The sequence below is a fragment of the Carassius carassius genome, chromosome 27 (genome assembly GCF_963082965.1).
Source record: "Carassius carassius chromosome 27, fCarCar2.1, whole genome shotgun sequence".
Lineage (NCBI taxonomy): Eukaryota > Metazoa > Chordata > Actinopteri > Cypriniformes > Cyprinidae > Carassius > Carassius carassius.
Window position 1 is genome coordinate 2,303,548 of NC_081781.1, and position 65,949 is coordinate 2,369,496.

Below are 65,949 nucleotides of genomic sequence, written 5' to 3' on the forward strand. Positions count from 1 at the left end.
AATGCATGGATCTTAAATTTAGGCCTACATATTTTGGGAGTGTGGTCCCCATTTAGTCCATCAGCGTCTCATCGGACAGTGAAATACGACTCCATGTGATGTAAGGCAGGGCAGAGTTTGTGGCCTCTGTGTTTCTGAGGGCATGACCTCTCTGAGGGAGATCACATGGGATCGTGCGATGACTCCAGCCTGGAAAACTGACTGGCCAAGAATCACCTGGACAGAAAGGTCGGTCTGACTAAGATGTAATGTGACCAAACACAGTTGACTTTTTACGTCACACATTTATAATAATAAAATCGAAATGGATTGTTTGGGCACAATGCTTGTCAGCAAACAGTTAGCTTCATAAATATATGACTTGGCAGAATGTATTCTGAATTGTATCCTTTTTTTAAACATTGGTGATGAACTGCGAATTTATCGGCCGTAACTCTGAAAAGGAAGGAGAATAGTCTTGTGTGTTCAAGTAAATCTTTTTTTAAGGTCACAAACATTGCCAAAACCATCGACTAGTTCTTCCTCCGAGCGCTCGTTGCAGCAGTTGGGGATCTTGAAAAGGACACTCGGACACCCGGACATTGCATAAAACCTGCCGATCAGATCGGAGCATGCCTTTGTTTTGTGTACAGTATCCACCAGATGGTCCTCAGCATGATTTACTGCGGATTTCGCTTCGATTTTTGGCCGGAGATAGTGGGGTGACATAAAAATGCGATGTATTTCATGCAGTAGTCCAGAGGTTTGAGCCCAGAGCTTGTGTGTGAAGGTTCAGTGACCATGTGGTTTCGTTGAAGTTTGCTGGCAGAATCGCAGGTTCTCATGAACTTAATGTCTTAATAAAGTCACTATGGATAAAAGCATCGACTAAATGACACGTAATGTAATCAGGCAGCTGTTGAGTCTGCGGGAAACTGATTTCAGCATGCCATCTGTGACAGTTTTAAGAAAACCTGATAATTATTGGAGGCTGAAGTATTTTTTCCAACATCTGAGTTACATTTCCTCTCTGTTTACGTTCTTTTATCGCTAATCTTTGTCAGCCAGCCAGATGCTTCGTCCGTCACCTATAGACTTTCGCTTTTGACCACATCTTTTGACAATGAACAATTATGGCGAACGCTCTCCTCCGCTTTGTTTAAAAGCAAGAATTTGTTTGCTCATGAAGAATAGCGATTCTTTATTTATCGTGATCAGAAACACGTTCAGCTGTTTTACACACATTTCTAAGACCATGTGTTTCAAAACACACATGATGATTGTCACAAGATGAGTCTCACATGCAGAGTTACAGTCCAAAGGGGTGACATTCACGAAATCCAGAATTATGCTTCGTTTTTATTATGCAACATGCAGTGCATTCATTTTTCTTTTAATATTTGGGTAGATTTATGACCTAGGGGTTTTTTTTATTCTTTTTTTTTCTTCATGAGATTTACTCAAACACAGCAGTAGAGAATATAATTCTAAAGAATTATTCATTCAGATGCTCTTAGTGTCTCAATATGCACAAAATTGCAAATCATATCTATAAATCTTTAAATGTGCTTGATATTTCCTTTAGTTAAGATAACACATTCCATACTGGCAGATGTGCTCTGGAAATTTAATAATTACAAAAAAAATAAAATAATATATTCTCATCCATTAGCAGAAGAGAAGCCTTGCTGGGCTTATGTAAATGTGATGTTTTCAAATCCCAGATGAGCCTGGAAATGTATCATCTTTGCTCATTTGATGGAAAATTAATTTAGTGTATTATTTTTATTTTAAGTGAGGATATTAGTGATTTATAGAGTGATATTTTCCTCCATTCCTAAGCCATTAGTTGGAAATATGTGGATTGGAAAGAAGATGCTTTATCAAATAGCGTACAATAACAAGGAAAAAGTATATTTCATTAATAGCACTTATGAAATCTTTTGTTTATAAGTTTGGATCCAATGCGATTGTAAATTTGCCAATATTTAGGCCAGTCCAATTTAGGAAAAATATATTTGCTGTGTAAACTATTATGAATAATTTCTTTTTTTAATTCATTGAACATGATTTGCTCATAAGAAGTCAAGACAACCAGTTTATTTGTTTGTCAAGTTAAGTATGTCTATCACTCTTAGTCATACTAATATACTGTTGATGATGTATTCTCTAGTTTTGCATGTGTGTGATGGCATCATGCAAGATCAAGTATGCATGTACAGAATAAATATTCAAACTTATCCCTCACCGAACATCATGAATACCTCAAATGACGCGGTTTTTGAGGAGGTGCATGTGCTGTTGCTTTAAGAGTTTTGCACATGCAAAGCATCACTCTCAAATTTTAGAAAATGAAAAATCAAGTTGTTTAATGTTAAAGCCCAAAGGATGAACTGCATCCATTACCACAGGAAACCAATTCTCAGTACTGACAGATGATATCCAGGACTGCAATTTAGATTAATACTCCAAAATCACCCTGTCCATTACAAAAAAACTACAGCAAGATGTGTGAACACATGGAATGTAATCTTGAAATAAATAAACAAGCGTCATTATGTTGTGATGAACTATCTAGATCTTATTTAACCACTGAATACAATTCTATAATAAGAAATTATGACATTTAAATATGATATTTTTGTTGCATCTGCAGCCAATGAGCCTTATTACGGCCAAATAGCAGCCTAATCTCACTTAGGCGCTGTTTACACATCAGTCTGGAGTGATCCGATCACATGTCAGCCGAGACAGATGGCTGTTTACACCTGGTACTAACATGTCTCAAATGTTTACGTAGTTCTAGATTGAGAGGTTGCTTTCATTTAAACTGGCAAAGTTTGATTGCATGTGAGGTGAGTCGACGGCCTGCGGTGTTGATGCATCAAGATGCATTAGTGTTTACACTGCACATGTAATCTGACCGCAGCCTCAGGATGTGATCTTATCACAAGATCCATTGGATGCAGATTTAGAGCGGACTTGTGAACAGATAGCACGCACTGAAAACAATTGGTGTTGGATTTACTTTGTAATTATTCGTGACATATACTAGCAGTTTCAGAGTGGAAATTGGCATGCAACAATGAATTAAGCGTCAAATTTATTTAAGAGAGACAGAAGTAGTATTTGAAGTGGTATTTTCTTGTAAAATATACTTATAACCTTTGAAAAAAAAAAACATTTTGACAGAGCAGAACACAACTCATGTCTTTCCTGTTTCTCTTTCAGATCAGCTACTGAACAGCATTTAAAAATATCCACAAAAACCACATTGAGTACTATGGTTATAATCCTTAGAGTTCACTCAAAAATGAACATTTGCTGCAAAGTTATCCTCAGACCATCCAACATGAAAATTATTTTGTTTCTTCATGGGAACAGATTTGGATGAATGTAGCATTTGCCTGAAACACCTTACTGATGGATTTGTTTCTTACAAACACAGCTTTTCACTTCATAAGACGTTAACTGATGGACTGGAGCGGTGTGGATTACTTGTGGATTGTTGTGATGTTTTTATCAGCTGTTTGGACTCTCGTTCTGACGGCACCCATTCACTGCAGAAGATACACACACACACACACACTCCAAATCTGATGACGAAACAAACTCATCTACATCTTGGATGGCCTGAGGGTCATTAAATTTCACTAAATTTTAATTTTTTGTAAACTATTCCTTCATGTATGTGCAACAGGAGTGCACACTTGTGTGCGTGTGTGTGTGTGTGTGTGTGTGTGTGTGTGTGAGAGAGAGAGAGAGAGAGGCCAAGTATTCATATCTAAGTACTTACAGCATGTTTCTTTATTTTACAGTAATATATTTAAATGATGGAATAAATAATAAAGATTTACATTAACATGCTGTATGTTTTTAATCCAGATACAGAAGTCTATGATCAATAAAAAATGAAAAAAAGTAATTTTCCCTATATGTGGAAAACTACAGACGTTCCCAGGGAAGGGTAGATTTTTCCCTTTGAAAGAAAAAAAAGTGAAGCATTGGTCAGCGAGGAAAGAGCATTTATACTTTATTTCCTGTGCACCATAGTCAACGTGGACCAGCGAAACAGTGGTCATAGTGTGTAACATCCAATAAACAAGCCATCAGTTGTTCAGGAGGATCCAGCAGCATTCAGTTCCTATGTGTAGAAATCTGGTCACTGGATATCATCAATGAAAGAAAAAAGGATTCATCTGTACTCTGCGGGAATTTTTATAATTCTGCTGCCCAAAGCACGACAGTCTTTTTTGGCCTACGCTGGTTGCTTGTTTTAACCCCTCGTGTCTCTTAGGATTATCTCACACTACAATCTGCTTGACGTCAGTGTTTATTATTAATGCTTTCTTTCTTATCCATTTTCTTTCATTTGCACTTTCTTTCTCATTTTCTTTCTCACTTTCTATATTTTAAATCTTTCTTTTTCTCTTTCATTCACACACTCTTTCAAACTTTTGCACTTTTGCATTTTCTTTCGCTCTTTCTGTATTTTGTTTCTTTTGCACTTTATTTCTTTCTTTCACACTTTCTTTTGAAATTTTCACACTTGCACTCTCTTTTGCATTTTCTTTTGCACTTTCTAAATTTTGTTTCGTTTCTTTTGCTTAATGCTCGCTCTTTCTCACTCTTGCATTTTCTGTAGTTTCTCTTTTTTGCACTTTTTCACACTTCTGCACTTTTTTGCATTTTCTTTATTTCTTTCTTTCCTTTCTTTTTAAAAATGTATAAATGCTAGACATGTTATTTTAAAAAAATCTCAAACTAATAAAAATTACAAAAACATTCAAACTAAACTTAAAGTGAAAATGAACTTATTCCAAATATGAATAAAAAATTATATTTAAACTTCAAAATTTCTTGTTTAATTCAGTGTAGTACTTGCAATTTCTTTTTAATTATATACAAAACTATTTCTTACTAGCAATTTCTAAGCAAATTTTTTTTTGTGCAAGTAGCAAAAAAACAGCAGGTAACTTGCTACGTAATTTTTACATAAGATGAATAAGACATTTACTGGATTAAAACTTCAAAGTGAACTAGTCCCTTCTGAATAGGCCTGTGGAGTCCCAGCAAATCCTCACCGCATAATGTTTGGCAGACTAATCAAACCTCCTCGGCCGCATGCTGAACTGTCCCATGTGCTGCAGGTGGTATGGAACGAAGATTTCACAATTGATCCAAGACTACATGCCCCTGATGTGCTAAACCAGCACAAAGACATCAACAAGCACAAATGCAGACTTTCAGTTGCATGCATCCTTCTGAACAAATCCACCTAATCCCTCCTTTGCTCAGGTATGCTTGACTGTTCGCTTTAACACAAAGAGGAGTGTCTCATCTTTCACCAGTGTGTTGTCGTCTAATGTGAAGGGGATTTACCCTGTTGAGTGTTGATAGTGATCTGTCAATTATAACATGACGGGGAAGAGTGTTATAGCAAGTACTCTAACAGTATAACCTTTTGGAAATTGCTATTTTAATGTACAACAGAAAAAATGTAGCTTAAAAACACTACGAGTTTTCACAGTATCTCAGGTTATTCAGAAAAATCAATTCACTGATTCATAAATTAAACAAAATAGGTATGTAGTTAATTTGATGCTGTTGTTCTTATTTATTTTCGTTTATATATTTTATAACTCATATCTATATTTTATAATCAATATTTTGTATTAATATTTATAATTAATAATGTAGTATTAAAATTGAACATTAAAAATATTGTAAATATTGATTAATGTTTATTATTTAATGAAAAAACTCTACACATGAAAAACTACATCAAATATTAATGTAGCAATATTTTATTAAATATTAAAAAAGTTGGAAAGTGGCTTTCCCAGCACTGTTAGCATCAGGCAAGTTTCATCTCCAGACTGCCAAAGTCTTAGCAGTTGTCAAAGCTTAATGTGTTTTATTGGCTAAAACTATTGCATGCATTGAGAGGAATTTACAGATGTTTGTAAAATTACTTTACCACAAAACACCTCAAGGGCCATAAATGTCTTTCTTACTCATTCAGCCCACTTTAGCATTTTATATTTACAGTCAACTTTCCTGAACAAAATTCAAAGATGAAAAAAAAAAATCACAAAAATCTCTAATCAAATGTCAGTTTTATGTCTGATATTGCTCCTGAAAAACATACAGAAATAATAAGAACTGTATGTAGTTTTGACATCTGAGCAACATCCGAGATAAAACTCACTGAACCCCATACATATCCAAAGTTGGATTTGGGATTTTCCTGGGCATCTCTACCTTCTGGTCATAAAAAGGCATTCCATTGCACAATGCTTGGAATATGTGGTATATAGAAACAAACTGCTTTGCAGGTGTACGATTAATCAACAAAGAATTCTGTGGATGATAGAAGACTCTGTGCAATGCTGCCATTTGTGCTGAAGGTGTAAAATTATAGATGGAAAAGTGCAAAAGTAATGTAGGAGTTTATGTTTATCGTCAGCTGTGGATGTCGGGGATTTCAGCATGACTTCAAATGTCATTTGCGTTGCTTTTTTTGTCGTAGAAAGTCAGAAATTCCAAATTGAATGGAATGCAGTTTAAGTCTCCTGAGCTTTAAAGGGAAAAGAAGAGCAAACTCAATATTTTCAGTTCACATTAGGGCTGAGTGATATGTTAAAAATATCTTATTGATAATCGCCTTTAAAAATATCACGATATCCGATAATATCGTCTACCGAAGCCCCACCTCCACCCCGGCCCCGCCAAGATAACATTGCCGATATGCACAGAGGCATAGCAATAGGGCAGTCAATCGCCTGTGGCCCTGCATTTTGAGGGAGCCCCCGACTGACCATTTGAACAATCAGAAATGTCATTATTAATATAACAAAGAGCAATAGATATGCATCCCCCCGGGGCCCCCCTCTCGCTTTACGCTGGATGTGCTTGCTTTTTCCTCATGATGCAAGACAAAAATAAATGTTTCCTTTCTCTCTGTTACAAGCTCTTGGTGCATGAAGAAGATCTGTAAAGTTGCAAAGACTAAGTCTCAAACCCAAAGAGATATTCTTTATAAAAGTTAAGACTTGTCCACATCCTCCTAAAATGCCTCGTTTAAACGCCCCCAGATGTCTACGTCACTGTGTGGGAAGATTTGCATAACACCACCCAAATGTTCACCAAAAGAAGGAAGGCATAACTTTTATTCTCGCTGTAGTATTGTTGTTGCCGCCACCAGTATGTTGTGAAAATGCTGTGTGTTTCAGTGTGGAAGCGAAACTACTTCCAAAAGAAGACACCCGCTTCGTCATGTCTAGATCTGATCCGTGCTGGTCGCTGAGGAAACACATCAACTTCCCAGTGTGGATCACCAGATCGGTTTTCACCGTGGACGAATGCCAAATCATGCAGGGATTAAAAAGGAATTCCGAGCAAAACATTAAGGTTTTTATTTTTGTTTGTTTTCTACTTTCTGGTAGCCAACTAGTTCAGAGTTCTCTTTTGGCCCATTTTTAACAAAATAAAAATAACTGCTTTATATATTTAGAATCAGGGTAATTTAAATGTCTTGTCTGTATTGTAAGTTGTATAATTTTTTCATTTTATTCATCAAAATACAATGCCCACATTATAATATTCAGTGTTTGGCTGTCAAAACACCAAATGCGTGCATGTTGGGGGGCGATTTGCAATGCAATTGCAAATGAATTAAGAATTGTGTGCTATATCTCAGCTTAATTAAACATAATTATATTGTATACATGGTTTAAAAAATCTGTAAAAAATATTGCACTGAAATGTGCACTGAAGGAATTTGCATATTTTAATTATACCTGTCAGGTTTGTAGTTTTTCATTATTATATAGCCTGTTTAAATAAATATACAGAAACACATGCAGTGCTTTTTTTTTCTTTTTCCTGTTTAAATTATATTAAACTGCAGATCAAATTAGAGTAGGCCTATATTAATTAATATTTGAAATCTAAATAATCCATATTTTAATTTTAAAATCATAAAAATGAAACAATATAAAATATGAATATATTCTATTTTAAGTCATATTTATATTTAAAATTTTAGTTAAAATATAAACTTGAAAAATTCTATAATGAAACATCACAAAAATAAAAGATTAAATATTACAAGTTTATTTATTATTTATATTTAATATTTGATTTAAAAATTAAAAATAATATAGTAGTAAAAATTTATTTTTATATAACTAAGAAAAGGACAATGTTTAAAATTTTTTACAAAAAATAAAACCAGCATAAAAACATTTTAAAAAAATCTGCATAAAAAAACAGTAGTAATATTTTTATATCGTAGTAATGTTGATATTAATAAATATTTAAAATGAAAAATAGAAACATTAAAATTTATCTAAAATAATTTATTTTAATAATATTCATTGAGATATATATATATATATATATATATATATACATATATATATATATATATAATTAATATTTTACGGTAAGAATTATAAATGTGAAAAATGTTAGAAATGTATTTCCATGTAATTTTATATAAAAAAGGTAACAACAATTTTGCTTAAGTAGCTAGCTTTTTCAAGTGTTTTTATTTAACATTCCTTGTACATTAATTTGTATTTTCCTAGTTCTATCATCATATTTTTGTCTTTTTTGTAATTTGGCCATACAGTTGCTGATAAGTACATCCACATTTTTTACATTTGCGGAGCAATCCGAGAGTAGTTTACAGTAAACATACACATGTAAGATTCTGAATCTAAATCTGAAGCTGGGACAGACTCTCCATGTTGTTTACAAATGTGTCTACACAACCATCCCAGCTTTTACCACGCAGAGGACCGTGGCTTAAGTGTTGAAAGTGACAGCGCAGTACATCAAGCTAATTAATGTCAGAGACACAGAGAGAGAGAGGCTTCATGTGGTCGCCACTGCTCTCCATATTTCACATTTATTCTCTCACATGTCAGTTGCTGTGCTAATTTAGATAAATTGCAGTGAGATTAATCAAAAACATGTTCCTGATTTCTAACTCAGGAACCGCCTCTCATCTCAGAAACACTGATAGAGAAATCAGACAGTCTGAGATCAGAACATGGAGCTCATTTGAAAAAGACAAAGCATACATTTTTGGTGAGTCATTTACAGGGTTGTATTAGAGGTTCACCAAGTATTCAAATTTGGCATGTATCCCCCACCCCACACAATTTACTTGTACTATAAATCATGCTATTTAATTTTCAAAGTAGCTAAACTTGTGTTTTTCACCTGGCGAATGATTAAACAAGTGAGAAATAACAGACTTACTTTTAAGGAGGCTAGCAGGGTTGGAAAAAATTATCAATTATTATCAACCGTTGTTTTTTGCAGCATTTCGACACAGTAACCAATCACACATGTTTCTGTTGAGCTTATGAATGCAATAGCCAATCAGATGCGTCAGCACTGAAAACGCTGGTGGTTTGGTGAGATTGTGTGCATGCTCACAAATTCTCTCATCATAAACAACCAAGTGCAGAAATTTCAAAAGCTTTCAGTGATTATAACGGGAGTTTTTCAGTTGATAAGCCTTCCCAAAGTACAAAATGTTTTTACTATTAATCGATATTAATAATCATTATTTCAATCTCAAGAGCAATAATTGACAAAAACATATTTCAGCCCTACCCTATGGGGGTTTTAATTGAATGAAACAGTTTCTTGTTTAATGGTAAGTTATTCGAATTGATTGAATTGGTTTATTTGTTAAAGTATTTGACATTAAAGACAACACAGATTATCACAATTAATAAGAATTGCCCTTACTAATGTAAAAATGCTCCAAAAATCAATTGCAGGTTGCAAATATTGCCCCTTAATAGAAATGTTTTTTCCGACACTGCCACCAAGCCAAATTTACAAACCAGAATTGACTTGAACCAGTCAGAACACTTTAGTGGTGAAAAGGTGAAGTTTTCTTGCTCTTCATGTTGTTTCCATGTTAGTAAAGAGATGCCTGCACATGAGCGTTTAAAGTGCCATAATTGCTCCTGCTATTGTGACATCATTCAACTAATGGGGAGCTTAAAGAATTAAGATCTATTTCTGGACATTTCCCACTCATGACTTCATAAATGCTGGATTTTTATAACTCCTTCTGCAGCCTCAAGAAACTGTGTTTTATTGTAGCAGTTTACCAACAAGTTTTTATGAGACTTCATGGAAAATGGCTCTTCCAAGAATGCCAAGTGATTCACAGTTGTGTTCACGGCGTTCAGATACTTGACTACATACCAGCTCTGGGTGATTTTTCACTGAGTGTCACTGGAGGTTTCATAATGTCTGTCTGTCTGTCTGTCTTTGCAACATTGACACTGTTTTTGAACAATGTTTTCTGTAGATCTACAGATAAACAGATAAAAGACAGATAAATATATTGATCACAATTACTGATATATCAATTCATGCAATGCACATAGTTTCAAATCAGCTTTACAACAATAATAACAATGTTAATGTTGCAAAATGTATCAATTATGAAACATTTTAAATTTTAGCTGGGAAGTGAATCTATAGAAGACATTGATTCAAAACTGTCAATGTTGCAAAGATAGATAGATAGATAGATAGATAGATAGATAGATAGATAGATAGATTAGATAGATGGATAGACTTCATAAACACAGTAAAGGAAGCATTAATCATTGATTTAATACTTTGTCTGCTTTTCGTTTCAGATGTGTTTTCAAGAGAGGACAGCTAATTTTGAAAAATGGTCAAAATCAAGCCAAACGCATGAATGTGAGCAGACGTCTGAGCTAATGTCTAGGATCAGGAGCCTTTTCGTTGGGGTAAGAAAAGGAAATTGTGCCCCCTACCGATCCAAACTGTGCTTTCTGATTCTGTTCTGAGCCAGAGGCTTCTCTCCATCAACATGAACGTGTGCCAGCACGCCACTCCTCAATCAGATGACCTTGGCAGCGAGACGCAGCCAACGATCTCGGAGCAAAAGAGCTTTCCATCACGCCGCAGACAGACCGCCTGTCACTCTGTTACCATGCCGCTGAAAACTCAGACTGATGTCTCAGGGAGCCATATGGTGAGGAGATCCAGTGTTTACTCCGAGAGGAGCTGTGATTCAAGTGATGCAAGTTAATGTGTCTTGAATGAGACAGACCTCCTGTTCGGCGGTCGTCCTTGTCACTGAATGTTTTTGAGAAGGTTTCAAGGTTCGTCTGAGAGAGCCAAACGTCCTCGGTGATCGTTTGAAGGTGCTCGAGGTGTCTGTCGGCTCTGTGCAAACGAGAGGGAAGTGAACACATTCCAAAGTGGTGAAACAAAGCTGTTTTCCCAACCACTGAAAGTGTTTACAGATGTGCCGTCAAATTTTACATCTCAAAAGTCATCTCGGCACTGAGCACTCTTTAATACATAACATTAAAAACACTGTTGCAAATCTGTCACCGGGCACAAACGGCTTTCCAAGAGAAGAAAACACACATGCACAAACACTAGCTTAACTCGATGAAATGTAAAGCTCTGTAACACAGCGATCTTCATTTGTGCCGTTTTTTTAGGCGCTGAGAGGGGGTGGAAAATAATCGTAGCACATGTCCTCAGACTCGCAGACTTGTGCATGGAGACCAGATGCTGCTCCAGAGGGACTGTGTCTGGGATCGGCCTGCTGGGAATCAGATAGTCGATCCCATACGCAAAGGCCCCGTGCACACCTGGTACTGACACTGGGTGATCCGAACACAACTGGACAGAGCTAAATACAGGTGTGAACTGAGCCAAACATGCTTTTTGATATAAACTCTCAAATAACATGCAGAATTTCAAGTGAGTAAGTGCACTGAGTAATTGAATCAGCAGTTATAAAGCATTATAACACTTATCTATTCATTGTTACATTTTTTTTTTTTATATTTTGGATCTATAGTATAAATGCTAATTCATCCTGGACAACTGCTTAAAAGGAGCGGGTAAAAAAACATTACCGTTGCCCAGCACTAATTATATATATATATATATATATATATATATATATATAAGTATTGTATTTTTGTACATTACAGTCGTGGGCAAAAGTTTTGAGAATTACATAAATATTAGTTTTCAAAAAGTTTGCTGCTAAACTGCTTTTAGATCTTAGTTTCAGTTGTTTCTGTGATGTACTGAAATATAATGACAAGCACTTCATACGTTTCAAAGGCTTTTATCGACAATTACATGACATTTATGCAAAGAGTCAGTATTTGCAGTGTTGGCCCTTCTTTTTCAGGACCTCTGCAATTCGACTGGGCATGCTCTCAATCAACTTCTGGGCCAAATCCTGACTGATAGCAACCCATTCTTTCATAATCACTTCTTGGAGTTTGTCAGAATTAGTGGGTTTTTGTTTGTCCACCCGCCTCTTGAGGATTGACCACAAGCTCTCAATGGGATTAAGATCTGGGGAGTTTCCAGGCCATGGACCCAAAATTTCAACATTCTGGTCCCCGAGCCACTTAGTTCTCACTTTTGCCTTATGGCACGGTGCTCCATCGTGCTGGAAAATGCATTGTTCTTCACCAAACTGTTGTTGGATTGTTGGAAGAAGTTGCTGTTGGAGGGTGTTTTGGTACCATTCTTTATTCATGGCTGTGTTTTTGGGCAGAATTGTGAGTGAGCCCACTCCCTTGGATGAGAAGCAACCCCACACATGAATGGTGTCAGGATGCTTTACTGTTGGCATGACACAGGACTGATGGTAGCACTCATCTTTTCTTCTCCGGACAAGCCTTTTTCCAGATGCCCCAAACAATCGGAAAGGGGCTTCATCTGAGAATATGACTTTGCCCCAGTCCTCAGCAGTCCATTCACTATACTTTCTGCAGAAGATCAATCTGTCCCTGATGTTTTTTTTGGAGAGAAGTGGCTTCTTTGCTGCCCTTCTTGACACCAGGACATCTTTCAGAAGTCTTCGCCTCACTGTGCGTGCAGATGCGCTCACACCTGCCTGCTGCCATTCCTGAGCAAGCTCTGCACTGGTGGCACTCCGATCTCGCAGCTGAATCCTCTTTAGGAGACCATCCTGGCGCTTGCTGGACTTTCTTGGACGCCCTGAAGCCTTCTTTACAGGAATTGAACCTCTTTCCTTGAAGTTCTTGATGATCCTATAAATTGTTGATTTAGGTGCAATCTTAGTAGCCACAATATCCTTGCCTGTGAAGCCATTTTTATGCAACGCAATGATGGCTGCACGCGTTTCTTTGCAGGTCACCATGGTTAACAATGGAAGAACAATGATTTCAAGCATCACCCTCCTTTTAACATGTCAAGTCTGCCATTCTAACCCAATCAGCCTGACATAATGATCTCCAGCCTTGTGCTCGTCAACATTCTCACCTGAGTTAACAAGACGATTACTGAAATGATCTCAGCAGGTCCTTTAATGACAGCAATGAAATGCAGTGGAAAGGTTTTTTTGGGATTAAGTTAATTTTCATGGCAAAAAAGGACTATGCAATTCATCTGATCACTCTTCATAACATTCTGGAGTATATGCAAATTGCTATTATAAAAACTGAAGCAGCAACTTTTCCAATTTCCAATATTTATGTAATTCTCAAAACTTTTGGCCACGACTGTATGTATAATATATAGTTTATTAGTTTAAAAAGAATACTATTTTTATTATTATTTTATTATTAAATTTATACATTTAATAACATACATTTGTGCATTTATTGCATATATTCATAGCATTATATTTTATGCTTTAAATGCATTATAATTAGTACACTGAATAATTCAGGTATAATGCATTATAACAGTTATCTGTTCATTGTTACACCTTTTTTATGCATTTATTATTTTTAATGCACCTTATAATGTATATCTTAAGTACACAGTTTTAATGCATTTTCATATTAATCTGTTCATTATCTGTGCATTTAAAACATTACAAACCACCAATTTCTGATGTAACAAGAAGTCTGCAAATATTATAATGCATTTTAACTTTGGTTAAAAATCTTAATGAAAAGATATAATGCATTATAAGGTACAATGGCATTTAAATGTCACAATGTAATTTGTGTGCAAAACTGCATAATTTTTTCATTTATCATGCATGAGTCTTAAGGACACATTAAACCAAAGAATGCAAACTATAGAAATATAGATGTGCTTGTATAACTACAGTACATTGTCTGAGCCTCAATAACAAGTCAGTTGTTTCAGAACCTACATGCATTATTCTCATTGACTCTGAAGGCTAGGTAAATATTAGGCTAGGCAAAGTAAATATAAAATACCGGAAAGGTTTTGTATTTCATTGTGATTTTGCAATGTCTGGCACAAGTGTGTTGATTTGTGCCAGGTCATCTCAAGGTCCACTGCAACATAGTAGCCGAATATTGATGATGACAAAATCCAAAATGGGAGGTTAATGATTGTTCAAGCAGCTGAAAGACTGAATGCATGAACAGACTTTAAGTGACAGATAGGGAGCAAACAATATGCTCTGTAAAGAACAAGCGGTTGTGAAGTGGATGCTATACATAGAGACTGTGTAGGATTTGATATTTTAATCAAAATTGATATACGGAAAACAGAAAACCGTCCATGTGGATAGGGAGTGGAAATTATGCAGAGTCAGCCTTGATTAGTTTAATTGTAAGTGCAGAAATGTGGATTATAATCAGGACTGTCAATGCTGAAACCCAAATGATTACGTTACCGTGTCAGACAAATGCTTTAAATAGACTAACCTTGGCTTTAGAAGTAAAAATATTCTTTATGTCCTTCATGCATTTCATTTAACATGATAGTCAAACGGTCTTCACACAGAAACGGTTCATGCTACACGTTGCACAGCATCTATTTTTCAGCATCCCGCGACTTCAGTGCTGTACTTGACCCTTGTTCTTTTTCGTGCTGCGCTCCGTCTAGCTGTTTTTATAGTTTGTGTATATTTATGTGGATTATTTTTCATGCAAAATCTCAAGACAAACAGATTTAATGTTTCATGCAGACTCGACAAATGGTGTATGAGCGCCAAAAAAGAAGAGGAAGAGAGTTCACCGAACGACCTTAAATGACTCCACATCAGTCAGGTAAAACAAACAGATGTCCTCTTCATTTTTTGGCACAATAGAAGCAAACATGAAAGCTGTTTCTATGTAGTTTAGATAAAGGCTACTATATTTCAACTTGATGTTTTGGAATTAAAAATAACTTTAGATTCTTGAATGTGTGAAGTTTCCTCATGAGATGTCTAAGGTATTCAGGCATTAATGGTGAAGTGTGTAATTTCAATGTCATGGAAATGCAAAAATACTGACCTAAGATTAATTTCATATTATCAGCTTGATTCGTGAATCCTGACGAGTAAATCCTGTTTTACTGATCTTCAAGTGTCGAGATAACTAGTTGGCACAGGCTGCTTCTTGCTTTTAAGTTCTGGATTTATACCAGGTTATAATGTCCTTCCCTATAAATATTATATATATTACTGCTGCCATTCATTACTAGAACATAATACACTAAGGTCAAAAGTTTGGGGTCGATAGGATTTTTTAGTTGAAAGAAGTCTCTTCTGCTTACCATGTCTGCATTTATTTGATAAAAATAAATACAGTAATATTGTGAAATATTATTACAATTTAAAAAAAAACTTTTCTGAACTTTTGAACCTAATTAAATTAGAAAGTTTTTTATTTAGTCATGTTTTGCAAATTCAGTGCGCATTGGATAGTGAAAAAGATGCACACAGAAGTGGTGCAACCTTTAAATGAATTCACTCCTTAAAACATTTAGTTTTTTTCTTCAAGTCCATTCCACCACGGTCACAGCAACCAGATATTTATTTACTAGCAACTAGAAAAGTCGGACAGGACAGACTTTCCGTTCTACGTGTTAACATACACACCACACAGCTGACTTCTGTTTTCACTGACATCTTCGATTGCTTTCCTCTATTTGTTTGGAGTGTCCTGTGGAAATCCAAGACGTCAAGTGAATAAAACTTCTCAACATTAACATCTATGTCTAGTGATGGAATACAACCTCATTTCAGACTCCATAGATTAATTTCACTTTCCAAAACAAAGCAGCAGATCGGTGATTCCTTTTCCTCTTGAGGATTGTGAGGATGAGGTTGTGCGATTAAAGCACAGTGCTGATTAATGGCTTGATTTTCAGAAGGATTGAGCTTTGATCAATACACTTAAGCCTGGGTTGGCTGAGGAGATGCAAGCATGCTTTTTCAATGAGATGTGTAAATAAAATGAGATTTTTGGAAGTTGATTAATCAATTATCGAAGTAGTTGCACCACTTCTGATTGGTTAGGCAAAGGAACTCTCTGGTGGAGAGCAGAAAGGTAGCAAACAAACACGAACGCAGGTGAATGGCTGCAGAGGAAAGTGTGATCTGTTTTGAATTCAGCAGAAACTCAAAGACAGACTTCCCAGTTTACAAGCTGTTACAAAAGGAAATGCATTCTACTTTTAAATGCATTCACTGAAACTGACTAGAAACAGACGGTTGATGAGGTTAATGCTTCGCAGGCAATGGTTAGGCAACAAACGGGATTTCAGATCTGATATTAGTGATGTGGTTACTTTATATTTCGATTGTGAAATTAAACTGCCATGTTTGCTTGGCAAGAGTGGCCCATCATTATGGTAACATATTGGTCAGTAATGAGACCCTCATTTTTACGAATCATTTATTTAAGACATTTCAGGCAAAACCATTGTTTTTTCAGGCACTGGTCAATTTTGAGATTTGTGAGCCATTTCGCTTTCGTAACTTGACTTCTTTCAAACCAGTGGAAAGAAAACATCCAAAATACACAGTTAAATGAACATTTTATTACAGTTTGCATCTGTAGATTTAAATTACAAGACATATTTTTAAAGGCAGTTTTCTCAAAATGATTTTATAGAACCTTTTTTTTTTTTTTTTTTTTTAAAGTGGTCAAAGTGTATTTTTTCCTGGCTGTTGACAGTATTTTTTTGATTTATGGAGTCATAAAAACAGAGATCCAAAATTCCTATAATAATCTGTCAACAAGATGAAGAAAGAATTTTGAATCTGGCTTCATCCAATGTTCCGATTGTTCCGCAAATTAGTGCATATTCAGTTAGGTAATGCCCTGTTTGCATAAAAAACTTTTCTGAAACCTTGTAATAAAAATCAGTTGTCTTAATGTGCTGTTTTTAATCACGTATGATATTTTTCAGTTAAACTAATCAAAATTGTAAATAAAAATTCAGTGCAAAAAGAATGACTTGTAGTGTTTGTAATGAACATGCTTTCGGTTTCTGATTCTAATTCACTTTGCATTCCATTTGATCTTTTTACGGGCTTAAAGTCACTTGGTGTAACTGTAACCTGGTCTGCAACCCATTTATTTGTCTAATATCATATTTTCATGTTTCAGAAATTCCTGAAAACCCTTTAAATGGTTAAAAACTTCCCCAGATCCTGTCTGGATTCCCCACGGCTGTCCAATGACTTCTGTACTAGAACACAAAGCAGCAGTAAATGGTGGGAATGAAGTCAGTGATGGTTTGTGGTAGTGCCTTTCCCTGTAAATCAAGTCATTACTGCCACTGTGCACCAGTAAAAGTATTAAACCTTTGAAAACGGCACAGAGAGAAAGAAAAGGAACATCCTTAGTTTACCAGCAGACTCTAATACATGCTTAAAATTCTTCAGTTTGCAATCAAGATCGAGTCTTATAAACAAACACATAAAGTTTAATGCTTCCTGGGTAAATGTTAGCATGACTGCTGTGTGAGCGGACATCCCTGCTGATACAAGCCGTGTTTCCATGACCCACCATGCCCACCAGCACACACTGGGATCGACGCCTGGACCAGATGCCAACGGATGTTACACAACTCAAGTGTGGCATTTAGCAATCAAGCATCATTGTGTCATATGAAGCTTTCAATACTTTTCTGTGGAAAATAAGGAAGAATGTAACATTAACTAGACTAGGTAGAAGAATTAGACTAAAAGAATTGTTCACCGAAATATTAACATTTGTAGAAAGAGTTTGCTTCCTCATTGGAAAGGATTTGGAGAAATGTAGCATTCCATCATTTGCTCACCAATGGATGCTCTGCAGTGAATGGGTGCCGTCAAAATGAGAGTCCAAACAGCTGATAAAAAGCATCACTATAATCCACAAGTAATCCACACTACTACAGTCCATCATTGAACATCTCGTGAAATGAAAAGACGTGTGTTTGTAAGAAACAAATCCATCAAGATTTGTTTAACTTCAAACTCTCGCTTCTGGTGAGAATACCATAATCCATAATAACACTTCCTCTGTTTTCACTTGTAAACATTTCTCTCCTGATTCAGATGAGTTTAGAAAGCAGTAATATGGATAGAGGACTCGTATTCTGGCCAGAAATAACAGTTTGCCGATAAAAACATCCTAACAATAGATTTATTTCTTACAAACAAGATGATTTTCACTTCGTAAAACGTTAATTGATGAGTGGTGTGGATTATTGTGATGTGTTTATCAGCTGTTTGGACTCTCATTCTGACGGCACCCATTCACTGCAGAGCATCCACTGGTGAACAAGTGATGGAATGCTAAATGCAAAATGTCCATACTACTAAACTTTGTAATTTATGATTTATTTCAGGAAAAGGTCAGAATAAATTTCTTCTTCATCAATATTAAAAATAATTTTTGAGCTGTAAATTAAAAACAAAATTATTGATTGATATTTTTCAGTCTTTTTCAGGTTTTCAGTAATTTTTCACTTTGTTATGCCATTTTTTACATTTTGTTTTATTTACTAGCCATTTCTGTGTGAAAATTATTAATAGCAAATAATTTATATAACAAATTTCAGTAAGGTACAAAGAATCAGATTCCATCTGATTTTGATTGCATCCAATAAAAACTGTTCCACAAAACTCCTGCATGACCTCTGTGACCCCGCATGTTTGCAGTGGAATAGACTGTTATTTGGAGATGAATAATTATGCTGTTTCTGTTCTTATTTAGGATGCAGTGTTTGTGCACATGCTGTGTCTCACCCAGCTCGATCGTTCACATGTGTGGAGATGAAAGGCGAGGCAGAGAAACGCTTTCATATGCCAAAGGAAGCATTTCATTGCACGCTGTGCAAAAACAACAAGACTACATTTGTGTGTGTGCGCATCACACTTCATTATTTGAGCCACCCAGACAGAAAAAGAGCCAGTCAAGAAGGACAAGGTTGCATCACCATCCACAGGCTAAATATATATATCATACGGGTCATTCCCAGTTACAAAAGTTCAAAAGTTTGGATCAGTACGGTTTTGTTTGTTTTTTTAAGAAATTAATACTTTTATTCAGCAAGGGTCCATTAAATTGATCAAACATGACATCAAAGACATTTATAATGTTACAAAAGATTTAAAATGATGTTGTTCTTTTGAACTTTTTGTTCATCAAAGAATCCTGTAAAAATTTATAATAATGAGAAACGTTTCTTGAGCAGCAAATTAGAGAAGACTGGGGTAATGATGCTGAAAAATTCTGCTTTGCATCACAGGTATAAATAACATTTTACAACATTTTACTCAAATACAAAATACTTATTTTATAATAATATTTCAGAATACTAGTTTTTGCTGTTGTTTTTGATCAAACAAAATGCAGCCTCAGTGAGGAGACTAGACTTATTTCAGAAACATTAAAAAGTCTTTTATGCAATTATTCCAAACTTCTTAATGGAAGAGTATGTCTAAATATATTAAATAAAATATTACATTGTTATTTCATTATTGGCACAATTTCAGTAAAGTTATTTAAAGGGGTGGTTTGGGATTTTTGACATCGGACCTCATTTTTAGGTCAGCCTGGTTGTTATTCATCAGTGGAGACATTTTTTAAAAAAAATTATCCAGTCTTTATATTTGGATAGATAGCCGATGCTAGGCTAGCGCAAGTCAATGGGTATATGTTAGCCAGCCATTAAAAATCGTTTTACCCCTCCACAGTGCACCAAACGCAAATCAATTATAACACTAGACTATCGATGCAAATGTCCGTTGATAGAATAATGTTAGAAATCAAACTTACCTTTCATCACATTGCATTAGTTATAATTTGTTCCCTGTAATCATAAGCCTTGTCGACAGCAGCAGCGGAGTGATATTGATTACCTAGGCAACCGAGTGAGCCGGTCCACACATGACGCAAGTGTATTTACCTGCCGCTGGCACACTGATCATTACTAACCGGAGCAAAGTAAAATTCCGCAGCGGCTGAGAAACTAGTTCCTTTAGGATCATTGAGATGAAAGGTAAGTTTGATTTCTAACATTATTCTATCAACGGACATTTGCATCGATAGTCTAGTGTTATAATTGATTTGCGTTTGGTGCACTGTGGAGTGGGTAAAACGGTTTTTAATGGCTGGCTAACATATACCCATTGACTCGCGCTAGCCTAGCATCGGCCAACTATCCAAATATAAGGACTGGATAATTTTTTTTTTAAAATGTCTCCACTGATGAATAACAACCAGGCTGACCTAAAAATGAGGTCCGATGTCAAAAATCCCGAACCACCCCTTTAATGCATCGAGTTATAGGTTTTCTTGTGTCATCAATCTCTCGTAATATTTAGAATAACATATTCATCTTACTATATTACTGTATTTTCTGTCATATTCTGCTTTTCCAATTTCAGCCAATGACATGATTTTTGATGGTTAGTCGTCAATGCTTTGTTGATTAGCATGGCACTGTTCATCTGCTAGTAGATGTAACAGCCATGGATGGCCATTCAGCACAAACACAAAGGTGTACTTCTCAAGTAATGTAAGTGGGTCATCAAGCATTTTGACTGTTGTATAAAATATTATGTTCCATCAGTCAATCTCTGCCTGCAGTGTAATAAGAGATGGAAACTTTGCTCAACATCCAGTGTGTAGTGTATGAAGAGGGACTGAGCACTAGAAACAGAAGTTATTGATGTATTTATTTTGTAACCAGAGATCTGACTGTGGTCTTCTGTGTGCTAACGTCCTGGGGTTGCTTTGGAGGAGCAGGCGTTTGCCAGAGGACACACCTAATCATTTCTTCTGCTTGAGTCAGCATCTGACGAAAGTGCAAAGTGTTTCTGTCAGAAGATAACAAAAGATCACAGTCGATGGTCTCCTGCAGTCTGACTTTAAGAGAGCTCCAAGTGCATCATCATGGCATGTTTGTGCTTCTGTTGTCTGTTGAAATGGTGCGTCCAGGTCCAGTGAATGCGCTCATGCAGAGTTAATGTGTTACAAGCCAACTAAAACAGAATGAACAAATATAAGACACTGATTATGCAAACATATTTATTTATATACTTTTGAAGTATTTTTTATTTTAAATTTTGATGTCAAATATTTTTTTTAAAGCCATCTGAATGAATATTTGGTGGATGTTTTGGGGTTCATCATGGCAATCTTTTTATTTCAATACACTTATTTTTTATTTATTGTTTATGTGAGAATTTTTATTTGTAATATTTTCTATCTGAAAATATGTGCTTAGATGGCACACTTTCTGTACATTTCTATACTTTTTATTTTCAAATGTTTGTCCTTTTGTTTTTATATAGCTATCTGAAAATGTAGACATTTTATGGTTCTCTTTGGCAAGCTGTTTATTTCTGTACTCAAGTTTAATGGCAATTTTTTATTTTTAGAAAGATATCTGAAACATGGGGGATGTTTTGTGATTCTGCATAACAAACAAGTTTTTATTTCTAAATATTACTGGTTTATTTATTTATATATTATTATTGTTATTTTAATTTTGATGTCAATATGAATTTATAAAGTTTTCTGAAAATGTGTTGGACATTTTGTGGTTCTGGATGCCAAATTTTACATTTTGATGTCAGTGTTTATTTTTACAAAGCTATCTGGAAATGTGGTGAACTTTGTTTTTATTTCTGTAAATTTCTTTTTAAAATGTTCATGTCAATGTTTACTTTTATAAAGCGATCTGGAAACATATGGTGGACATGTTGTGGAGCTGTACAACAAAATTAAAATCCGTTTTGCCAGCCGTGCTTACTTTATATAAATATGTGTAATCAGTCAAGAAAAACAATGCTGAAATATTAAAGCTAAAGCCCAGATAGGGTTTAAATGCATGTGTGATCTTTCACGTAAAAAGTCCAAATCTATACACGCCTCAACTGAGATCTGACGCATATCTGAACCATACAGCAGCTGTAGACAAACATGTGGACAGATCCGTACGTGTACTCGATGATTAAGAGTGTTCATGCCTTCTAGACTGTTATCAAAAAAAGATTTAATAAATATGGTAACAACACATCTTTAAAGAGCATCGGTTTCAGATTTCACTTCCTTGTCTTGACCAACATCTTTCATCTTCTGCCAAATTTCTGCACAGAAATGTTCACTTTAACCATGGCACGCAATGCATGCATCAATTTTTAGTTGTTCTAAGACAGGACGTACCATACATAGACTTGCTTAAAATACAGGAAGACTTTGGATGTGGACACAAAGTAAAGGGGACTAAAACCAAACGGTTTGTTAAGTGGACTCCCAATAACGTCTGAAAATAACAAAAGTTAAAAGTAGTGCAGTCACATGAGTGTTTATTGTGCATTTCTTAAGCCACATTTGCAGTAGTTAGAGGACTGAACTTTATTTCCATGCCAAACTTAAAATGGCTTTAATCACAAGCACTGCACACACGCGTCTATGAAACATCATGAGCTGACTTTGTAGGTTCAGAAAAGCATATTGCCTATCACGACTGCACTTTTTGACTGGCAAGCATCAAATCTGTAAAAAGCAGTTTGCATCATATTTATACAGTATGGCTTATATTGTATAATATATTAAAAATATGGAGCTCATACTCAAAAGAAAAAACTAAATTTTATTTAAAGGCCCAAACTGAGTAAAAATGGTGCAGATGCTGATATTTATAAGTAAGATGAAATTCAGATGCTCGTTATGTAAATCAGTAAGATCTTAGATTGCATGAAACAGATCTATATAACAGACTACTTTTTAATAAAATGGACTCATTGTTTTGATGGAAAATGAATAAATATTATTTACCTTTTCACAAAAAACAAAAATAAAAAACATGCATTAAAAAGCATATATTATGCTAGAAAAAATACTTTCTCATGGAAGCTCATTTCCGCCACTAAATTGTGACTTTTTATCCTGCAATTCTGACATTTTTTCCCAGAATTGCAAGATATAAGCCTGTAATTGCATGTTATATAGTTCGAATTGTGTGATCTAAAGTTGCAATGGTAACACTTTATTTTAGGGTCTCTTAACTAGTTGCTTATTAGCATGCATTTTACTAGAATATTAGCCATTTATTAGTACTAATTAAACATATTAATGCCTACATCGCTAATCCTACCCAATACCTAAACTTAACAATGACCTAACAATATTAATAAGCAGCAAATTAGGAATTTATTGAGGCAAGTGTAATTTTCTATAAGTGTTCCCTGTTCCAAAAGTGTTACCGTTGCAATTGCATGAAGATGATTCAGAATTGCAAGAAAAAATCTGAATTGTTAGAATTGCACCAGTTCATGTCCCACAATTCAGTCTTTATAACACAATTGCAAGAGAAAAAGTTGAAATTGAGAGTTTGTCATGCAGTTCTGAGAAAAAAGTCCGAATTGTGAGAAAAAAAGAACTATGAGATAAAAAGTCATTAGTTATTTTTTATTCATTTATCTATTACTAGATTTTTTTTTTATTCAGTGGCAGATGGGCTACCATACTATTATAAAAACACGGAGATACTTTATCTAAACACACACACCATAAGTCTCCACCCTAACATCCAATCTACTCTTTAAGCAAAGGCATTGTAATTAATGACACTGCAATGGTGCCAAAGTAGACATGTGTAAAGCAACAATTTAAATGATGCATTTAATGTTGCATGCTCTAATTGGAAACATATTCTCTAAACAAGAGCGGTGACATGACAGATCCATTTTTATCAAGTTAAATGGGCCTTTTAGTAAAAACGGCGTGTGAATCTGTGTAACAGCAGGATTACTGTATACTGTTTTAATGTCTTACTTCCTGAACGTTTGGGTGAATTAGACTTCTGAGCGCATACAGTAACACAGAACGGCATGTTATAATCTGCGTCTTTTCAATCTTTTCACGTCCAAGAATTTTGTTTGAACACAAGAAAATAAATCAGTAATTTAGCCATTTTAGCCACCCAGCAACAGTGGCATTTGCAGTATTCAAGTGTGTGTATATGTGTGTCTGTATCTTTCATGCTCCAGAACTCATTAAACCATACATCTGATGCATATATTTTAATGAGTACATGGCTTGAAATACACTGATTATCATGTTTTGTTTCCTGGCTGAGGGATATTTGTGGAGAATGCATGGTTTTGCCTTTAAGCTATTGGCACACTTTCGCAACAATTGAAAAAAAGAAAAAAAAAAGGATATAGGTAGTTTCCCAAGATTTCACACGTTAGAAGGAAACTCTAAAATATCTTAATATCATAGAAGTTATAGCCTGTTTCACGATGCAAACACTTTTTTATTTTGGTGCCCATTTTGACAGGTTGATTTCACTACCATAAAGATTGTAATAACTTTTAATAGCTCATTCCTTACAATTGGCAATTGCTTCCCAATCACTTGATCAAACCACTTAATTTGCTTCATCAAGTCATACATAAATACTGTATTTATGTTGCAAAAGAGCATGGTTGCATGCTGAATATTTCACTAAATACTGTGCATATATGGGATAAAAAAGTCAGACGAGACTGAACACAACTGACATTGACACAGAAAACACAGACAAAAAGACACCCTGTAGTCGACCATAACCTAAGCACAAGTGCCACTCTTCAAATTCTATAACTCTGTACTAAAATAACATTGATTGTGAAAGTCGTTTAGTACTCTTCAGGTGACTCTGCTGCTTTGTTGCAATTTCTTACTGACTTCTGGTCACTTTGTTACTGCAAATATTATGTCAAAGGCAGAGTTTATCTGAAGCTTATGCAACCTGCCACCTGAATATCGCTGTATTCAGTATAGTAGGAACAAACCTAGCAGCACAGGTACAAGGAATGCCCCTTTCCACTATAAAACAGCAAGAAAAATTGCCACTGTTAAGGAGACCGACAATCAGGATTTGTGTTCTGGCCTGATTAAAGTGCTCTGATAATCCACCTCAAAGTGCTCAGAGTCAGAACACGGCCAGCTGTGAGGCTTCGTCTGATGAATTACAGGGAGTTAACTCTCTTAAGTAAATGTAAATCTTTCTACCCTCCCTACAAAAATCCCTTCAAGCGATTTCATATAATAGCATTGATTGAATTTGCATCTGGTGGGTGAGATGCATCATTTTTGACCCGGACCAATTCATTTATCACACCACTGGCAGACTGCTGAAACAATGCAGTGCAAAAGTTATACGCTGCCCCTTTAAATTTCAAGGCCTACTAATGGATTGTTTTCGCATATGCAAAATAAGAAAAATTACAAACAGTATATAACCTACAAAACCTACTGTACTGTATGCCAAAAGTTTGCATGGCAATCAATCCAGCTAGTGCTGAAGGTCTTCTCATAAAGGTTCAGTGACGTTTACTGTAGATGTGGTGAGTGATTGAAGGCGTTTCTGCTACAGCTCTTGAACATCATATGGGAATAGTGTTCATAATGTAGGATGCAGCTGGTCTTATAAAAATGACCTCATATTCATTTGAGGCCATTACACAAGCGTACACAGCAATCATTGGACATAATGAGAGCTATAAGGTCTCTGCCCATAACAGTACTGAGCTCTCACCGTGTTTAACAGTTGGCAACACGCGTTACAGGCTGAACGCATTCTTTTGTTTTCTCCTAAAATCAGGAAACATTTAAAAAGTTATTTTTTAAATCGCTGAGGATTTTGTGTTCATTACTCAAGGTTGTCAGTTTTGAGGGAGATCCCAATGTGATCAAGTAAAGCATCTGAATTGTGTACAGTAAGACTAGGGATGTTTACTAAGAATCTAAAAGATTATTGTGATTATGAATGCAGATGCATTGCCCACTGTACTGTTGAACAAACTTGAAGGAATGGTTCACCCAAAAATGCAAATTTGCCAAAAATGTACTCACCCTCAGGCCAACCAAGATGCAGATGAGTTTGTTTCTTCATCAGATTTGGAAAATGTAGCATTCCATAGCATTTATGCATTCATGATGGATTTGTTTCTTACATACACACAGATTTTGGCTTCATAAAATGCTTACTGATGGACTGGAGTGATGTGGATTACTTGTGGATTATTGTGATGTTTTTATCAGCTGTTTGGACTCTCATTCTGACGGCACCCATTCACTGCAGAGGATCCACTGGTGAACAAGTGATCGAGTGCTACATTTCTCCAAACTCATCTGTTGAGCAATTCTTTTAATTTTTGGGTGAACCTTTCCTATAACTTACCTTGTTTCACAACTTTAAACTGTTCTGCCATGTCAGTAGCTGAAACTGAAAGACAAAAATGTAGTTACTTTGAAAACTCTCAAATCATTTGTAGTTGTCAGGTCTATTAGATAGATTTTGTTTGAGTTTATCTGAATGTAACTTTCTTTTGCTTGCTGTTTTAGTTATTTTTACCCTCAGTGTAGCAGCTTGAGTTTGGAAATGCAAAATCACTGCAATTGAACAATCAGTTCTGACATGCTGTGCCAGTAACAAAATCCGATGATAAACTTCAGTTGTAAAGCTGTTGATACAGTTTCTCCAGTCAAACATTAGACAAGCTTTAATGATTTAACTTATCCCAGACTAACTTCAGGTTTAGTGCTACATATGTTTTCAGTTGTCCTGTTTATGTTGCGTTTTTATTTTTTTTGCACTTATGCAATGCTTTATGCAGCTCTATTACAATGAAAAATAATAGTTTTAGGAAACCAGTAAAGCTCATGGGGCACTTGTATTCTTCCTTGAAGGTTTTGGGCATAAAAATCCATTACCTCACATTATGTATGTAAATAAAGTTTATTCAGAACACCACAGATGACGTATTGTCAACGATTCTGCAATCGACAATAATACTCCAATAAAGGAAGACTGTAAAATTCTTTAAGATCAATATACTGTACACGCCCTATTGTCTCTGTGGTGAAATAAATTTACCATGAGTCATTTGCATCAGCCATAAAAGATAATATGCAAGCAACTTCATGTTGATGCTCTTGTAATGGTATAGGGACTCATTACATTTCTGGTAATTATAAGATTGTGCGGTTGATTAAGTGGCTGATTTATTTAACTACAGATTTTGTAAAATGTTAAATGCACTTCAAAACAAGCAATACCACAGTAGATCTGCAAAACTGCTCAGTAAATGTGGGAGGTCCGGCGTTACACCGCAGAAATTCTCTGCATTCATGTCAATTGTTATTTTATGGCTCCTTCCATGATGTTTGCCTTCATTCCCACCTCGTTCTGTTCTCTGATGTAAAGCTCTTTGGAAAATGCAATTTTACTGCGCCAATGTGATTTTATGTTGCTCTTTTGTATCCATTAACAACTGCAAGGCGTGGAAAAATACAGATTTGTTAAACCGGGTGTTTCATTTTTAGAATTTGATTTTGGATCAAGGTTCCACTTCGGAACTCTGAGATTCATTTTGTTGCTATATACAATAGGAAAGTCCAAAAACATCTAAAAATCAAACCGATTTCTAAAATAACAATGGCTTGCAGTACACATTTCTAAAGTTTGAGGTTAAGGTCTCATACTCAGCAAGGCTGCATTTATTTGATCAAAAGCACAGTACAAAAGAGCAATATTGTGAAATATTTGTAACAAATAAATAAATAAAATCTATTCTATTTCTATTTAGGTTTTAAAATGTAATTTATTCCTGTGATGTGCAGCTGTATTTTCAGCATCATTTCTCCAGTCTTCAGTGTCAAATGATCTTCAGAAATCATTCTAATATGCTGATTTACTGCTCAAGAAACATTTCTGATTATTATCAATGTCGAAAGCAGTTGTGCTGCCTCATACTTTTGTGGTTTTTCATGATTTCTTGATGAAAGTTAAAAAGAAAAAAAAGATACTTTTGAAAGGGAACACCCAACTAATGTTTCAGAAAAATGTTCCATAAACGGTGCATCTGTGCAAACATTTTAAGAGCATTATTAAGGGCCAGAGAACTTTGCATGAACATTCTATTAAAGTTGCTTTTAGAATGTCTGTTAACTTTAAAAAAACCTTGCCATAGTTCTAAGAACATTCCCTGTTAGCTGGGAAGCCAGAGCAACAGAAAACTGCTTTCATATGATAAAAATATCAATAAGGTGAGTCCACAAGCCAGTGAGTCGCGCAGAACAATGCATTTTAACCACAACCGCTCTACATCAGAAACAGACTGAGAAACAGCCAGTGGCTAGATCTCTGTAATGAGTTTTATAAAGGGGGAGGCTTGTGCTTTCAGCTCTTCAAGCGTGTCAGGCACAGCGGGCGTTTCTGGGGGTGGAAAGAAACCCTGAACTCCTATAGAGTCACCGTGGCACTTCGGTTCTTCAAGGTCAGCCAGTCAGACAGATCTGAGCAAGCGTTTGTTATGTCTAGAAGATGACAGCTGAGCCGCAGATATTCTCTACCTGTCAAAGAGTGATGCATTCGGCAGACAGCCAATGATGTAAGCCTTGAGAGCTACTACTAGAAAGCTACGGAAAATATCACTCCATACACCAAAAAGAAAATATTGAACAAACAGATATGCACAAGGGAATCCAAGCTAACCGCACAGAATATATTTCAAGTGATGCTCAAATGTGAGTTGTACAATCAAATACAATGAACCAGAAACTAATGCACTCATATATCACACCCTCAAGGAGGGTCATTTCTTTTGCACCAAAGGGAATTGAGAAATTAATGATGGTTTTCAAACACTTCCCACATCTTTCCTCTATTGGCTGTGATGTTTCTACAGGTTTCTATGAAGTCAACTGGAGGTGAAGACTAGCCTGTGTGTACATTTTTGATATGAAACAATATGAAAAGCTGATATTATACTACACCATCTCCATGTAATCCAAAGGGTATAATGCTGTTTTATAGGCTTTTATATTTATAGGCTATAGGATGATCAGGAGCCAAATCAAATAAGAGGTTTATTTTTCCATAAAATTATTTTTGGGTTGAAATTATTTTATTATGTCAGAATTAAGAAACATGACTGAAATTCATAGGAAAACTGTTGAATGATTTCGACCGCAAAGTGTCATGAATGGTCAGTCAGATATAAGTAATAATGCAATAATGTTGTTTTGATATCAAATAAATCCAAAAATGACATTTCATAATAGCACAACCTTTTATTTATTTATTTCAGTGATACCATCCCTAAAGAACCTTTCAGTTAGAACCCTTAAATTCTTAAAATAACCTTTTGTTACTATAAAGAGCCTTGCTTGGATTGGAAAGGTTCTAGGAATCTTAAAGCCCTCTCTGATATACACTTACACACACTAAACAAGTCTAAACATCAGATGCTGTCGTGGGAATGAAGTGTAAGTTACACATACTGAATGTTCAGAATGACATGCTACTTCTAATGTTTTTCTGGTATGTATACAATATGCACAATATTTATATGCATGGAATTACTGGATACATTACTACATGAATGTACAGCATACAGTATATACAAATGAGCACATTGCATGAGACAATGTATTCCAGACTGCAGTGCACTCAATATGAGCTTCAATTTAGAGTCTGACTAATGATCTGTAAGCATCATAAGTTGTGACTTTGCGACCTTTTTAAGATCAGACTGACAAAAGATTGTTCTGTCCTTATACAAGAACAAGGAATGTCTTGAGGCTCAAACATGGTGCTAGCAACACTGAGGCCATGGGTTCGATCCATGAGTTGTGTAGCTTGAATGCAATATACAATAAGCCATTTTGGATAAAAGTGTCTGCCAAATGCAATACTTAAGCATACAATGGTTTGAAATGCTGATTGTTACATAATTTACATTTATGGATAATAGAAAAAAACATTTTGTGGAGGAAATACACCTAGCATGTCTCAGAATTCATTTAACCATTGCATTTCATGACTCCAAGTCATGAAATGTATTAGATCTTCATCTGAAATCACGTACGCTTTACAAACACCAAACAACAAAACATGAAGATACAGATTTCCTGCTCTCTGGTTCATAACCTCCTCCCTCAAGAAAAAGAATGAACCTAACTTGATTTTGTTGCACTATCCCACAGTCCTGAAAGAGCATCAGATATACAGAACAAAGACAGACATGAAGTTCGCAGCCAAAATTCCCTATTTTCCCATTACGGGAAACTCCAGGCATTTGCATAACCCACAAAGCATGCTGATGAACCGACACGCATCCATCCAAAATAGTTTTTCCATGTGCGACAAGACGTTTCTGAGATGTAATTCCTCAGTTCCTCGGTAAATTCTCCACTGTCTGTTATTTTTTCCTATAACTCCCTTTTCCATGAGAAATCATGAGGAGCTACTCCGAAGACCTACAAATTACAACGGCGCTGGGTTACACTTAAAGTATCTAATGTATAAAACAGGCTTTATATTAATTTCAGCTCATTTTTTGAAAAATGAAGTCATACAGAAGGGTGACGTGTGTAATCATCCCTGGAAGAGCGTCATTATTCTCTGTGAAGGATTCCACTATTTCATCTGAGATACTGAATTGTGTGGAATATAGTTGTATTGTGTATGACAGCTACATTAAATACCTACAGGTGTGGGTCTGAGTTTTAGTTATGATGTTGCTAAGGTGTTTTAAGTAGTTCTTAATGCACTGAAATTTGTGGTTGCTACTGGACCAAATCAAAATAACTCAAAGTCTCTGGGATATTCTGGTCTCTAGATATGGGTTGTGTCTCACCTTCAAAAAGTAGGACAAGTCTGAAAGAATTTCTGCTCTTTTTTTTTTTTTTTTTTTTTTATCATCCATCAGGCCAAAATTGAATATGCAATCGTATAAAAGAGTGACAGCACATGATTGCATGATTTTAGTCGTTAAGCTTTATTAGGGGTTAAATCACTAAACCAAACTTTGAGCAATAATAGCAATGCTTGCTTCAGCAAACGCCACTAATAACGGCCATAAACACAGGAGTGTTTTAGCAGTATAGGTAGCTGTAGGGAAGCACGATTCTCGTTCTCTGACTCACTGCCTCTTTATGCGATTTATCGAGTTTCCAGACGCGGTTGATCTGGGGTGAAATGTGGCAGTGGAAACATATCCTCCTTTCCCTGACGAGCTGTTAGAATGTTCTAGTGAGAGACTCAGACAGACCGACAGAGAGGCAAGAAAGAAAAGATGATATTATGACGGAAACAATATGCGGCCCTGTTCTATGTCACCTTTCCAAGAGAAAAAGGTTTTCTTTAAACAACCAGCCTGACATCTAGTGGCGACACACACTTTAGCGTGCGGTTCTCATCATATGAAACAGTCTTTCCCTCATAGCTGAAAAATGAGCTCATGTTATTTTGGAATTGTTACCCAGGACGCTGGACGCAGATGCCGTGCATAACGGGAACCGAGTGAAGATTGTGAATGGAATTATGTTCAGAATGGAATATTAGTGTCCTACTGTTAAGCTGACACTGTATAGGCTACTGTCTACTATGTTTTAAAAATGTTAAATGAAACACAAATAAGTGGCGTTAATCCACTATATGTGTACTGCTATATACAGAGAGAGAATATTTAAACATTAACTAAATGTAATTAATTCAAATATTTCAATATTTCATCCACTTGCCTTATCCTGATTATGCCGCCCTTAGTCACAACACGAAGACTGAGGTTCCGTTCACAGATGGGGTCATCGGATGCTACATGCACTACATGCATTTTTACAAGTTGTTTAAACTGAAATGTGTGTTGGCAGTGTGTGTACACAACCACCCTATAATGATAAAAATCCAGTGTTGTTTTTTTGTCGTTGTTTTTTTCTAATAAAATCTTTACCCCTTTCCCAAATTGAGCAGATCTCAGATGCCCGTCTTTGTGACGATAGTTCGATTGACAGTAGTGTTTCCACAAACAACAAAATCTTAAAAAATGCAGAGAGTCAAAAGAGAACCACAATGACAGATGTTTCTTAATCGCTCAGATGACATTTCTATTCTGAAATTGGAAATGTTTCTTACCATCTAGAAGCGTACCATCTAGACATTCACTGTGATTCCACATTTTCAGTTACTCCGAATCAAGCTACTCTCCTAGTGACATGCAATTTTATGTTTCAACCACAGATGGCGAAAGTACGGAGCCCTGCACATGGCCAAAGAATTATTTATTTGACACTAAATGATAGCATAAGGTTAGTTACGTAGCTAACTTTGCACATATGTCTGTTTGATATATCATTTTATTAAAGCTAATGCAACCTAGATTTCACAGATAATTAATAAATAAAAGTGTGTTTATTGTGGCATCAACAACATTAAATCCGCATATGGATCCATTCTGCCATTACATTGAACATTTCCATGTCCAAGGAAATGACCAGCTCAGAGCTGAAATATGTAATTGTGTTAATACCCTCATGATGTGAATGCAGCATAAATGCAAGATTACTCCTAATTTAATTCTTGTGAATGAAGTCAGACTGTTTTCCAAAAGCAGTGAAGTGTAATATAAGAAGCTAAAGCATCAACTCTGTGTTTATTCTCACTCTTTCATAAGCTCTTTGACTACAGGGCAATAATTTTTCATGTCCGAACCTGAAGTGCTGCCATGGGCTCTTCCCGGTTCATCTCTTCAGAATGGACACATCCATCTCCACAAAATGACAACATGCAGAGGTGACCATCGTCCATGCCACAAAATAACCAGGGGAAACGTTTAAGGGCCTTTTTTTGTGACTAAAAAAGATTCACATTTGTTTCTTCTTGTTACTAGACTCTCACTTTTCCTAAATAAGAGTAAAATAACTTTTTCAATGTGGTGACAAACATTCTCTGCATCATTGTTTTAATTATAATGACTTCAGTTTCTATTTTTGGGTTGGCATTCCTCCTCCTCCCTATATTTATTCACCATGATTCCACAGTTCCAACCAGTTCATCCACCTGGTTTACTGTAACCAAAGTTCCACTGTTGTGCCTGGAAACTCGGTTCAAACAAACACTTAGAGCGGGTCGGTGGGCATGGGTGAATAACAAGGAAAAAGTTTTCTGAGGTTGAAATCTATTCCCATCTGTGGTATCAGCAGACTGGAACATCGCCATCACATCGAATGCCATGCCGCTTCAAAGAATCCATTTCCAGATTTGATTTGTCTGTAAATTCTAGTTCTGATACCAAGCCTTGAGCAGTTCAGTCCCTCTGAAAGTTTCTGATTTAATGAAGGGAGCAGCAGTAAAGAGACAAGTAATTAGCAACAGAAATAAGATGAGGGCATATCTCGAACCTGGACCACGCACATGAGCACCAAGGGTTAATGAATCAGAAGATTATAATTAATGTTATACATTAATTCAATTACCTAACCTATGGAAGCCCATTTCCACCACACAGGAAAATAAATGTCCTGATAATTCGTAATTATGAGATGAAAAGTTTTGACTTTAGTCATAATCATGTTTTAATTTGTCAATTTCAACTTATACTGTAATTATGATTTAGTATCTCATAATTTGACTTAGTGTCTAATATTTTTAACTTAACGTCAAAATTATGAACGTATTTACATTTTTTCCTTTTATCTCATAATTACAACTTAGTATCTCTCAGTAACACTTAATATCTCTTATTTAGTAATTGTTACTTGTATGTAATATTTATGACTTTCTGTGTAATAACTTTTTTTTTTACATATTGTTTCAAAGCAGCTTTACAGACATAACAGGAAAATGTTTAAATAATATTGTTAAATATAAGTAGGTGATACCTATTGCTTGACAAATAAAAAAATATATATATATTTCTCATTTTTGCCTATGTAGGAGATCCCAGTTTATTATTATTATAATTCTAATGATGACATGAGTAATGATACATGGTGATATTATTAATACACATGCTTATTCTTTCTCCGTCTCTCTTTCTGCCTACAGATGGCTGAAAAAGGTGAATGCTGTAGCAGCAAAGTGTGGGACTACTTCTGCAAATACTTTAACTTTAGTATTATAATTTATTTACAGTAAACACACAGACTGTTAAAACCAGCTTCAACTGGAAGAAAGTAAAAGTGTTAAATGTTTAAAACCAGACTGTTTTTTGATCATTAAAAAATATATACTTTTGATGTGCAATTGTTTAGTCATTGAGACTGTAATCTAAGGCTTTTTTTTTTTAACATAGTCCATTCTGGAAAATGGTTTATACAGCCCACATACATAGAACAGGCAGATATTTTGCTATTGAATGTTGTGTAAATGCAGTTTATAGGAAATGGGTCTAATATCCATATTATTTTTAAGATCAAAATATCGGCTTATAAATCGGCTCTTTTCGAGTTAATATCGGCATCGGCATCGGCCCCCAAAAATCCATATCGGTCGGGCTCTACTTAATATCCCAGAATTTTAACTTTTAGAGTGTATTCACACCTGGAAAGTCTGCTAGTTCACTTGCTTTGGTGCAGACCAAATAAAATGTTTATTTTATTTTATTTTTTTGGGGGGGATTCAATACAGTTGTTTGGTGTGCAACCGAGTGTCATAATTTTGACTTATGTCAGAAATATGAATTAGTGTATTATAATATATTTTAAATGTCAATGTTATGACATAGAATCTCATAATTACAATTTTATTTTGTATTTGACTTAGTATATAACAAAACTAACGACTCTAACACACCATCAGACACTAACCCTGTTGGCGGGCATCAGAGCATCAAAAGTGACAAAAGTCAGAATTTATATAACCAGAAATGGATGTAAAAATGTAAGGTGTTGATGTGCTTATGCACAGTGAACTTGAATTAAAGATGAACTGCATGCATATCTTTATAAATGGGGCCCCTGTGTTCCAACGCTCCAGTGCTACTCAAGAGGAGATGATGTTGATTTACGAGAAAGTTGAAAAATACTTATCAAGTGACGACGGTCCCTAGGGCATTACGTGAACGTGCTCGAGACAGACCCGGATAACCTGTTGCTTTAAATACGCTACGCAAATGGCAAAGTGCCGACCGTGGTTCCAGGACCTCCAGAAGCGAGCAGTACCGAGATGACACTGGATTTATGACGAGTGAGCTCTTGTTTTTTAATAAGTGGAAAACAGAACCATGGGCCATGTTCACATATCTGGCTCGCAACGGCTTCCAGCTGTTGGACACGTCCCATTCGACAAGCAATAAAGATGGTATGAAAAAACGTCAATAGCAATGCTGTGTGCATGAGCTGCATAATAGTCTACATGTGAGAAAGAATGAGACACAAGAGAGTGACAAAAGGGCCACATAATTAAAAAGTGCTGTTACACATATAACAGATCATGAAACAGTACTGAGGATGTACCATCAAATACTAAATGTACCATGGTACATAAAGTACCATCTGATACTATCATCATACTGTGTGCCACAATGATCGTATCAGATTGTAAAACTGTGGTACCTTTGATATATAGCATTGCGCAGAAGATTTATGTACCGTGGTACTACATAAATGTTAATAGTACTGAATTGCACTGAATGTACTGCCATGGTAACATGTAAAAGAACAGAACAAAAATTGTGGCATGTTATTTGATATACACCAAGGTCGTGAATGACACATGCACTATGGTATTTACTTCAAACTTAAAAACAATTCATTTGGTATTTTGCCCAATTCAAATAAATAAATAACTATATTCTTATTTTCTATTTGGACATGGTAATTACATTTTTAACACATGCACGAAATACTATTATATATATTTGGACATGGTAATAGGTAATTCTGAATTACCTATTCATGGCATTTATTTTCAAAAACTGCAGATTTTTTTGGTAATGAATGAAATGTATTATGGTATTTATTGGAAAAAAAAAAAAACAGTATTGTGTATTACTATTACTGCCCTCATATAAAGTATGAGGGAAGACTGACAAATCACGGACAACAGTACAAGGGTACTTGTTCTGTAATGTGTGCTCCTTTACTGGTCATTAAATTCATAACTGTGGCAGGCACCACTGTTGCCATCCATCTGAAACCCATCCAGCATGAACAATATTACAGAACCTGTGTTCAACTTTTTGTTTTAAAGATATGAGCTCATGGACCAGTTTTCCAAAGCTTCTGTAATAGGTCAGAGTTCTAATGGTTTGCAAGCCATTGCATTCCGTCAGAACATGAAACGCTGTTGATCCATTCCGACAATGGTGTCTAAACAGAAGTGCATTCTAGGTTAACATTGTCGTATTGGGTTACTAGTAGGGTGGCTTTTAGAGGGCACATTCAAATGCGTAAAAACCGACTACCACAGAAACATGCCTGAGCTATGAGTTCATCTCTACTATATCATCATTTAACCTCTAAAAAAAGCCACTGAAAAGTCTTCTTTTAGTGGGCGTAACGACATGGTTTGTTAGCTTAGCTTATTTAACCATTACGTCAACTCATGTTCACATGCATGCACGCACATGCACATGAGCAAACACCCACAGTGCACCAAAACTGACGTATTTTCAAGCATGAAACCGCGTGCATGCTTTTTATGATCAAAAATGTGGTCTGTTTGGTGTTTTGTTTGTGTCTGCTTCAGTATTGCATAAAACTCGGGATGAAAAATATTGAGTAACAAGAAGAGGAACTTACTGAATTGAAACTCAACACAGACACGCAATTCAACTTCAGAACTAAAGACTCTTTAAGAGGACTCTTAGTGTTCACTTAAGATAACCAATCACATCTTAAGTTCACTGATGCTTTTACTCTTGCTTAAATGAAACCAACCATTATTGAAATCTCTTAAATTACTTTATTTCTCTTGACGTTTAAATGTGATTTTTCATCTGTAACATCCAATCTTATTTTCCTTAATACTTTTTGAGAATCATTTACTCTTGCTTTGAACAAAATCGATGAATTTTTTTTTGATATTTAAATCTCTTTATGGAACAAAACTGAACAATATTTTAATCCATTAATAGACCAAAACGGACCAATAGTTATATCTATTAAGAGACCAAAACCTAGCCAAAACCAAAATCAATCAACATTTAAGTGTATTAATGGAACAAAATAATCGACCAACATTTAAAGCTCTTAATAGAACTAAACCAACCAATATTTATATCTATTAATATACCAAAAACAGACCTACATTTAAATCTTAAATTAATGGAACAAAATCAAACAATATTTAAAGCTTGTAAAGCTGCTTTGAAGCAACGTTTATTGTAAAAAGAACTAAAATCAATTTGATTTGAATTCTAATTTTAAAGTCATTCACAATTCAATTCAGAATGGCGACTCAAGATCTGTTGCAGCCAAACATGTTCTACTGTAACAGAGGACCGTTTCTTAAGATCCCAGATTAGCATGAGTCAGGCCTGTTTGGTCTGCTATCACTCATCCAAACCTGCAGGCTTAGACTGTGTCTGGATGTCATAACCCTTAATCAGCCTCGCCAAACCTCAGAGCAGACTCTTCAAAACCTGCAGGCCTTTCTCTAGGGCACGTTCCAGCCGTACCTCTCCATCTCTCTATCTGCAACTCACGCTCCTGTCCGCACACACCAATTAGCTGCTGTTACAGCCTCGTATGTCATGTCTGTTCAGACAGATGATATGAAAACATCTCATGAGTACTAATATTAGGTGCACACCGACCTCTGATTTTCATTCCATGGATGCGGTGTTGATTTGAGCCTTGTCCTGCTTCACATCATGACCTCTGCTGATTTACTGTTGTGTTTTGCGAGTTGACATTGCAAGTTTGGCTCAAAGCCCCACACAGCAGGTCAGAAAGTCAGCAGACTTACTCAAGACCACAGAACCAGCCAGAAGTACAACACTGCAAAAAATTATTTCTTACTCAATATTTTAGTCTGGTTTTCCAGTACAAATATCTTATCACTAATCTTCTAATCAAGATACATTTAATTGAGAAGCAAAATGACAAGAGAAAATTGGGTATTAGCACTTAGACCGTCATCCCACATTAACAATTGTTGTAGAAATGGTTCTCGGTCCCCGTTTAGAGACTGACTTCTAATGAGGTGTTTGTAAATCCTCAGCGGTCCTTTCATATTGTGTGAAGGTTCTGACGGGTCAGCCTTCCCATGCTGTTGGCCTCATATGCAGCTCAGATGTTTGAAGTGAGCCATTGAAAGGAAATTCCTCAGAGCACATAATTCTATAAAATCTGGCGGACTGCAAATGTGCCGTCCCGTAGTGGAGAATCAGATGTAAACCTTTAAACTCGAGGTGGAGCTTCAAATGATTCGGAGAACCTTACTTTGGGGAGGATGTAACTTTACAGACATGAACTAAATCTTTGCACATGCTGCTTTGTCCAGAACAATATGTTTGTTTCACAGTTCGAACATTTCTGGAAATTTTTTTTTCAATTTACATGTTTTTTAAGTTATAAGTTATATAACATCATATGATGTTGCTAAAAAGAACATTATTATGTGCAATGCAATGTGTTTATGTGGTTTACGGTTTAAAAGACACTTTTCCACATACTGTACATTACTGTTTCTCCCCCGCCTTCTGAAATGCGCTGATTTTTACAAAGCTCATCGGTCTGATAACCAAGGTGTGCTCTGATTGGTCAGCTATCCAGTGGATTGTGATTGGCCGAATACCTCAAGCGTGTGATGGAAATGTTACGCCCCTTAACACACTGTGATGCCTTGTGTCCCGGCACGACGAGACAAATACAATAAAACCCATTACAAACGAGGAATTTGTTGCATCCAGTGGGAACATAATTACTGATTATAATGACTCATACTGTGTTTTTATGCGTTGTCTTGCGTATCTTGCAGCATAAACAAATGTAAAAAGATACACTGATAAACTCCAGATACTAAAAATACTTCACTATTGTCCGCCTCTAATTATATATGGTCTTCTTTTCTCTGTATTTGTTTTTTAATCATAAATTGCAAAACTGATACCACTTCTTAGGGACGTTTTTGAAACCTTTGTAAATCATTTGTTTCAAACCTGTGATCCAGAGTACGTATCTAACCGCCAAAGTCCGTAAATGAGGATTTGTTACACCTAAACCATTTTGAAATTGTACTGGTTTGCCACTATAGAGGCCAGTTACTGTAATTCTATTAGGTCTATATCACTTTTATATCTTTGTATACATTTTTAATGATACATTTGCACAATAAAAATGAAGAGAGTAGTTTATAGTTTCTTATTGGCTTGATTAATCAAGCTCTCCATAAAACAAGCCACATACAATTTAATAAAATTAAATAAAAACACTAACAAGTACAACAATAATGAACAAAACCATGAACAATACTTTCTGGATTATCTCAACAGCATTAACACTCATACAGATCATTACACAGAAATGTAAAGCTACAGTCAACTATGAATACCCTTTAAATTCATCTGACAAACTTTTATTGTAGTCCTAGTGTCTAATCAGATCCCAACCACAACGCTTGCTGGGAAACCAGTAGTGCAACAAAATAAGCATTAGCATTAAAGCATTAAAGTTAATCAGCATTAAATGTGGGTAATATTTTGATATTTATACTATGCAGCACTGCTGTTCATGCATATGGGAACCTTTGAAAAACATCAGAATAAGATGCTGTTACTGCAACCAGGCAATTTGAATAATTCTACAACGTGTAACAGTTACAAAAAGGCTTGTATAATTTCCAGAACACATTAACACTGTGGCCTTATATTAAGCATTACCTTCCCCAATAAATCTCAATCTGAAGTTGTTAACTTGAACTTTCCTACTCGGTAGAGCAACTGGTGTGCCTTTGTATGACTAACTTTCCATAAATTGGCAAATCATACTTTGAACCAGTGTTGCGCTTTAGATCAATTAAATTAAAACCTCTCATCGTTGTAATAAATGATGAGTTTTGGGAGTTAAAGGATCAAGGTGAACTGCAAATAGAGGACTACCACTGACCTGTGGTGAAATACTTACATGTTTTCATCCTTTCGTCTTTCCTTTCCCGTCCGGCAAGTTCATGCCAAACATTTACGCCAGCCATTGGAAAATTTACAATAAAGAAATTGATTCCACATTGAGTCAGGCTTCTTGTTCATAGCCACAAGCCTGTGTGTGTGTATTTTTGTAAGAAAGTGAAAAGCAAGCGAGCATCTATGTGTTTTTGAGTTATTTAGCTGATGCTGCTTATCCAAAGCATAGTAAGATAGGTCAGTAAGATTTTTAATATTTTTTTATTTTTATTTTGGAAGAAAAAAAATTCAGCAAGGGCATTTGTGACAACTTTAGATTTCAAATAAATGCTTTTTTTTTTTTTTTACTTTCTATCAATAGAAAAATAAAATGTTTTTAACAACGAAATTATATACATACATGTATACATACATACAGAAATCAACGTTTCTTGAGCAGTAAATCAGCATATTAGAATGATTTATATATATATATATATATATATATATATATATATATATATATATAGTCGTGGCCAAACGTTTTGAGAATTACATAAATATTAGTTTTCAAAAAGTTTGCTGCTAAACTGCTTTTAGATCTTCGTTTCAGTTGTTTCTGTGATGTACTGAAATATAATTACAAGCACTTCATACGTTTCAAAGGCTTTTATCGACAATTACATGACCTTTATGCAGAGAGTCAGTATTTGCAGTGTTGGCCCTTCTTTTTCAGGACCTCTGCAATTCGACTGGGCATGCTCTCAATCAACTTCTGGGCCAAATCCTTACTGATAGCAACCCATTCTTTCATAATCACTTCTTGGAGTTTGTCAGAATTAGTGGGTTTTTGTTTGTCCACCCGCCTCTTGAGGATTGACCACAAGTTCTCAATGGGATTAAGATCTGGGTAGTTTCCAGGCCATGGACCCAAAATTTCAACATTCTGGTCCCCGAGCCACTTAGTTATCACTTTTGCCTTATGGCACGGTGCTCCATCGTGCTGGAAAATGCATTGTTCTTCACCAACCACACACGACTGATGGTAGCGCTCACCTTTTCTTCTCCGGACAAGCCTTTTTCCAGATGCCCCAAACAATCGGAAAGGGGCTTCATCTGAGAATATGACTTTGCCCCAGTCCTCAGCAGTCCATTCACTATACTTTCTGCAGAAGATCAATCTGTCCCTGATGTTTGTTTTGGAGAGAAGTGGCTTCTTTGCTGCCCTTCTTGACACCAGGCCATCTTCCAAAAGTCTTGGCCTCACTGTGCGTGCAGATGCGCTCACACCTGCCTGCTGCCATTCTTGAGCAAGCTTGTCAACATTCTCACCTGAGTTAACAAGACGATTACTGAAATGATCTCAGCAGGTTCTTTAATGACAGCAATGAAATGCAGTGGAAAGGTTTTTTTGGGATTAAGTTCATTTTCATGGCAAAAAAAGGCCTATGCAATTCATCTGATCACTCTTCATAACATTCTGGAGTATATGCAAATTGCTATTATAAAAACTGAAGCAGCAACTTTTCCAATTTCCAATATTTATGTAATTCTCAAAACTTTTGGCCACGACTATATATATATATATATATATATATATATATATATATATATATATATATATATATATATATATATATATATATATATATATATATACATATATATATACATACACACAGTACAGACCAAAAGTTTGGACACACCTTCTCATTCAAAGAGTTTTCTTTATTTTCATGACTATGAAAATTGTAGAGTCACACTGAAGGCATCAAGGGCTATTTGAGCAAGAAGGAGAGTGATGGGGTGCTGCGCCAGATGACCTGTCCTCCACAGTCACCGGACCTGAACCCAATCGAGATGGTTTAGGGGTGAGCTGGACCGCAGACAGAAGGCAAAAGGGCCAACAAGTGCTAAGCACCTCTCGGGGAACTCCTTCAAGACTGTTGGAAGACCATTTCAGGTGACTACCTCTTGAAGCTCATCAAGAGAATGCCAAGAGTGTGCAAAGCAGTAATCAAAGCAAAAGGTGGCTACTTTGAAGAACCTAGAATATGACATATTTTCAGTTGTTTCACACTTTTTTGTTATGTATATAATTCCATATATAATTCCACATGTGTTAATTCATAGTTTTGATGCCTTCAGTGTGACTCTACAATTTTCATAGTCATGAAAATAAAGAAAACTCTTTGAATGAGAAGGTGTGTCCAAACTTTTGGTCTGTACTGTATATATGATTAGAAGGATTGATATATATATCATGACACTGAAGAAATGATGATGAAAATTCAGCTTTGCATCACAGGAATAAAATTACATTTTAAAGTATATTGAAAACAGCTATTTTGAGCTGTAATAATACTTTTAAAAATTATCATTTTTACTTGTTCAAATAAATGCAGCCTTGGTGCATTAAAAAAATGACCCCAACATCTGAATGGTAATGTCCTTAGCATGTTTTTTCACTTTACTGTGGCAGTAACAAATCTCAGTACCCAATGAGGTGATAGTTTCCTTCAAATGTCTTCTCATGGCTATAATAAAATAAGCTGTCATATTTGTCACATCATTGCATTGCATCACTAGAAGCATTTACATGCTCTTTCTTGCATGCAAGAGTATCTTTCAGGCCTAAAATGTCATGCTCAAAGGGTCGATGATGATGTAAGTTGAAATCAGCAACCTTCCTATTCTGAACTCAAACCCCTTCTGGATTCTGAACCCACGACCTTTTGGCTTCCAGCCCTGATCTTTAACCACTGAGCTACCACCACCACCCACGAGCTCCCTGGTGATCTCAGCTCTTAACATATTGGGTTACTGCTCCTTGTTCAAATAAGCAAGAGTTCAGATTGGTAGAGCACTCAACCAATCAATCGCTGACAGCTCAGGACATGTCAAAATGAAAGGGCCACTTGTGGAGTAAATCTTTTTTAGTGCTCTCTGAATAAACCATCATTCATATATTTGTACAGTACTAAACACAATAGTTGTGTGAGCATGCAAGCAGAGACGTCGAAACTCTCACTTTTCCCTGGGGAGAGATTAAAGATTTATTGTTAAATTCCCTTATAATAATAACATGGCTGTATATTTGCTTTTCTTAAGATTTGTGAAACCCATCTTAAGTCATTACATGCCAAACGTATCAGTCATCCAAGAGTAAGACAAGATACCAAAGCCGTTCTCAGAGCGCGAGTTGATCACAAACAAATGCGGAGACATTTTTCAAAGAAACTTTGGTCTGTGTTCAATAGTTCTTCACTCAAGGGAATGGTTAATGAAAGACCAAAGTCAAGAGGAAGTCTAATGGACCAGCCCATCAGAAGGAAAGTTTATTGTTCTGAGGTTTCTCATATTTCATTATACTTAAATGGTAAATATGTATCAACTTATATATCTCAGATGTTCCCCGTGCAATTCCAGAGGAGAAATAAAAAAATGAGTTCAATAGTAGAGTTTTAAAGTGGATATCTTAACATATCTAACCATAGTTTGATATATTGTTGAGGAAAGAAAAGCAATAGACTTTCAGCTCAATGGTGCCTAGGAGAAACAAACAAGTAAAGAGATCTCATTTCTGATTCGTCACATCAGTCGTAAACTTTAGTTTGGTTCATCTAGGCACATTTTTCAGCTACTGTAGTTTAAGATGTTTCCCCGCAGTAAACAATGCACAACAATGCTGTTTGTTTTCAAGTGGCTGGACTTGTGCACCACATGTGCCTGTATTTGTTTTATTTGCTCATTGAAATGCTCAGAAGCATAACAGACATAGGTAACACTTTATGAATAACTACATGCCAGTAACCCTAAACCAAACCCTAGTGCTAGCACTAACCATACAGTAAGTACATGTTAAATATTATTACTCAGTAGTGAAATGTATAATTACACTGTAACAAGAACACCTTAAACTAAAGTGTAACCCAGACATACAGGGCATGGTAAATTTCATAAATGCAATTTTCGTTATATAAGAAAAGAGAAACAATGTGTCATTAATGACATTAGCCAACATGAGAGGACAAGCAAATGTGTTGTTAAACTATTGAAATATTAACTTCAAGAAAATATTTAAGTTCAAAGTGGTTTTACTAACAAAAACTTGCATGACATGAAAAAAAAAATTAAGATAAGAATTACAAAGAATCAATAAATTGTGAATAATTAACAGCCATTGTGGGAATAATCTGCAATCATGTAATTCATAAAAAAGTGACTAATCGGATTATGAGCATTTTAAAATTTATATAATTTAATTACAAGTATTTATTTTTTGGAATCTGATTACGTAATCTAGAATACATGGAATCAGTTACTACCCAGCACTGCAAACATCAACCAAATAATGCTGAGAAATGTAATAAAGCAAAAAGCAGCATCAAAATTTATAATGTTTCATCTCCTGTAGCTTCTTCAGAATTGGTTGCCATTTTCAAAAGTCTCTTGGTGAGACATAGAGGCGCTTCCGGAGAACCACGCTTGTCTGTTTTTGATTTTGTCCTTGTTGTTTTCAGCTGTCTAAATCTACAAGTGAACACTCCTGCTGAGTCAGGACTGAACTCTATGGCAAGTGAAGAGCCATTAGCTTTGAAACATGCCTCATTTTACACTGAACTCCATCTGGTAATGTTGTCAAACTCCAGATATGGCCAGAAACAATCAACAGGCACTCTGAAAAAGCTACTGCAATATTGCAATAACATGATATGTTGTTATTCTGCTTGAGACTCATCTCTAAAACTGACGTTCCCATAATTCACTGAGTTGCATTTCAAATTTTGTTTGAATTTGATTTCTTTTAATTTTTTTCTTATCTGTTATGTTTATTAGGGTTGTACGTTACATATATTGTTGTTAAATGAATGTTTATTGCATATTTCAGTTTAATGAGTCTCACCATGATGGTGTTTAGTGCTTGTGTAAATGACACTGTGCACCTTCTTTTATTATTTAAAAGATGCTTGTGATGGGCTTTGTTTTCTCATCACCACCTGCTTTTGGTGCTTACCAGTGTATTATAAAGGTACAAAACAGATTTCAGTACTTCAATAAGTTGGTATATTAACATTATACCAGTTAAATTATCAGTTAAATTATGTTATCTTTCATATAGAGCATGAGTTGTATAGATTTCATGCTTGTTTCCTGATGTTTTTTGTCATATTTGGAGCTTGACAGCAGTGGCCACTTTTACCTGTTGAATGTCCAAAGGCTATAATGATTCTCTCCAAATTCTCCGTGTGTGTTTCCTGGAAAATAATAGCTCACAGATTTGGATCTACACAGGGGTGAATAAATCATTTTTGGATGAGCTACACCTTTAACGTTTCCTCAGCGACACGTCTGTTGCACAATATTACTCACCCATGACAGATGCACATCGGAGAGCAGCCAAAACCAGACCTCAAACAGAAGTCTTACATAATGTCAGTAACGATCTCAAACAGCCCAGACCCTGCACCGGTCAGGAGAAACTCACTAGAGGGTTCATTGTTCATTCATCACAAACATTCTTGCGTTCCCATTTCGACCGTTCGTGTATGACACAGCATATTTCCAGTCAAATGGAGGACGCAGGAAATCCGTGGAGAAACTGACTATATGTATAAGAACTCATAAACTCTGTGTCTAGCATGTTCACTCAGTGTGGATTCTTAATGCATGCTCTCTTTAGGAGCAGGGAACATATCCCAAAGGGTTTTGCCCTCTCTTGCCCTCTCTGAGGAGAGCTGCATTTTTTTTTCCAGCAGAGGCATGTCCGAGACGTTAAATATTGCAGATTTTTCCCCTTGTTTTGGGTCTCAATATAAATCAAGCCTGACTGTCATGAGCCACACTTGCATTATCCGTCAAACTGCACAAATTGAAACAAAATTGAAAAATATAGTGAATGGAAAATCTGCCTAATGGAAAAATGTCAATTTGCAAAAACTCCCATATCTCACAAAAAAAAGATTTTGCACTTGCATGAGGTGGTCTTTTAGGCAATTCGAAAAAATATCTCAAAGTGGCAATAGAAATAGTTTTTCTGCATTGACAGGTCACATAAGTCACATGATCATTCATCAATTTACTATAACCTCCAAAAAACACCTAATTTGTGGCCGCTCTCAATTATAAAGGACTTTCCTTGCTATTAACACTTGGATAACCCTATATTTACACTGCACATGTCTGTGGCACAATATGTCTCTGACACGGCCACTCTAGTCAGTGCTGGTGTTTATACCAGCCATACTACGGCAAGCTTCAGGAGCGACTCTCCACGCTGCTTCACTAAAAATACACACTTAAAATGGCTAGTGAGATGGCTGCATTATTTGTAAACCTTCCAACATTCATCGCCATGACTTACTGCAAGAGAAAACTTTACGTTTTAGCTGCATAACATTGGTTAACTGAAATGCTGTTAATATGCAATAGGTTTTTTTGCAACATTTATAAAATACTGCAAAATTTTTGTGCAAATCTGTAATAGAAACCCAGCAATGGTTACGTCATTTCTGAGCTAAATGACAGTGAGAGATGAACTCTGATCAGTGATGCGGGGGTTGATCCAAAATGAGCAGGTGCCTGCGGTCGCCCGCGGTTACGAGTCATCCAAAAATATTTTTTAATGATATTCAGGTTGCGGTCGGTCGGGTCCTTTTTTGTAATAAAATGTTTATAGTACTAGACACATTTTTGAAATACATAACTGAATAACTGGCATGAAGATGACGCACGAGCTCAGTCTGTACGTAGAGATGGAGGCGGCAAAGAAGACTGCATGGGGAGCAACAGCGCTGTTTTTGGTAAAACATGATTTTGACTACTTCATTAAGTTTTGTTTTATAGAAAACTTTTTTTAAAAGATTTTCGTTTTGTATAAATTGTATCTTAATTTTGATCAATGTTTTGTCAATCAGTTGCCTGTATTTAATAAATTAGAAGCAAATATATAACCTAGCAGACAATGTAATAAGGCGCCGGCACGCTGAACTAAACTCAGCGTGTGCCTCAGATTTGTTCCTATAGGTGTTCTGGCTTTTTTTGGACACATTGGTACAGTATGTGGTTCCTAGTGTGCCCTGACTGGTTTTTAACATGTTGCTATGTAGATGCTAGAGTTTTTGGCCAACTGGACAACTGGCCAACTAGCCATGTTGGATAAGTTACTCCAAAAAAAGTTATAAATTAATAGATACTAATTATATCTTCAACAGTGTAATTAGATTACTGTATGTGACGAGTGGGGCGGGGCCGAGGGACGTGGGAGCGAGGCCGGGGGAGTGATTGGAGATGAACTACACCTGTTCGACCCACCGGTCTCGAGGCCCATGGAGGAGATGGAAGGATATAAAACTGGAGTGACGACAGTGAAGGACGAGAGAGGACCAGGCCTGGCCATTAGTTTATGTTTTGGTTTTTATTTGAGCGCATCAGTCGTCCGTGAGGGGCTGGTGCGCTGTTTTGTGTTTATTTTGAATTATTAAAGTTTCAATTTGATTGTCCGCTGGTTCCCGCCTCCTTCTTCCCGATGATTATGGAGATTTAATGCATTACACTGTACAAATTACTTTCTATAAAAAAGTATTGTATTACTTATGAATAAATCCCATAATCAGCCTCAACCAGCTGAACAAATACAAGGCTAGACATGAACCTGCTCTGCTCTTTTAAATCTTTTAAATAAATCAGATAAAATTGCTAAGAATTATTCAAAAGTAATTTCATTTAAAGTAAAAATGTTGCATTAAAAATATACATTTTAAAATGTTCCCTAAAACGATAGATGTTCTCTTTTTATGTTAAATTGCCTACTGTTTTATACAGAATTGTTCTATAGTGTTTTATGCAATTACGTCAGAAGTAATTAAATTACTAAGTAATGCCTTACTTTACTTTTCCAAGAGAAATATCAATAAATTACCGTAATTAATTAGCTGGTAAGTGAGGCATTACGTCCAACGCTGATTGCTAGAATGCTGCTTGGGTGTTCTAGCTGGTTGTTAACACATTAATGTGGTTGCTGCTGTGTTGTAGCTGATTGCTAGAGCATTGCTAGGTATTCTGCATGGTTGTTAAAACATTTCTAGATATTCTGTCTTTTTGCCAGAATGTTATGGTGGACGATTTGAATGTTTCTGGCTGGTTTTTAGTTTGTTGCTATGTGGTTGCTAGGTTTGTTAAATTAGCAATAGGGCATGGTACCATTCCAAATGGGGCATTTAAAAGCCCAGACTTTAGGAGTGACATGCATGCTGGGTTATTTTGACATCAGTTGTATTTATGGGTCATAGTGGGCCCCACATGAGAAATAAACATTTTATCATCAAGTTAAAATAAACATTATCATAGCAGCAGCTTTATAAAAAATTTTTTTTAAAAAGGACGTATTGCCGGACTTTGTTCACAATTTCCAGTGCATCAGCAGCGGCAGCTGTGAGATAAAGCAGCAATGTGGGTCATTTGCGATACTCTCCGTTTGTGGACCCCAGACAGAGGTATGCGCGGGCGTTCTTCGTTAAATCAAATTTCTGGGTGGGATGAAAATGCCAGATGGTTTTTCCATGACTCCCCATGAGAGGGTGAGCTGGCCTTGCCAGAAAAACACGTCATCATCGTAGGCCAGTGCAAGGTTATGTTTGCTTGTTTGTCTGAAACAAATGAGAACTTTCCTACTGGCTACTCCGATCTATGACATCACCTCTGCGACGATGCCAAATCTCCAAATCACCCAGGCCATGATGACTAATCGAATTTGTACACGATAATGAATGTGAGCTATGAAAATGTTCATATGAGAGACTGTGTGTTGATGTGATAACTTGCTAATATTTTCCGGCTGAAATTTAACACATGAACCCACGACCCTAAGTAGGCTTGTGGTCACATTGGCTTTATGTAAGATTTCATAACACATTACTGGAATGGGAAAACTTTAGTAGCAATAGTTAAGGCCCATTAAAGCAGTTAATAATTCCCATCGATAATGATCCATCCAATCCAGAACTCCACATCCATAAATCCGCTATTGTCTTCTCTGATTGCAGAATAAACAGTAGGAAAACCAAGGCCAGCAGCTCTGAGCAACTACACAAAACTGTACAGATTACATCCTGTCTATGGTTTAGACAGAAAAAAACACAAACACAGATGCGAATGTTTGGCCAACGCATTGCATGCACGTTATTTCGTTGAACATGCATCAACATGAACAGAATTTGTCATTCGTTTAACTTACAAAATGTCACGTATTAAGTGTTGAGTAGAAATTAATTAGCCTAATCTGAATTTCATAATCAGATACCAAAAATTAAGTACTTAGCAATTAAATTATATTACATTTTAAAATACTCCTAATCAGACTAGTTACATTTTATTGATTACATGATTGCATTTTATTCACAAGATAGCAAAAAAGTATTCATATATTGTTGATAACAGATTCACATTGATTCTGCCTAATTCTTCTTTTTCATCTTTAAAATGTTCTATTCTAAAACGCCCCACTGCTTATGCATACAGAAAGTCTTCGGTTTTGGGGACATTCACACACAGATGAGTTATTAGTCAGGTTACAGGTAGCTATAACATTCTAAAATTGTCCATTTTAGGAAATGTTTTCTCAACATACTGATATTCCATCAACTACCGAAAAGGACATTCATTTTTATTTACCATGTAGTTTCTACATGAATCCCAGTCTGGGAAACCTTGACGTAATGTTATGTGTAATGCACTTCATGTGTGTTATATCCAACAAATGGAATACATTTTCCTTCTCTTTGCATTTTATATCAATATGGCACAAGATTATGCTATTCAAAATCAACATGATAAACAAGTTAGGTCAAAGGTAATCTAAAAGTAGTCTGATTATATAACATAACATTTGTAATGTAATCGATAATGTTACTAACTACAATTTTTGTAGTTAAGAGTCGAGCAAGTTACACTATAAATAAAAAAGACTGTAAAAAGATTACAAAGGCAGACACTTTACATGCACTAAAGAATCTTGCACAATAAGACAAAAAGATGCATTCAAAAATTAAAAAAGGTTTGCTCGAATGTTGATGTTTTTGCACTAATGTGCCAATAATAACCTTAGTACCAAGGGGACGATATAGTCATTCAAATGTCTGAAAATGTTAGACATATCTATTCCACTAGGGACTCATCAGGTTTTACTCACTAGTTGGCAGCAGGAATCAGCAATGACATTCAAAGAGAACCCTAGAACAATAATGAATTAAACACACTGTGTCCTGCTGACATCATTACAGATCCCCTTACTCTGTCTGTTTCAGTAATAAAGTCCACAACATTAACACACACCCCTTCAGAGAGTATACTAGTGTTCATTTTATGACCTTACTCATCAAAAATGTATTCTATAGTGGCCATTGCCCAGACAGGTCATGTTTACATTTAATTTGCTTTGTAGCTTATATTTAAGACTTACATTTAAGGGTTAGAGATTTGAACAAACCATTGTTACAATTATGTGACTTGTTGAATAAAGGTGTGCTTTAAATTTGATAAGATTTTCATTGGACAGATGACAAAAGCTGGTCTAGAAAGTTTGATAAATCTCAAAGACTTGCACTGAATATGAATCTGAACCATATTTAGAAACCAGAAGGTCACAGAGACTCAAATATTACACCCGTAATGCCCTAGCAACCACATAACAATGCTCTAAAACACTCAGAAAACCTTAGAAATCTAGCTTCATTTTATTATTTAACTTTTTATTGAGAAGTATAAAAGAAAGCTTAATGATGGAAGAAACAGGATCAGGAAATGCTAACTCTGCCCATTCACACCACAGACAACAACTATAACCAACAGTGACTAAACTTTTAATAACTGTCCTAATTATATGAGAATAAGGAACTAGACACAACAACTGTAATGATAAAGTCACATGGGAACGTTATGGTTGGTCGGAATTACTTTCAGAACGATTTTTTCCCAGCTCATGTTCGATAATAACAGTGACAGCCAATCAGAATGCATCCCGGTATAAATACTCATATTAAACTCAAAGCCACTAGAAGCCAAGCCTGCAAGCATTAGCCAAAAATGTGTAATGGCTAAAGCTAATGCAGTGCGTTGGAAAGGAGACCAGACCGTTTTTCCATTAACGGCGATTGAGTGTTGCACGACTCTTACTGAAATTCAATGACATCAAGGCTATGATGTGATTGGTTTCAAGGGACACATCGTTATGGTTAAAGTTACCGTTCTTAAAAATGTGAAAAAATAAATACATTTCAGGTGATAAATGATTTAAAACATGGACAGCCAAACAGAATGCTTGACTTTATAAGGGCCTGTTTATATCTGGTCACTTCATGAATTTTTCATTTCTTTTGCATTTAATATTAATCCTTGAGAATAGGAATTATAGCTTGATGCTAATTATATAAATCGCCAGAGTAAATATGTCTTTTTATTATAGAAATCTATTATATAAAAAAAGATTCATGATGTGTGACTGTGAGATGATAAAATATAATAAATATATAATAATAAAATGAACATAACCTTGTCATAATTTTACAGTTTACAGATAACTATTATATTTGCAATACAATAAATATTAACCATATTAGAATATTACCTTATATATTTCTTATATTAGTGCTTTATTATTAGCATATAATGCATGATACCTCTGAAGTAAACTAACCCTGAAACATGTTATGTTGAGATAATAATTTCCTATGGCTACTTACATAGCCAGAAAGTTACCTCCATTTTTAGTTTATCTGATACTTACCTTTAAACATACCAAGTCTTTGATCTTCAAATATTGGACAGCGCATATCTGTTGCTTTCTTTGATGTGAACTCTGTTTAATTTGAATATAGTGCGGAATTGAAGATCAAATTAAAAATCTGTTTTGCTGAGACACGTTTATGTGGCCAAGTGTAATAGAACCCTTTTAACAAATCAGATATTCGATCTGAGAAAACCCATGTAGTGAGCAGGAATATAAAGAGTGGGACTATTTAAAGGGGTCATCGGATGCACATTTTCCACAAGTTGATATGATTCTTAAGTTAACAAAAAGGCAGACAGCTCTCAGCTCACTCAGGGCAGGTCTAAGGTAAGACGGTCTTGTCAGTCAAACTATTGTAGGAGGGGCCTGTGCAGAACTAGATCATTGTGCCAGGAATCTCAGAACAGCCTGATTTGAGAAAGAGGATTTTAAAATAGGGATCATAAAATGGATAGTTTTGGCCAGTCCTTGATTCTGATTGGTTGAGTCGTGTTTGAAGCTGTTGTAAATTATTCCACAAACATACACCTTTTTTATGTCTGTGTTGCTCGTCAACCACTTTGTTGCAACCACAACATTTTCTGAGGAACTACATTGTTTGGCAGATGATAATGTTTGAACCAATATCATTGCATTTTATTTACTTTGTTTTATTCTGTAAAACCTTGATACATATGTTGAAAAAAAAGCTTTCTAGAAGCAATAAGTGAAGTTGTGGTTTGCAGTGAATTTATAACAGCTAAGGGGTTTAGGCACTCCAGTTCGCGTCGTACCTAACAATGCCCCTTATCTGTTATAAATTCACTGTAAACCATGGCTTCTTGGGGGTTATTGCTTTATATATATAAAAAAAAAAAAACCCTGGGTGGATTCTTATCATTTTAGGATTGACGTGTACACACACTTCCAACAAACATTTATGTTCAAACAACACCCAGGGGCGCTGCCAGGAATTTTGGGCCCCATGACAAAAAAATCTAAGGGCCCCCTCTGCGCAGCTGTTGTCACCACATCTCTAGGACACTGTCCCATCAAAAGCTTTACATAACTCTAATCAAAGACTTACAACTGTCTTGCTGCTTGTAGTTCAATACTAGTACTAGCACAATATTTACTGCTGGTGATTTGTAAATGCAAGTCTGCATACAGTATGCAGTTCACTATTTGATGCAAAATTAAAAGCCACCATAAAAATGTCCATAAAGCAACACTATGTAACATTTTTTACCTTAAAATAATGTTTCCAACAAGGTGAAAGGCACTTATGCCTCCCTGGAGTCCCTGGAATGATGCTAAGTCGTTTACACAGTGGTAGCTAATTTATATGTAGTTTTCAAATTAAAATAATCATTCTTATAATAATTCTTCTCTCTTTAGAACAAATCAATTAAGCTTATGAGAAATCCTAATCAAGGAAAACATTTGGAAAATCTTGAATAAATTAGGACAATTTTCATTTTTGGGTGAACTTTCCATTTAACAGAAGTGAAAAAGGAGCAACTTATATATATATATATATATATATATATATATATATATATATATATATATATATATATATATATATATATATATATGTGTGTGTGTTAAAGAAACACAATAAGACAAATACAATAAAGATACGAATTAAACTCATTTTTCAGATATTGTAGGTTTTACTTAACATGTATACATTTATTTAACGCCTTTTGTTGGTTAAAATTAATGACATGGATATTTAATTTGGAATGTTGTCCTTTTCAGACGGAAGGCATGCCTCAAATACTGACTCACGTTCAGTTTTCACACACCTGTTCACGTTCACTTAATCCATAACCGACTGTATTTACGTGAGATAGTCTACACAATAAACATCTGGACTGCTCTGTGTGTATTTGAGTGCTGAGAACAGATCGTGTGCTGTATATAAGAACTGAGGAAATGGAGCGCGCGCAAGAACATCTGTCAGCGTGATTCCGCCTATCCCGCCTTCATTAATTTTAAGTTAATCAACAACTAATTGTGACTCCCGGGAAAAACGGGTCGTCTGGTCACCTCATCCCTGCCCCTTCGGGTGCTGAGGCCATTGTTTTAGATTGCTAGTTCGCATTTTATTATTTATTAGCGCGCCGTGCATTGATTGACTGTCTGCAACTAACTAAACACCGTCACTGATGAGTGTGCTAAGGCAGGACCAAACCATTTCATGCAGATACAGGGGGGTGGTCGGTCAAAATGGATGTTTTATTTTTTGGTCAATGGTGATATTTAACTTTTATTGCCAAAATAAGTAAAACCAAGGACGCCATCATTCAATTTATTATTATTTGAAATATACTCGATGATGTTTATACAGTGTTTAATATAATCAAAAAAATGTAATTAGTTTTTACCTATTTGTTGGGCCCCCTGTCAGCCATGGGCCCTTGGCCCATGACAACATGTAAAGTGATTTTGCACCCGACGACCAAACGTGCTTTTAATAAACTCAACGTTTCCGTGCGTTGGTATGATCGGTAATAAAGTCATCCGTTTTTCACGCGACAGAATCCTGTTTTCACTCATGCATGTTCTCATATGCATTGTACTACTGTCTCCAGCCAACTCTCAATGTGGTTTCTAGCCATTGTAATGCTTACAGCTTTATACGCACGTTGGGAGTGATTACATATCAGTTTATGCCTCGAGAAAAGTAAAAAGACAGAAAACACTCACCATTCTCTTAACCGCACATGCTTTATGAGGCTTCTTCAAGGCAAGACGCACATTGATTAGCCATGCCTGCCACCTAGTGGGAGACTAAATCTAAATTACCTTAACTCTATGGCCAGGCTGAGTCTGTTGCTGTGTCTGAAATCGCTCACTCATTCACTCATTCACTCATTCACTAATCCATAGATAGTGTATGGCAGTTGAGTTCACTATATCAGGAAGGAGTGAACAAATAAATAAGTGAACGGATTCGGGCAGTGAAGTATAGCCTACACTGCGCGTGAGACTTGGAGCTGTTGCAAAAACATTGCCATATGTACTTTTATATTACATGTACCTAATTTAAGAAAATAATACTTTAACAATAATACTCAAAATTACTTTATATTGCAGTACCTCGGCGTCGCTTTGTGGTTTCTCGATGGTATATAATTTTTTTTTTTTGGTAATGCTTTTATGTTCATAATTATTAAATGCTATTAAAATAACGTCCTGAGAACAAAAATAAACACACATAAACACGTTCATAATTCTGTAATTATTTTTTTTAGTATCTTGACACTCGCTCAAGCAGCGTTTTGAGCTCAGATAAGATGGTTGTAGAGCGTCCTCGGGCGACCGTTAATTTTACATCAGAATACACTACCTGTTATTAACGAAAAAATTTTAATTATCCTCCAAATTATCATCATTTTTGTAAGTTAACAACGATGCCACCTCAGTAAACTAGTCAAATATTAAACTGAGTTATTGCCTACATAACATATTTTAATATAAATAATGTAGGAAAAACGTTCAAACAGAAATAATAAAGATGTAAACTTCATCTCTCATTCAAACTCGCTTGCTCCCGCTCTTGCTTCCAGATCGACGCTACTCCGCATTGGATTGTGGGAAATAGTGCTTCAGCGAGTGTACATCAGGCGGGAAGGAAGTCGACCGGAAGTTGAAGTTCCGCCATCTTGTAGCAGAACTTCACTTGCGTTAGCATCCCATTGACTCCCATTCATTTTGGCGTCACTTTGACAGCGAATAACTTTACATCTGCGGCGTTTAAAGACTCAATTTGTCCATTATTTATTTCTAAAGATACACGACAATGTATAAAGGGCTCCATTACCTTCTATGTTACATTATGGCCCCATAGAAACAGTTTTTGTAAAAATAGGCTAACGATTGCGTCATAACCACTAGACTCTCTGTCGCACAGTAGAGAAATTACCGTAAAGAAAGGAGGAGAAGCTCGCAGGCAATTGGGGAGACGTCAAGAGAGAAGCCCATAGATACAAGCCCTGGCGTTACATTTTAAAATACTATACAAAATAATTAATCAGAATATTTACTCCTGCTCACTTACGCCAAAGAACTCCCCGCTCAAGCTTGCCGTCTCTGCAAGATTAATGATGGCAGTTTGCACGCACAGCTACTAGAAGATTTGCATCTGTCAGACAGGTTGCTTACATCATCAAGCTTAGTTTGAGTCTGCGCATCAGAAACGGAAGTGCTAAAAATTGCTAAAAATGGGCTTCACTTGTCTCAATTGAGTTCCAATGGGGTCGCTGTGTCCATTTCTTTTACTGTCTATGGTGTACATCGGTTGTACACTCGAAATCAGAATGAATTGTGGGTAAAAAGCGAGCGACAACCTACCGCTCCCTCTAGTGAAGCCAATAAGGAAGTGACTAAAACTGCAATTCATCGACTGGCCGCTTGAGGCTGGCTGCAAAAGAGAGTCAATCCCATAGACTCATAGACCCATGTTAAAATACCCAACTTTAGAGCAGAAAAAAACATGTTTTCAGCCTGGTGCAAAAAATGATTTTGGTCTATATAGCTAATTTTGCCCTTCATGACAACTGTGAGGGGGGTGAATTTTTTTATAACTCATCCGTTTAAATTATATTAAGCCTTAAAGTTCTGCATAATTAAGGGCGTGGCCACTTGAGTGACAGGTGAATTGTCACTGCTGTCACAGCCGTCGCGCTAGGTGGGCGTGGCTTCAGCAACCAGCTCCCGCCCTTTTGCCCATTTTCGATTGTCCGGGAGAGTCGCGCGGTGACGCGCTGCCAAGATGGCAACGGCTCGCTCTGCACACTTTAGGCTTCAAAAACTCTCTTCAGGAGTCTACGGGTGACGTCACGCCACGGACACTACGTCCATGTTTTTATACAGTCTGGTAAAAAGTAGTGGACAAATGTAGGGAATGAAGTAGTTTACTCAGAATTCGGACAGCACTACAAAATGGCTGACACCCCATATAGTACACTATTGTGGCGAGTGGGGCGGGGCCGAGGGACGTGGGAACACGAGTGAGGCCGGCAGTGATTGGGCAAATCAGTGGCACCTGCGGCCCACCGCCGGTCTCGAGTCCCACGTAGGGGATGGAAGGATATAAAACTGGAGCGACGACAGTGAAGGACGAGAGAGGACCAGGCCTGGGCTTTTAGTTGTGTTTTGGTTTTTATTTTGCGCGCATCAGTCGTCCGTGAGGGGCTGATGCGCTGTTTTGTGTTTATTTTGAATTATTAAATGTCGTTTGATTGTCCACCGGTTCCCGCCTCCTTCTTCCGGATGAATACAAAGGTTTTTATCATTACAGTGGTGCCAAAGCCCGGGAGAAGGAGGGACGCGCTGCTGAAGATCCCTCGCCGCTGTGGTGAATCCGCGGTGCCATCGAGCTGGCGAGGAGGATGACGCCATGGACGCTCGAGGCGGTGGACTGGAGCGAGTTGCCGGGGACGGGCGAGCTCGCTGCCGACTGCCCACGATAGGGAGGGGCGGCTGCCTCCGTGAGGGAGCGGAGGAGTCGGCGCCGTTCGCCAGGGGGCCGGAGCCTGCTGCCTCCGTGAAGGTATCCGGAGGAGCAGGGAACGGGGGACTCCTGCCGGCTGCCCAAAACCGGAGGAGCCGTTGCCGTCCACCGGGCGGCGGAGGGGTGTCGTGCCGTCCGCCGAGGGCCGTCCAGTGCCACCGCCAGGCACCGCGAAGGAGATCGCCCAGCCGGTGGAGGGCCGAGCAGCAGTGCGTCTGGGAACCGGAATTTTTTTTTTTTTTCTCTCCCCTCTCTTGTCTCTGTCGCTCCTCCTTCCATCTCCTTTTCTCTCGCCTCGTCTGTCCTACCCCCAGGTTCCCGCAGGTTCCCGTGAGCGGTCCCCCCCGGAGGGAGGGGGGGGGAGTAGAGCGCAGTCTCGTGGGTACCCCCCGGCCTGCGAGGGGCGATGGGGGTATGTGGCGAGTGGGGCGGGGCCGAGGGACGTGGGAACACGAGTGAGGCCGGCAGTGATTGGGCAAATCAGTGGCACCTGCGGCCCACCGCCGGTCTCGAGTCCCACGTAGGAGATGGAAGGATATAAAACTGGAGCGACGACAGTGAAGGACGAGAGAGGACCAGGCCTGGGCTTTTAGTTGTGTTTTGGTTTTTATTTTGCGCGCATCAGTCGTCCGTGAGGGGCTGATGCGCTGTTTTGTGTTTATTTTGAATTATTAAATGTCGTTTGATTGTCCGCCGGTTCCCGCCTCCTTCTTCCGGATGAATACAAAGGTTTTTATCATTACAACTATATAGTGGATAGGGAGCGGTTTCGGACACAGCATGTGTAAGCATCCATAATGTCTGAATTAAGTGGATGTGCAGGCCGTTGAATCATTTCCTGTGTGCCGCTGGGGAGGAAGTGTTGTCCGCTGCTCTTTAATTGCCCCCACGTTCTGCCTCTGTGGGTTAATACTTCCGAGCCTCTGGATACAACATCCACATCAAACCATGAAATCAACGCAATGCATAAAAACACAGTAAAAGTCATTCTAATCCCTAATTATGTCCCCACTGGATGCAACAAATGGCTCGTTTGTAATGGGTTTTATTGTTTTTGTCTTGTTGTGCCGGGACAAGGCATCACAGTATGGTGAGGGGCGTAACATTTTCATGACATGCTTAAAGCATTCGGCCAATCACGAGGCACGGGATAGCTGGCCAATCAGAGCACACCTCACTTTTCAAACTGATGAGCTTTGTAAAAATCTACACGTTCCAGAAAGGCAGGGCATGGAGGAGAAACAATAATGTACAATATGTAGAAAATCATGTGTTTTTTTAACCTTAAACCGCATAAACACATTTCATTACACCAAATATACAAAATAATGTTCCTTCTAGCAACATCATATGACCCCATTAATAACTTTTGGTTTTTAATGCTTTTGGCAAAAATGCATTAAAGGGGCATATTTTGACGCATGTGGGTTTGGTATTGTGAAATAAAAACAGACGATAGGTCAGCAGAATGATAGCATTACAGTGTGGGATGTAATGTTTATCTGTTGCTATTTGCTTTAGTATTAAGTTAAGTATTAAGTTACTACATCAAGATCACTAGACCATTTATCTTTGACATGTATCATCTCAGGAGGAACACGGCTGATAACAATATTCTTGACCCTGAGACATATTCCCTGAGTTAAATATATGATAAATTGATATTGATATTAAATCAACAATTTGTGAATTAATGTGAACTAACAAAGTCTATGCTACCTAGAGAGCTATCAGTTAGCGTTCCCATTCGTCTTAATGGCACTTACTTGGCTAGCACTGGGAGTACTTAATCAGACATCTTTACTCGTTTACCTCTGACATTTATTTGAGCCAATCACCTAAATTGTAAATGTCATGTGACTAATCACTCTGTAGCACCAGAAAATGAAATCATGACAGTAACTGATGAAACCATAAGGACACACGCATTCCCAAATCATTCAGTACCGACTGTCCTAAATTGTGTAAGTCACGAACAGCATAAAATCAAAAATTATGACATATAATTTAAATATTTGTTTAAATAGCACATTTTAGTGAATTTAACTTGTTCATTTATTTAACAAATCACAAAACATTTGCATTACCGAATTAGAGTAATGTGTATACAAAAGTTTAGATTTTGTTTCACAAATAAAATAACTAATTAATAAATTAAATATTTAAATAGCATCTGAAGTGAATTTCTGCATTTATTTATTTATTTTTTACATTTATTTTGTTACATAAAAAAAAAATCTTAATATGCATGTTTAGGGAAACAATTTGCCTTATTTTTGCAGTTTTTTTGCTAATTGTGCACTTCACTTTTTTTAATGGCAAAAATGTTCATACAAAAACATACTCCTAAATAATCCCCATTTTAGGACCATTAAGATTTTTTGATGCCATTACTGCAATATAAAAAAATTATAAAAAATTAAAATTAAAATTATTTTAATAGTATCTGTTTTACCTAATTTACAGTTTTTCTCAGTTGCTTTGGTACATTTCTCGAATCATCCTTGAGATTTGCAAAACAGTAAGTGCATTTCTCAAAACAACTCATACAAATAGCAAAACACAATGGATTACCTGCAAGAGCCAATCTCTTGCTCAAAATCTTTAGTTCGTCTCTCAAAAATAAATATCTGTGTCAATGAACATGTCAGTGCCATCAGAATGACAAGTCCTTGTGTCATAGTTTACGGATAAGACAGTCAAAATGCTTAGTCATGTTGTCAATATAACAATGTACAGTCGTGGCCAAAAGTTTTGAGAATTACATAAATATTGGAAATTGGAAAAGTTGCTGCTTAAGTTTTTATAATAGCAATTTGCATATACTCCAGAATGTTATGAAGAGTGATCAGATGAATTGCATAGTCCTTCTTTGCCATGAAAATTACTGTAATCCATGCAATTATTTATTTAAAAACTACAAAAACATTTTTCATTACTGTATAACAGTGTCTATTTGTCACTAGATAAATGCTCACACATAATTCAAAATTCAATGTCAATTCAATGTCTACTGTCAATGTCAATTTGATGTCCATTACTGACGTCAGCTGAGGTTGATATTTGTTGAGTTTAGGTAACCAAAATACAACATTAGGTCAATATCAATTTGGCATCAAATAATCCTTCAACCCGATTTTCATTATCAACCAAAATGCAACATCTGTCCAACATCATGTCCAACTTATATTGACATCCTGTGCCTGCTATCAAACCAACTGATAGCAATTCTGACATGCACATTTTTTAAAACATAAATCCCTTGCTGGACAGATGGGGCTTAAACAGCTAAACAAGACACGGAGGAGTTCCTCTTATATGTTTGCAGTACACTGGATCAGAAATCCATTGTTTACAAAGATGCATAAACCACACTGCCAACATGAAGCTGGAGGATCTGGGTCAGGCCTGCGGGTCAGGATGGAGCCGTGTTATATGATGTGTTTCCTGTTAGATAAAGCAATACATGTGGACCGCACTAATGAAGTGGCAGAGAAAACGTTTCATGTGGCTCAATCACATGAACATGGAAGAGATCCGACCTCCTGCGCTCAGTAAAAGGACACACGGATCTCTGCTAATGAACACAAACACATCTTGTGCACATTAGCATACTTTGTTGTAAACAGGGCGACTACAATCACCTCTGCTCTCGTCATTAAGATCTTCTAAGTCTGTGGTTTTGGGTTTGATTGGCTCTGAATATGGGGCACATTTGTCTCGTTTTCAACTCGACTAAGACTTGGGCCAAACCATTCGTCACTAAATGAAAACAAGCTGGATGTAACGTCAAAGTTTGCAGTAAAAGTGTTTCCTGCTGGTTAATTGAGCCACTCGTTGTGTCTGCTATTTATTTCACAGGAGCTGTTTTATAAGCCCAGAATCAGTTAGATAAATTGTCATTCCTATGAATAAATATTGTGGTAATTCTATCCCCACTGGGGGAAAACAGCGTACACATGCAAGTCTAGTCTCCCAAAATGATCAAGCTGCTCTTTTTGGTGGTTTTATAAGGGTCTTGTTTGATGGTCATCTTAAACCAGTTAAAACCAGCACATTATCTTACTCGCTGAAATTTAACAAAGATATGATGTCATATCAGGTGTAAACTGATTTTGTAATGTGTATATATTAAGTCTATAGTGTTGTATTGATGGGTTTGTTAGGTCATACAATAACAATGCTAGCATGCTAACCACAAGCTAACTGAAAACACAAAAAGCAATCAGTGTGTTTATTGTATCATGGTGTAATCATGCATGAAAAATGCATGGCTTCACACTTAAACATTTGCAATATATCTGTATTCAGGTCAGCGGAGCGACTGCAGTTGGGTCATTCAGTGTCAAATCAACCACATTTTTTAAATAATTCTTTAGTTTTGTTTTGATATTTTTCTACATAAAGACAAACATGAACTGATTTACTTATTCACTTTTTTGTATATGGAAATTTCACCAGAGATTTAGAGCCCTTTCACACATTTTCAGCAGTCAAAAACCAAAAGTGGGACCCTTTGCGTATAGCTGATACATTTCTCTTTTAAAGAGGAATGTCTGAAGAACAAATAATGTTGAAACTAGAAATATATCTTGTTTCCCTCTATCAAAACACTCGCATAAGAAAATACTTGTCTTGAGTGCCAAAAACATTATTTTTCATGTTTGCATGTCTGTAACTGAAGACATATTAAAGATATTCCTTTTGATTCTGTTCTTAGACTTTCCTTGTTGAATTTGAACCATTTTCATTGGTCAATGTGGCTCAAAATTCAATGTAGGTCACTTTGTATACAACTGATACTTACTGTTTTTATACAGTGTTGAAACTTATCAAAGCCATTGCAACTTACAAGATCAAAAAGACAAACATATTCACTACTGTAAAATTTGTTATTGAGGTATGTAACGCAGCTTTATGCAGTGAACTATTATAATAATGACAAAGATTGCAAACAGTGCTTACATTTAAAGATTAATTTATCAGTTTTGAGCCTGACCCTGAATTACTATTTCAATTATTATAAAAAAAAATCTATAATTAATTATAATTAATTGATAATTAAATGATTAATTTGATTTAATAATTTATTTTTAATTCATGCATTTTAGAAGCTGAAATTCTGTCTAAACTGTTTGTAAAATCATTCCTTGTTGCACTGAACTAAATGCACCAAAAACATTTTTTCACATTTACAGAAACAATTTTTTTTTTTTACACAAAGTATACATAAATTTTGCTTGTGTTATCGTGTTACTGATTAAAATGGTTTTGATTTAGGGAAAACACTAGTTGCAGATTGACAGGAGGATGATGAGTGCTGTGGTCAAACTTAGAGCCAGAAGTGGATGTCGATGAATGGACGGCGTCCCGTCAGTTGTCCAGATGTCTCGAACCCCACACTGGGAACAATCTGGCCCACATAGAGAACATACAGACATGTCCCGTCTCGTCTCAGATGTGTAGGACCGCACTGTCCTCCGTCCTGCAGAAGGGAATGAAAGGAGATTGAAACACATACTGCAACATGGGAATGCTTTAGAGAATCTGGAGCTATTGTTTAAGAGTCTTACTGGGCTCATAGTAATCATAGATATTGACCACAGCATCTTGGACATTGACCACCTTAAATTCCAGGATGGTGGATATTTCAACGCACCTTTCCATTGTGGTCACCTGTTATGAGAGGAAAGATGACGAGGTTGGACATACAGTCAGCCATGGATGCATAATGAACCAAATAAACCATCATCAGCACAAAGTTAGACATAGCACACTTATACTGTAGTACTGTAGTCATGAATATATAAGAGGAACTCACCGTGTCTAAATAAAGTGTAACTCGTCCTGAAGGTGACTCTACTCTTCTGACTATATCATTAAGCTGGACACCGTTTTGGGCCAAACTGAACCCCGTGAGTAAACCCACGTCCAGTATGGCCATACCCGTCTGTTTCAGGCCCTGGTCCTCCCTCAGCCTTAAAAAAAAACAGCCAAAACTCAAAAACACTCAAAAATGGTTCCTAAGAATATCTACAGTGACTGCAAAAACTATTTGGACAATTAAAAATGATTGAAATTTATGATTTGCATGGGATATCCTAATGCAATATTGATGATATAGAATATCTTATTATTAAAGTATAATTTTATAAATTGTTTTCTTGATAACCAACACTGATTTCACTTTTTTGACATCCATGATGAGAAGAAAAGAAAGAAACAAAAAATCAACCCAAGTGGAATCTGCAAAATGACAATAACTGTATATACTTTTTTTTTTATTTCGTTATATAATTCAAATATATTTGTATGTTTTTTAATTATTTTCAATTGAAAATAAGATATTAAACAAATATTGTTGATCTTATATTTATCTAATTTATATTATTATATATTTATTTATATAATATTTAAATTATATAATAAAATATATAAGTTGCATATATGCATATAAATGTGTGATGTAGTCAATGAGTTAAATAATCATGTTAAATAATCGACCTCAATAGTGCAGTCTTTTTTCACTTTTTAATGGCCTTTTTTGGTGCTGATGAAATCATTTTGGCAATAAGTAAACAACGTTGTGTGTTCGGCTCGGCCGCTCACCTGAAACATATGTGAAGGTTTACATGGAACTCCTCATTGTCCATTACGTCTACATACAAATAAAAGGCCTCATCTGTGTGTATGTCACGCCGTCTGAGCGACGTTCTCAGGTTCATCACGTTATAGAACACATTAAGCTGAAACAGTAAGAGAAAATAAATAGTGCTTCAATAATTCCCCCATTTTATGAGATTTCATAAAACAACAGTACAAGCCAGATGATTGAGGAATCATTCATATCTGAAGAACAAATTAGCAAACACAACTCGAAATGAGGTCATTTCTGCTTTGTGAATCTTCTGCAGAACAGAGTTCTGGACGCAGTTTCTTCGGTGAGGTCTTTCAAAGCAGCTCAAGATGTTGCTGGGGTCTCACTGATGAGGAAAACAGCGTCTGGGCCGGTTTACGTGCTCCATGGTGAGCAATCAAAGGTATAATTACACATCGGACTGAGAAAGAGGGGATCCGACAACAGAATATTTCTGCCATTACGTCTCTTTTTATCTTTACAAGGGCTTCGGTTATTATTCGCAGCTGTTGAACCTTCATAACCTGCTTTCTCTGGTAATACCGCGCTATTTGACAGTTTTGCAATGGAGATGATCCTGCTAAATTATGCTGCTATGTCAACTAGTCATTCAACAAGCAAATAGGAGCCTTTTTTAGCTTCAATATTTTTTGCAGCAGTGCTAAACAATGCATTTAAGGACAAATTCTTAACTTGGAGATGTTTAGACATACCTGAAACAGAGCAAAGCCTTTACCCTGTGCCACCACCTCAATATCAACCCCTTCTTCTGCTTTAATCTGTCGAGGCAAACGCAACATTAGCATAAGTCACTTACTATGATAACTAGAGTGTCACAAACAGTCTGCTTGTTATGTGAACTTTTATGTCAATGTGTTACTTTGAAAAAAACTGCACACACACTGAAGTTTAATACTCTCTGTTATTATGTAATTATACAGTACCGCTCAAAGTTTTGGGGTCAGTAAGATTTTTTTTATGTTTTTGAAAGTCTAACCAAGGTTCTATTTATTTGATTAAAATTACAATAAAATTTTGAAATATTACTACAATTTAAAATAACCCTTTTCTGTTTGACTATATCTTAAAATCAAATTCGTTCCTGTGATCAAAGCTGAATTTTCATCATCATTCTCCAGTATTAAGTGTCACATGATCCTTCAGAAATCATTGAAATCATTCTAATGTGCTGATATGCCAGTCAAGAAACATTTATTTTATCAGTGTTGTGCCACTTTATATTATATATATATATATATATATATATATATTTTTTTTTTTTTTTTTTTTTTTTTTTTTTAACAATTCATTTTTTTCAGGATTCAGATTTTTTGGATATGGGAATCTTACTGGACTCAATCTGTTAAACAGTAGCATGTATCTAGAGCAGTGTATTATATACATACGGGCAGGTCTTGGCTCTGCTGGAGCAGGTAATTGTATCTGTCTATGTTGAATACGGTGGCAGAGCTGAAGACACCATTCACAGTGATGCTGAGATCTATGGACTCTGGGCTGCTAAAGGTGGCGTAGATTGACAGTGCATGCAGAGCCATCACTGTATCCTGACAACAAAGACATACAGACAGAGCACAGATATTTTAATAAAGCTTTAGAACTGATCAAAACAACAAAAAGTGCATTCAACAAGAACAAAGTTTTGGCAGATGTGACATCTCTCTGTGTCAATAACAGGTGCCAGTGCATCTGTGTCACAGATAGCCTACACTCTCAATTCAATCACCTGCCGCCTGGTAAATAACACCGCACATGTGCAGAACAGAGACACAGAGCCTTTAATCTTTCCACACCCTACCAAAGACTGCCAGGACTCTCTCGGGCGCAGTCAGATGTTCTCCTGTTGGACTCGAGTTGTTTTGTCAAAGCGAGGGGCTTTAACATGAGTGCAGTGCTTTATCAGAGCTCACGGCCCGGAAACTGCTAGTCCTCATTGA

At 36.3% G+C, this 65,949-nt stretch overlaps 1 protein-coding gene and 2 long non-coding RNA genes across 3 annotated transcripts in view; 1 reads left to right on the top strand and 2 right to left on the bottom strand.

Moving 5' to 3' along the window:
• Positions 1–3,852: 3,852 nt before the first annotated feature.
• Positions 3,853–54,675, bottom strand: LOC132107191 (uncharacterized). Its single transcript, XR_009424245.1, has 3 exons — positions 54,549–54,675; positions 5,064–5,183; positions 3,853–4,123 (listed from the first exon to the last, which is right to left on the bottom strand). It is a non-coding gene; the product is annotated as an uncharacterized LOC132107191 (long non-coding RNA).
• Positions 14,421–19,260, top strand: LOC132107190 (uncharacterized). The gene is made up of 3 exons (XR_009424244.1): positions 14,421–14,564; positions 14,945–15,026; positions 18,954–19,260. It is a non-coding gene; the product is annotated as an uncharacterized LOC132107190 (long non-coding RNA).
• A 7,670-nt stretch (positions 54,676–62,345) lies between the features above and the next one.
• The window catches only part of cd109 (CD109 molecule), a 20,989-nt gene continuing 17,385 nt past the window's right edge, over positions 62,346–65,949 (bottom strand). Inside the window, exons 28-33 of the mRNA XM_059513434.1 lie at positions 65,401–65,559; positions 64,708–64,773; positions 63,967–64,103; positions 63,179–63,335; positions 62,931–63,033; positions 62,346–62,842 (exon numbers count right to left, since the gene is read on the bottom strand). Of these exons, the coding sequence (XP_059369417.1) occupies positions 62,646–62,842; positions 62,931–63,033; positions 63,179–63,335; positions 63,967–64,103; positions 64,708–64,773; positions 65,401–65,559 (819 nt within the window). The 3' untranslated portion in view covers positions 62,346–62,645. The remainder of the gene's footprint in view (positions 62,843–62,930; positions 63,034–63,178; positions 63,336–63,966; positions 64,104–64,707; positions 64,774–65,400; positions 65,560–65,949) is intronic.